The sequence below is a fragment of the Parus major genome, chromosome 3, assembly GCF_001522545.3.
Source record: "Parus major isolate Abel chromosome 3, Parus_major1.1, whole genome shotgun sequence".
Classification (NCBI taxonomy): domain Eukaryota; kingdom Metazoa; phylum Chordata; class Aves; order Passeriformes; family Paridae; genus Parus; species Parus major.
Window position 1 is genome coordinate 35,448,062 of NC_031770.1, and position 72,089 is coordinate 35,520,150.

At 38.7% G+C, this 72,089-nt stretch overlaps 1 protein-coding gene across 2 annotated transcripts; it reads right to left on the reverse strand.

The window, feature by feature from the left end:
• Positions 1-4,290: 4,290 nt before the first annotated feature.
• On the reverse strand, positions 4,291-50,890 carry RMDN2 (regulator of microtubule dynamics 2). 2 transcript variants are annotated; one of them, XM_015622508.1, is made up of 11 exons: positions 50,816-50,890; positions 49,868-50,334; positions 43,559-43,754; positions 42,489-42,591; positions 38,770-38,830; positions 27,551-27,626; positions 25,817-25,894; positions 17,250-17,348; positions 15,401-15,454; positions 15,232-15,312; positions 4,291-5,454 (listed from the first exon to the last, which is right to left on the reverse strand). In XM_015622508.1, exons 2-11 carry the CDS (start codon positions 50,320-50,322, stop codon positions 5,401-5,403), a joined length of 1,257 nt encoding a protein of 418 aa, XP_015477994.1. In that variant the 5' UTR covers positions 50,323-50,334; positions 50,816-50,890; the 3' UTR covers positions 4,291-5,400. The 2 variants fall into 2 exon arrangements, with proteins under 2 accessions (XP_015477994.1, XP_015477995.1); XM_015622509.2 differs by lacking the exon at positions 50,816-50,890 and adding an exon at positions 50,607-50,707.
• Positions 50,891-72,089: the final 21,199 nt, after the last annotated feature.

A 72,089-nucleotide genomic window follows, 5' to 3' on the forward strand; every position in this document is an offset into this window, starting at 1 on the left:
AACACTTCTAAAACAAAGAAGATGTCAAATAACTGTGGGATCACACACTCAATTACAATCTTTTGTGAGAGTGTGCACCGGTAATTCTTGCTCAAGGATTCATGGTGAAGGCACCAGGAACGCTTGTGCTTGAAATTGCCAATACTCATACACTGGTGGCATTAAAATCAACACACATATTCTAGCAGTGCTTTTGTATGAACCCCTCGTTGCACTTAGAATTGTTGCATTAGATGTATTCTGCTGTTCTAATTTGAAAAACATGTATTTTATTACCATTTTAAGACTTCACATATGATTTTATGTAATGATTTTATGTCACTATGTAAGCTGGCCTAACATTCTGCAAAGCAGTAATCCTTAGCCCAGAGCCACAGTCAGCTTTACAAATGAATTTTCATTTCTTCATAAATTATTTTCTTCCAAGATTAGGAATACAGAAGTAAATCGCTGAATCCACTTTGCTGATTTGCCACATTTTTCTGAAGAACGAACAAGAACATTTCTCTCTGGAGACTGAAATTTCAACAGCCATGTTGGTTACCTTTACCATGAATCAGAAACCTGGACCTGGTTTGGAAAAAGCCCATCCATATTCATGCCCACATCCTTGACACATGTTTAGGTTACAATATTCCCTGTAAATATTGTGTGGCTCTATTTTTAGCTTATACATGTAGGCAATTCAAACCAGCTCCCAGCTAATCTTAATAAACAAAACATATGAAAAGTGGACAGAGGGTGTTTGCGTGTGTGTAACTTGGGTATGTAGCTAAGTAGCTTAACCCCACAGTCACATCATGGGTCAGCAGCACTGCCATGCACAGAGCTCAGATTATTCATGTTCAAGTTTGCACTGGATCCCACAGATACTTCTACAGTAACTGGTTGTTTATTTAAATGAGTAAAATATTTCCTAAAAAAAAATAAAAATTATTAATGTTTCACATTCTTAGTTCCAGTGCTTCATTTCCCAGCATCACACATGCATGGGTTACACAAACATAGACAGGGCCAGAAAAGCTTACTTCTTTTTGTATTGTCAAGACAAGTTTGATTTGTTTCTTCTCCAAGGAACTTGGAAGCCTGTAAGAAGAAGTGCCGGAAAATAAGAATATAACTTTATGTGCAGAAGAAAAAAAGAGCAAATAATAGTGTTGGCCCTCCAGAGCCATTCTTTCTTGAGTCTGCACTGGATGAATGCAGCAATACAATTTTGTCACATTACCACAAGACTTTCTGATTTGGAGTATATGTAACACACTACTATGCCCACTGAAAAAACACCACAAAACTAACCTCCAGAATGTCCAGGAAAATTCCAGAAAGCCCACCAAGCTTGCTGGAATTCATAATACCTGCCTACAGTTCTAGGTACTTCAAAAAGAATGTGGTACGGTAGTAATGGCTGAAGATAAGTAGATCCAAATAAGCTGCTATGTTTGCATTCAACATGGCTGGATCTCTGATACCCATTTCCTCATTGCATTTTTTTTGTTGTTGCTTTGGTTTCAGTGCTGTTTTTTTTTGGTGGGGGGGGGTGGGGGTGTCTTCTTTTGTTTATTTTTTAGTTCAGGCTTTTACTACTATAAAAAGAGAGTTGTAGACATGGATTTAGGTGAAGGTTTGTTCTTTTTTTAAATGGAACTGGACATAGGACTTGTCACTTTCTTTGCTAGATCATCAGCTACTCACCACTTGTGGAAGATCATCAGCTACTCACCACTTGTGGACAGCTGTCTAACTGATTGCAGAAGTCAGTGTACTGATATTACTACACAGAAATGCATATCTCACCCTGACTCTGCAAAGACAGTGCTCTAAACAAAGCAGTATGACAGGGTTATCTCTGTTACCATTTCCACAATGTGTCTGTGCCATTGCTACCAAAAAATGTATCCCATGCTTTGTGGGCTGCAGAGGGACAACTGCAAAGGGATTAGGATCGGTGACAGAAGCCTGAGCTTCACCACAAGAAATAAAACTTACCTCCATATCATGGACTGCAGAACAAGCTGTTTTAACTGTAATGAAGCACATAAATCCTGGTACCAGGCCCCCGAGCTCACTTTTTATCATGTATGTAAAGGGACAAATTACCACAGAGGATTTGCAGTGTATGTAGTGAAGCAGAGACCAAACAAGAGATGCCACAGCAGAAGAACTGAAGGAGGTCCTGTGGCTTCAGGAAGCCTGCAGCCCCATCTGCTCCATACAGCTTCAAACCCGCAGGGGGTTAATACAGAATCACAGAACCTAGCTCCTCCACAGAGACAAAACTACGGAAGTGACTGTCTGCTTGTGGATATTTTAAACAAAAAAGAAAACATATGGCCCTCTGGAGTTATGCTTGCTTTTTCTCCAGCTGGTATGACACAGAGAACAGATAGCCTGAGCCTACAACTAAATGCACAAGACATTGACATAAAGAGCAATTAGGGAACAATCTAGGGAATGTCCTTCAATTAAAAGAATTCTCAGATTAACAAATCAGAAACAAAAAATTTGAGAATGCTCATGCATATTAATTAGTAAAAACTTTTAAAAGTACAAAATATCTTAGCTGTTTCTTACCTGTGTGATTAATATTTCTGCAAACTGCTAAATACAATTTAGAATGAAATAAAGGCCCAGCCTTTTGTCTCACAGACGTTAATTTGTAATCCCACACATACACTAGTAATGAGTAAAAATTAAAACAGAACAATGGGCTTAATTCAGAAGGCTGAAAAGAAAAATCAGTAATTTCATTTATAAAATAATAAATTTATTTTAAAATGTAACCATGTGGATTAAAACTACAATTAAATAAATGGTCAATGGCAGTCATGATGCATATCTTTAAATTCAAGTCTTGAAACCTGCTGATAAATACTTCAGAGTACAAATTCATTTGGTAGTCTGGGCCCAAATGCTGAGCCAGTGTGTGCAGACACAGATTCCTGAACCCCTGCAGGAGTGCCTTACAAAGTCATCTAGCCCAACCTCTGCCAGAGGATGAACCTTGCCTTAAACACTGCCAATGTATGAAATCTGATTGAACTTTTATACTAAAACTTAAGTAAATGATTTTATAATGTTCTCAGGGAAAATATTGCAGGGCTTTGCAAAGTTACCATCAGGATTATTTTCTCCCAATGCCTAATCTGAAGGTAGGCTATTACCTCTCATCTTATGAATAGGGAATTTGGAGAACAAACTTTGGGGTTCTTTTTTACTGTCTTCTTGGCAAAAACATTTTACAAATGTGAATACTCCTTTAGTCCTTGCTCCTGCAGACTAAACACACCAAATTCTTTCATGTTCTACAAGCAAAATAATGTTGTCTAGCACTGTCATCTTTCTTGTCTTTCTCTCCACTGGACTCCTTCCAGTTAGTCCCAACCTCCCTCAAGTGGGTGCCTGAAACCAGATACACTATACTAGCTCAGACCTCATTAGAACATATTAGGCCTAATTAGATAAAAGGTTATTTCATGTGAATTTAATGGGGAATGTTTATTTATTCAGTCTAGTATGAAATTTGCTTTTTCACAAAACATAACATTATTATCCCATGATTAACTTGCCACTCACTGGAATCTGCATTTTCCAAGTCCTTTTCCATAGAATTACACCTAGCCTGGTCTCCAGTCTCTTTCTGTTAATTACTTCAATTCAAGACTTTATATTTGCCCTTAATGAAGTAAATCCTACTTACATAATGTAATTTCAGTAATTAATATAAGTAACTTCTTGTTCTAATCTGTTCCTCCAATATATTTTCAGCTTTTATCATGAATAATTACTTGCAAATGAAGTATCTATTGCATAATCCAATTTATTTTATAAATTATATAAATTAGCATAAAATTGATTTCACTAAAGGCCTCCTTACTACATCTTCCTAGGTGACAGTGATTTGTTAACAACAACCCTAAGTGCAAATCACTCTCATAGACTCTTTTAAACAATGCTTCCTGCATTGGCTATGAAAAGATCAAAACCAGACTTTACCAACAACCCCTTACCAAAATCACAATGTGTCACCTTTCCCACTTCCCCATTCACAAGTCAGTCACTCTGAGTGAATCACAACACTCTGCCACAGAACGAAGAGTTAGGATTAATCTTTCACAGTGTTTTCCCTTTTCTCTGAAATTATGTATTAAGAAAAAAAAAAGAACTCCTGAATTGAGACATATAGAAACTGTTCTTCCACAGGATGAGCATTATGCATATTTCAATTTGTGAGGATCTCCCTGTCTTTACCATAAAGTGGTCCACATTATTTTACACATCAAATAGATCAAGGGAACATTTAGTTGTCTTTATTCAATTCTATGTTCTTTAACAGAAATGCCTACTTCTTCCAGGTACACTCCCTGCATCTAGATTAAGATCCTGAATTAAAAGCCAATCATAACTGGCCTCTATTCTTCTACAGACTGGATTCTGCATTCTATTCTTCTGTATTCTGGATCACTCCAGTGGTGAATGGAAATTCTTTCCCTATCTGCTACATTTTATTGAAAACACTGCTGTCCAAAACAGACAGAAGTAGTAGGTCTTTGGTAGTCTATTTTTATGTACAGGTTATGTTACACAGATGATATAAAAGGTTAGTGATGGACACATGCTGGAGAAGGCTCTCCAAAGACACTCTGATGAAACCACATTAGGCAACTCTTCAAAGATAGGCAGACTTCACAAACTTGTTGGAGGTCCTGATACAAATCCACTAAACATCACAGCTGCAACAGATTAATCTAACCACTTCATTTAATTGGTCTGATCTTTAATATTGTACTGGATACTACAAATAAATTATAATATTTAATTTATAAAATTTTCACATTTCTTTGTAAAACCAACAATATGTTTTAAGTAAAAAGAGCTTTGTTGCGGCAACAGCTTTGTTTAACTTCAACAAGACTGTAACTTTTTTAAGAGTAGAGAAATGTGTAAACATAAATATTCATGATTTTCTTCTGTACACATCTGTGTAAATTAGTTGATATAAATATAATTTACTATGGAAACATTTTTTGTTTGTTTATGCTACACACAGTTCTATGCTGGCATCATGTACTAGTTGATTAATCTTTTGAAGAGTGAGATTTATTCCTTTTGCATTCTAACCCACAGTAGGTCCATTGCCAGCAGTGGACTTCATGTTCATGAGAATCAGACTCACAGTGTCAGAAATCTAAAATTAAACTTCAGTACAAGATTGTAAATAATCAAAAATGAATGTATTATTTTAATATCATAATCACCATACACTTAAAGGCCATGATCCAATCCAACCAAAATCAATGACTGATTTAGCTGAAATTCACCCGCAGTTTCCAGTCACTGTAGATTCTCATTTTAGTTTTGCAATTTTATTACAGCATGAAGAGTTAAAAGTACGTAGTATCAGGGCTTCAGTGTAAGAAGTAAAGCCTCTAAGTCTTTCTGGGCCTCTTTATCCTGAAAGAAACAGACAACCATGCATCAACTTAGAGAAGATAAATCCCTTCATTTGCCTAATACGTGCCTATCCACATTTCTTTACTAACAACAGACATAACATACAACAGCAACAGTCACAAAATGTAAAGACTGCATAGTAAGTTAATTTATCAGTGAATACAAAAATAAAGTTTGAAGTGAAAACAAGAGCCAGATGGCAGCCCTCCCTTTACAGTTCTGTTAAAGCACTTAAAATGTTAGCCCACAAATAGCCTTTTCAGCAGACCGGTAAGCCCTTCAGCTTGGGATACACATTCTAGTGGTATACTTTGCATAAAGTAGTGCCTTGCCTTATACCTGCCATAATCTTGCATCCTGACCACATGCAGTTTCTCTAAAGATGTTCTATAATGTTTGCTAATGATTTATTATGCAACTAAGAAGACGACATTAGGAAATGTAATTAATGACATCGATTAGATTGTGGTTTCAGTGCACAGCCGTACCTACCTACAATAACCACTATGGGCTGACTGCACCCTCATTATTTTCCAGATGGAGCTCAGCCTGTGCTACTGGGCTTACGGCAGAGTGGGGCCAATGTGGGAGCAAGAGGCAAGTGACTTTCTGTGCTCAGTGCCACCTCTACTTTGTACTCCTAGGGCAGCAGGAAAAGGCTCCTTTTAGGCCAATGTTTTAAGTGCACAGTTTGCACGGGGCTTTAAACCTAAGCCAGGCCTATGACTGTCTCACAGGTAGTCAGTGACACATATTTTGGCTATTCCATGTATAATCTGCTTGGAAAAGGGCACATGCATATAAGCACGAAACCACGGTACAAAAACTCCATTATTCTACTTATTTTTAAATGTCCCCTGGATATAATCTGCTTCCTTTAGCTGCTGCTGCAAAACTTCTAGCTTGCAAAATGCATCTTAGCTTAAAACTACATTTCTAACATGTCAGCACCTCATGCCTGCAGGCTCGCAAGAGTCCAAACACCCAACACATGCACCCACGCATATTTAACAGTGCAAGTGAAAAGTGCCTGCACAGCACAGATTTCGTGTAAGTATTGCTAATGACAGGGACCAGTAATGGTAATGCCACAGGATATTCTGAAAGAAAATACTGTAGACAGACAGTGAAGTAATCACTAAACTTCAGGATCACCCAATCAACCAAAGAGCTGGAACAAAATACAGAACATTTTAGAATATATTTTATGGGTGAAGAAATTCCTGCTTCTCTTTATTTTGGTTAGTTGTCTATAATGTCATGGAGGAACAGAGAAGAATATTGAGATGATAGAAACCATATGCCAGACATGTCAAACTACATCATATTATTGGTCTGGATTAAGGCATTAATACATTAGCTGGACACTTCTCTTGGAGTTACTGCCTTACTCCTACTGGCAACAATAGGCTAAACTATCTGCCTAATCATTTATCACAGGCCTTAAAAGGCACACACTGCAAAGCCAGTAAGATCTTGCCAAAATACTCTAACAGAAGGAAATGTCATACGGCCTTGAGCACCCCTTAAACTCCACGTCACAGGCTGTCTGGAGCACGACACCACTGCTTTCAACAAAAACTGAAAAATTCAAAGTTTTCCCTTAATTCAGGGAAAATACACTCTTTTGTGTACTGGTCAATTTATGAAAATTATTCTAAACTCCATTGAATAAAATAAGTAAAAAGACAGATATTGTCCCATGCTAATAAGAAATGGAAAAGTTTCATTGTATCTGGTTGTACTCTTATGACAGTTTTCTAAGCTGAAAATTATAAAACTGCAAGTTTTCTCATATCTGAATAGTGTTCAGCATTTCACGAGTTGATGGGATACTCTACTCATTTTGCAGGATACAGCATTTTAAAAATTTATCTCCAAAAACTTTGGATAATTGTCTCTGTCTTCAGAAGTAAAGGATTATATTGGGCAATGAGCTTTACAAGCTGCAAAGGTCCAGAAACATTGGGCAATCTTCCCTGAATCTTCCTCTGGGCTTAGGAAAAAGAACGGAACAAACCCATGATTGTTGTAAGAGCTGTCTGGAGAAGAAACTGCAAACGTGCAAAGCATTCTTCCTCTGGTTTGCCAGTTCTAAACAAGACTACATCACTTAAAGCAGGAATTATTGTTGCAAACCACTTAATGGGTTGCATTAATTGAGTCAGCAGCTACCAGTCCATAAGAACTTGCATGGCAAAAATATAGAAAAAAATCAGTAACGGCATTAAAAACAAAGCTGAGAATGGTCAGTGAAGGGAACTATTATGCCACCTTTGGAGAGAGTCCTTCCAGACCAAGAGGTGTGTCATGCTAAAAGGAGAGAGAAGCCACAACTCTGTTCAGTGTACTAGTTTCTGGTTCTAAGGGTGAAAACTTCATTATTGCCCAAAGCTTGGCCATAAATCCTATCATGGGCCAACTCTCTTCCTTGTTGATTTCTGGGCCTGTGGCTTTCTGAAAATGAACAATAAGGTCAGGTTTGGGGGGTTTTTTTTGTTTTTTTTTGTTTTATGTTTTATTTTTTTTTCTCCAGACAGTAGACTCTCTCTTTAAAGTGTAGCAAGCAGAAGAAGAGGTGCAAGCTGTAGGAGGAATGCAATATACTTGCGTCAGTTCCATTTGTTCACCCTGAGGCTTAGTTCAGCACTGACTGAGCCATTTTCAACCTTGTCTTTCTACTGTCAAGGCTTACATTTATTAAACACCCCTTATATAATTTTCAGAGTTGAATATGAGTTCAAAATGTTCTGCAAACTGCTACACAAAAGGTATTCAAATTACAGGGTCAGGGACTATATTTCGCCTTATTCCTATTTTGTTGCTTTACTTTTATATTTCAACATTCACAAGGGATATGCACAGGAAAAAAAGACCTGGGAGGCCAGGGACTGAACAAGGGGAGAGAGGGAGTTGAAAACAAGAGCAAGAAGGAAGAAGAGAGCTGGTGGGAAAAAGGGAATGTTGGCTTAACTGGAAGTAGTCCACATTTTGACAGTTCATTTTTGCTGAAAAGAATTTACTGATACATATACGTGGAGAGTTACACATATAAATGTGCACATAAAAATTAAACGGTAATTAAAGCCAAGACAGAAAGATAATGATTTTACCTTCCATCTCTGCTAATTATTTCCTTATGTGCTAACACAGTCAACCCAGGCCCTGCACATGTGTGCACTTGTTGACAAAGTCCCAACTGTCAACAGAGAACGATACACCCCCATGACCACAACCAAAATGGTTACACCAGCCAACGAAAACATAATTGCATGCAACCACTGCCAAATCTCAAGCTGACATGCATCCTGTAGGGTTTCACTGAAGTCAGCAGGGCAGTATGGTATATTAAATGAGCTGGGCTGCAAGGGTGGTCCAAAGCTGTACTCTGATACGCAGTAACAGCAATGAGGTGCTGAGAGACACTCCTGCTTTTGGGTACAGCTGTATCATTCCCTCACAGCTCCAGGAGAAATCCTGGACTGTAGCAGAATAGACTCCCAAACATGCACAAGGGCTGTTAGAGAGCAATAGCTCTTGTGGACAGTATAAATCATACGAAGATAAATGCTATCCTATCCCTTCCCAGTTTCCTGACAGATTCTCACAGATGGCGTGACTGTAGTATGCACTAACGATTGTATAATACCATTCGTTTTCTCCTTCGATATTGCAATACACCGATGCAATCATCCATGTGCCACCTTCTATGTGACTGATGTATGTCACAAGCTGGGGTATTCTGTGTTCTTTCATTTTATCACTATCTTCTCTGGGGACTAACCATAACTTCTCAAGTCTTTTAGGATCACGACAAGCACAGCTTTAAAATATGCAGCTACCAGTAAATACAGATTTTTGGATATTACCTCAAGTGGAGGGGAAAATACCCTTTTGCACCCATAAGACTATGAAAAAAGAATAAAGAGTTCAGCTCATTCGAGGACTATTGTTGAAAAATTACAAAACATCAGAATACAATTCAGAATAGTAGTCATGTAAAATTTTAATCAGCTAGTTCTTTTCTGACTTGAAAGACTAAACTTCCCCTATGATCTGGTTTTCTTTTACTATTGTATACAATGCAGAGCTTTTGGTGTTGAAGACATTCTGTTCTCCTCTTTCTGTTTGGCTGCTGCTTCTCCCATGATGGGACCTACAGCTTTTCTTTCTGCTGAAAGAGCCTGAACACAATCACACCCAGTTACAGCCCTCTCAGAAAGGTGCCTGTCAAGGCTTTCATTCACCCTGTATATTGCCTCCAGGACAACATATTTAAAATCCCAGGAGTTTGACTTGGCCCAGCTACTCTACAAAAATTCAAAATGGGATTTTGCCAATCTATTTTGTAATCCTGGAGTGTACCACCACCTCTGTGAATATTTCTTCCACTCCGTTCCTGCATCATCAGAATGCCAGTGGAGGAGACACACTCAATACTTTGGGGAACTGGCTGCTCACCAGTATTGCTGGACTAAGAACTACGCTAAAACTGTGTTAGCTTTGATAGGATGTTGAAACAAATACTGTGTGATAGTCAGTTTAATACTAAATATAATAAGCTTGGCATTTCTCAGGGTAAACTTCATCCTTATGTATGAAACTATGACACCACAAAAAAATACCTTCATCACTTTTCAGAATCATTTTCAGAGGGAGAGAAGAAATAAGTACACAATGCAAACAAACCTTTTTTCAAGAACTTCAGAAACATACAGATAGAAAATTGATCTGACCACTAAGATAGAGAAAAATAGACTATTATTTGAAGCGCAAAATAATGTAAAATATGGACAGTCTCAAATTATTTTATTAACTCTTTAACAAATGTCTCGTTTTCCCCTTGAATTTTAGTTTGAAATTTGATCTCTTTATAAAGAGTTTTTAAAAAGTGTATTCCCTGAGCTTGAAGCAGTCACATTCATTGTATACAAAACCACTAAATAAGCAATAGTTTTTTTAAGCTTTGGATTGGTGGTAGCTATTAGGAAATTCTTGTTCAACTCCACAAACACTACTAGCAGGAAAACAATAGCCCAGAATTCAAAATTAACATAAATCCGAACACTTCCATTATTTTTCAATTGAAACACCGTTTACTTTTGCTGGCCATTTGGAGGACAAATGTGCAAAAAAATCTAAAGCAATCAATATTCTCTGAAAAGATTGACATACTTGAGCTGAAGATGTGAAAAGAAAATATTCTGGTTGATGAGAAAACAAGAACACTTTTATATGGTTAGTCCAAATTACTCAGTTTCAATTGACAGTTTTTTTTCAAAAACAAGTCATAATTTGTAAACTTCACTTTAAAAGCAAGAGTAAATTACTTTTTTCTCTTCAAAATCCTACCTAGAAGGACAGATTACAATAGTGGCTTCAAATAAGATCTGTTAGAAATATCACAAGGTCTGCTCATATGACCAATCCATGGTGGCTGGAGTGGTTATTTCTCAGAAAATCTTGAAAAATCCAAATACAGAAATGGTCTGTTGGAACAGAACAGCTGATGGGTGCTGAAGTTTATACTCTGACCTCTCTTCCATCCCCATTTTTTCCTTATAGACAATATTAAAAATGAAATTAATAGCCAAGGAGATCAATTATTGTGTTGTAAAAAAAAGCAGGAAAATTCTGAGCATGATTTCTCCTCAGCAGCTACATTCTTGTGTAAGCATTCTGCCATTGTTGCTGCCTATTATTACTTTTATCACCTCCTCCACATGAGTTTCAGATGTCACTGAGGCTGAAGGCAGTCTTTAACAAGTCTTTGCTTCCTGACATTCTACACCTGTAAGAAGTGAATGCCACAAACATGAATTTCTGTAATATCTAAATCTCCTTCACTTGTTAATTTCAACTCTGAATTTCCATCATTTCTAATTACTGGCAAGGATGGAGTGCCCAAAATCACCAATAATTTTGTAAAACACTTTCTTACCTTTAGGGAAGTTTTTATCTACATTTTAAATAAGACTTCCAGCAACTCAGTGCAAAAAGATTTCCTTTGCATTTTTCCTACTTTCCTGCCTTCATCTCTTCCAAGACTACACTTTTTGTAATGCAACTACTGCTTTTCAGATTAATTTTTTTTAAATGTAATAGAGAATATAATAGAGACTAGAACCTTGAAATTTTAATCTCTTTCTTTGCAAGGCTGTTCACTCCTTTGTGGTGCAACACAAGCATAGAGTTCATTGTCATGCTCATGCTCATCTCCAGACACAAAAAAAATAATTCTGTGACTATTATACTTTATAATCCTACATTGAGACTTGAAATTCTATAAGTTCCAGCCTTGAAAACTTCCAACCACCTTTATTATAAACAAGAAATTAGGGCTTTATTCCCCTTACAAGCAAAGGACCATGTGTTTAACCATACACATACATACACACACACACAGACCTGTTATGTCTTTCTGTATGCAAGACAGGCACTCATGATTTCAAAATTAAATTACATTTTTGTCTTCAAATTAAAAAAAGTAATTTTGTTCCACCACAATAGTGCACCACATCTGGTTTTAACAGCCCTTCATGTAGTCACACTCAGCAAGGCTTTGAGCACACTACAAAGTAATGAGTCTCAGTAAGGGTGATGCAACATCCACTCGATGAACAGAGCAGCTGTTAAGCACTTAACAATAACTCACAGCAGCCCTGAACATTGGGATCTATTTTACTGAAGGGGCAAATGTTTCCCAGGACCCTGAGGTTATCCACCTGGGTAGCAACCAGAGAAAAACTGGACAATTTAATGTCCCATGTACCTCCAGCAGTGAAGTACCACTTTACACTATTTATGGCCAAGGAAGGATTGTATGATTCATTGGAGGCTTTTTGTTTAGAGAGGACAGAGAGAGGTCTTTAATGTTGCACTGTAATATCAGCTTTGTTTTTCCAGATGTAATTTGAACTAAGTCTCATATTAAAGTATTTTAAAATAAAAAACTGCATAGACTGATAAGTTAAAAATGCGCCAAACTATTTTTAAAAACTGTCCTATTTTTAAAAATCCTCCTGTAACTCTTAATTTACAGGATGCACTTAATCAGAACTTGTTTCTTTTTTTTATAATTGCTGTGTATCCTTTTTAGATTCAGAATAAGTCTGAAACAGGCCATCTGATTTTTTTTTTCCTTTAACAAGAATTAGCTATGTTTGGAAACCTCTTTACCCCTTGAATTAAAACAAATTCTGTAAATGGCACAACAGATAATTGTAAATGGCACAGAAGGGATAATTGGATGTGACACAACATTCAAGACAAAAATAATATCACTTAACTCAAAATGTTACATGAAATGAATCCTAGAAAAAATATCAAAGAAGTGTCCTGAGTTACAGCAGCTGAGAATTTGACCTGAGGATTAAAATGAACTATGGGCCACTTTACTGATGCCAAGCACCTCTGGTTCCCAGAAGTCACTGGAAACTGTGGATGCTCAGAAGCAATAAAAAGTAAACCACTGTCTATGATCATTTTTCTGTGGGATGATTTGTATCATGAAATACTATACATTTCCTCAATGTGGCACCTTTCCAGCAACTTTGTCTCTCAGTCTGCTCCTGATTTTATGCCTTTATACAAATACATGTTTCTCAGTAGAAGCCAACATTTAAAAACAACAAAGGAATTCCCCTGCTTCAAGAAAGAGAAAATTCATATGAGAAACTATGATTACACTTGGGAATGATGGGTTTCACATGACTGTGACAAAATACCACACTGCTGACAACCTTGAGATCCTGAGCTGTGGCAAACAGAAACAAATCCTCAGACTGCTGCTGACCTGTGCTTTATTTTCAGACCATGAACCCCATCTTCTACAGAGCTGCAGTCAATTCAGGCACTTTATTAGCATCTGTTTATTACTCTCTCCCCAATGCCTCTTCAGTCGTATTACAGTCTCTTCCCCCTCTTAAACTAACCTCACTAAATGTTATTCCTACATACAGCTCCAAGCCCTGAACCAGATCACTTCCAACACATTTTCCCAAAAATCAGTAACAGTCTTTCTGTAACACAATAACCAAAACAACATGTAATATTTGAATTCAGATGGGATTTGAGGTAACAGTCAGCAATAGCAGAGTTCATGTTCCAGATCTCCATTTCACAGTAATTTCTTTCAGCATGCACTGAAAGGGTTTTTTTACCCTGTGTTGAAGCTGTGTGCTTGGTTGGTATTTTTTAATTGAATTACATACTACTGCCCTAATGTCATACTCTTCTGGACTCTTTTTTCCTACATTCAACTCAAAACACATCACAAGTAAACAAGACAAAGAAGACAAATCTGCAATATTTATAGAATTAGTCAAAACAGGAGAGGTCAAATCATCTTGTCCTTTTCAGAGGGACAAATGATTTTTGGGGCCCATTTGACACTCACTCTTCTGTTTACAAATCAGTGTAATTTTTATTCTCATCACCACCCTGCTTGCCAGAATACATACACCTATCCCTCCAACTCCTCTTGAATTCTTGCTCTCACTTCAGGGTTACTTCTCCTTCTCAGGTCTGCTGATACTTCAGGAATGTGATAGGATATTAAACAGATAATTTATAGCAGCCCTTCCTATGTTCTGTAATAGGCAAGCTGAAGGTATATTTTAACAGTAAGCAAAGAATAAGGAGAATGAAATCGTTGTTAATGTCAAATCAGTATCAATACATATTTAAAGAAACACTGAACTTAAGCAATGATTACTTAATTTATGACTGGTACATACTATAACTGGGGCCAAAAATTAGGCCACCCAGGAGCAGCGGCTGGTGAGGCATGCAGGGGTCTTTCTTCTCAGCAGGAACACTTGACATAAACATGTTAGTGCTCCACACACAGCATTTATTGTCAATCAAGTTACAGAGTTATTTAATGGTCTTTTCCCTTAACTTCAAAGAATTAAATGGGATGGGGCCAATTCCTCTCAGGAATCACCCTCACTTTCTCCATACCACATCTGCTGTGCTCAGAGGGGGTCCCTTAGGCTGAAAAAGCTCAGGTTTGAACTTGTCATGCTCTAGGATGGTAAGATGTTTCCAGTCATAGGTCAGTCATGGAACTTGCTTCTACATGAGATCAGACAGAGTGAAGCTTCTTGCCATGACTTGGCAACAACTTAAAATATCTCAAATATTTGTAGAAATTTTGTGTCCACATACCAAAAATACTCTAATGGGCATAAAACACTCTAATGGGCCTCAAGAAGAATCTAGTAATCTCTTAGAACAAACAATATGCCAACAGATGTGACTTGAAGAACTTGAAGAACTGTGCCTCCTTAACTGCCCTGTGGTTGAAGACAAAGCCAGTCTTGAATAACCCGTCTGCCTCTGCTGAGTTAACATACTGCCCTTGACAAGAATCACAAACCAGAGGCTTTCAGGAGCAGAGAAAGAGACTTTAGGACAAAAATTCACAGTGCTTTCAACTGAGAAAGACATAGGTCTGGGGCAAAATTTCAGCACAGCTAGAGTGACACACCCAACTACTTATGCTTAAGATGATCTAATGAAGTGGGTTGAATTACAAAGAGTACAATTCAATTTCTGATACAGACAAGTCCATGACAGTTCCCCAAACAAAGATTTTTTTTTAAAGCTGTTGATACAGACAACTGTAATGAGCCAGCCTAGAGTGAAGGGAAAAGGAATGTTCTGTGTTCGGAGGAAAAACTGAAACATTATGTTGTTACCGGCAGTGCAGTAATGGATGCCAAAGACAAGAGAGCAGTCACAAGGGAACAAGTTATCACTCTCAATACCCACCTCATTAGTAACTGAGAGAATTGACAGTGCAGAATCACAGTACTTCAGTGCATTGTTTTTCTGGCCAAGATCTTTATAGCACTGAAAAGAAAAAACATTTTGTTTCCAATCAGACCACTGTAAGAACACCAGAGTCTACAAATCATTATTTTTAAAAGAACTTGGTTACCTTTGCCAAATACACATAATTGCATTTGGAATATCCTGGATGCATTTCTTCTGCCTAAATAATCAAAAAACAGGAAAGAAAATAGACATAAAACTTGTGTGATGAGATTTATGTGGTCTGCATAACATTTTTAGCAATGCACTACATTTCCTCAAACATCAGACAGAATCATCCCTACTCTGTGTAATGCAATATGTTTAGTAGCACTTAAAAAAAAAATCAAGAAAACAAGAAAATTCAAAACTCAAACCCTAAACCAGGCACATAAGATGCAGATAGTGAACACATAAAAATGTTCTGTACTACTTGCTCTCCTCTCTCCCTAAGCGCTCTGTAAAGATCTAGGGTCATTCTGTACAAGATCTATTGGATTTATTCACAGGGTAGGTTTAAAGATACCACTCTCTCTAGATTATTAATATTTATTTTCTCATCAAAGAAATAAGAAAGCAACTGTGACCATTCACACTTTGTGTAATATGTAAATTTTAAAATTTAAAATTTAAAACTCACTTATTTAAAATTTCAAATTTTGTAATTATTTCTCTTCCACAGACTCTTATTGTCTGGCTCTCAGTTCACCTTTCTTTTCAAATATTCATCTTCTGAAAAATTCAGGTAATTATAAAAGTCCAATAATGTCTTTTTTTAAAAAAACAAACCAAGGATATAGAAGCTTGCAAGATGAGTAAAACCCTTGTAATTATTTACTAATGAAGAAGCATCTTTTAATCAATAAACAGCTTTTGGGAGAGAAAAATTATATCAGTGAAATTTATAGTAGCTGTAATCCTTGGACCAAAACAATGTTGCTTTCACCACAATTGTGTAGAATCAAACAACTGAAAAAGAAACCCAAACAGTTGTCTTTTAGACAGTAATTTGATTTTTGTTGCTGAAAATGACTTAAAACCACAGCCACACTGCAGCCAACCACAAAATGCCCTGAAGCTAAAGCGAATGTTTCAAATTATTTCTACCACTTTTGGAATTTGACCTTCAAGATAAAATCTCTTAAACTGGGAAGATGGTAATGTATTGTACTGTCTAAAATTCAGGAGATAATTCAATCTTTAAATAGACTAAGAACACAGAAAAGAAGTATTTTTGATAGTGAGGAAAATATGCCTGTCCAATTTCTTCGAAAAACTTTCTGAAAGTAATTGTAATGATTGAAGTTTATGCTTTGAATCCAGTCATGTGAAAAACTTGGAGGCTTTCGAGCTCCAGGAGCAGAAATTATTCATATGGAAAGTGCTAAAAGATAGATTTATTTTATTCATGTGGTATTTTCTTGTAACTGTGTTCAAGTAGAAAGCCCAGGAATATGAGGCAACCTATGTGACAGAGTTTCCTTCTCTACTTCACTACAGGAGTCATTTCATCACTACAAATAAGAAAGGCTTCGACCAAAATTCAATGGAAGAAAGTTTCAGATCAGAAAAAAGAGAAGCATCACAATGTCAAAATTTTCCTTGCCTGTGTCAACCCTCTTGCAGAAACAGGCAAATCAGCAACTATCATTATAACTATGGATGATCTGTTTCAAAAGCATATGTAACTAATCTATATTCATATCACATTCAATTCAATAGCTATTAACCATGGCAATTAATTGGAGAATTTCCTGAAACTAAATAAAGAAAAGTAAGGTGCTAACCACTCATGTCCAAACTAATTTTAAAACTGAAAAGAAAAAAAAAAAAAAAATTATAGAAAGCTCAGTGGTGTTTAGAAGAGCCCTGAATTCATAGCTACTGAACATAGTCTATTGAACAGACATCTTGACAGTACTCACATATAACAGCTGGTAGACAGCAACACAGGAAAACCCTTGGCTAGAACTTACCTTAAGGAAATTCTGCAATGCTTCTTCTACTGTTGAAGTTGGTGGAGTCCCAAAGAGAGCAGCAGCTACTTTCTTTTCAATCCAAGACAACTGAGCTACCTAGAATTAAAAAAAATAAATTAAAAAGTCAGATTTATTTAGAATTGCTTCTCAGTTTTGCAGTAAATACTGTCTTTTGTATTGTACTATCTATACAGTGTATTTTGGAAAAGAATCTGTAAAGGAATGCTTTATACTGTCAATTTGGCTAGCTCAAAGCAGTCTTTTGGATTTTAGAGTCATATGGCCAAACACCAACATCCTCAGTAAAAGATTACTCCCATGTTAAAAGCCTAAAGTGCATTTTAGATTTCCTAGCATCTTGCCTGTTTTAAGACCATAAGGCTAGAAATAGTGCTTGAAACTTGTTAAAGGTTTTCATGAGATAAACAGCTTTGCATGGTAATCTGTGCACTTGACTACTTTCCTACATTATGAAAAGCTGTTGCTTCAGTAAAAATGTGTATGTGTGTTTGGAGCGTGTATAACAAGCTCATTTATTACACAGAAGCTGGTGACAACCACTGTTGTCAGAGGCTTCATTTTTAGCTCTTCCGATCTGACAAATAACACTTGCCAATGACCTCTTCTCATTTCAGGAAGATGAGCTGCTATAAAAGGACTTTAAGGAACTGTCATATTGCCACTCATTGCACAAGATTTCTTATTTTACATACACTGATGCCTGACAGAAACTGCTTTGGTTACTGCCATCAGGTATGTGGGCTCCATCACCCAACCCTCTCACTTTCAAGCAAAGGATGGAGTTGCTAAGAAATGCAATGTGAAAGAAGAACCTGTTTAAAGTTTAGGTGCGAAGCTACTTTCCTTTGGACATTTCTATCACGTCCGTAAAGAAAAGTCAGGACTTGTTTACTTCACATCAGTATTTGAACCACAGCACTGATGGCACAGAGCAGATGAGTCAAAAAATGGTGAAAAACAAGGTTCTGTATTTTCTGGCCTGATCTTTGCAGAGGCAACACAGAGAAGAGGCATACAAAGGCAAAGAAAGAGAGCCTCTCACCAGAGACTTGGAGATGAAATATGAATCACATAAGGATATCTCTTTTTCAGAAGGAGCTGCAACTCAAATAGTTCAGCCTTGAAGTCAAGTCTCTCCTACTGCTATACAACTTAAAATGGTTTTGCTTGGGTTTAGATTATTTCTGCCTCATTCCCTGGCTTCTCAATATCTGCAGGGCTGTTGCTGCTCCCCCTACCAGCAGCACCTATAGCCAGCAATTATCCAGTAGACGTCAGTTAATAATTGTAAAATACAAGATTCCACTTTCTTACAACTATCCACAAGTACCAACCAGAATGCTTCTGCTTTGAACAGACACCAAGTTCTATGTACTTCTTGTTGCATTGTGAAGACTAGAAATACAGGTCAGCATGCAACAGGAAAATGCATAGGATTGTGTTTTCTCACCTGGCCCCAATGTTTCTAGCTACATAGAAGTAGCATTGCTTGAAGACAGAAGGTATCCTGGTCTAGTCCTGCAAGCTGCTTAGCAGGGTCCTGATGCCTTATTTGTTACATGTTGTCAGTAAGTGTTGCACACAAAAGCACAAAAAATTATAACCCAGAGAGAAACAATATCACAAAAATAAAGCTTTTGTTTTCATCCTCTTTCACCTATCTCATTCTTGAAGCTTCTTCCAAGAATATAAAATGCTTTTTACAAAACCTCTCCAGCAATCATGGAGTTCTTACTCATTGAAGCAACAAGATGTTGGCCCTGCCATGCTTTCCTGCTGCGTTACAAACTGCAGCATGCTGCTTAAAACTTCTAATTGTAGGTATGTACATAATTCCTTCCCCATTTCATTTCTCTCATTGTTGTATAGTTTCTGAGACATATTCTGCAAGAGTTGTTAAAAGAATTTTTGCAAAAGTGCTGTTTTCTTCATGTCAATCTACTGTTGCCTCGTTCTCACTTCTTTTGGAAGAGGAAGGGCGTTTCTATACTCCTAGGACCCTCAAATCAAGAGGGAGGAAGAGAGGGGGTAAAAATTAAGGGAATGCATTGCACAGTTCTCTGCAAGAGCACACAACACCCTGGAGATACACACTGCACAGATACAATTACCACACTCATGTCCGCTGTTATGCAACAGTGAGGAAACAAAATTGCAGTTTTTCCATGTGGAGTATAATTAACTATTGAAAACACAAGTTCTTCCTGGCAGTTACTTTATTTTCTTTTGAGATTTAATCAGAACAGATTTACTGAGGTTTTCGTCTTTATTTTGTCTGGCTTGGGTGCTGCTTTGCACTACTCAAACTTTTAAAAAGCCCAAACATATATGCAGTTGGCCATTTTTATTTCACAAATCCCATCAAGCTAAAACAATGTTTAAAAGTGAAATCCATGTAAGCGCATTTCACACAAAAACAACCACTGAAAGGAGGTTGTAGGAGGTTGTTTAATTTCTCTTCTTCCAGGTAACAAGTGATGGTACTGGAAGAAATGGCACCAAGGGGAGGTTTGGATTGGATCTTACGAAAATTTTCTTTACTGAAAGGGTGGTTGAGCATCGGAATAGACTTCCCAAGGAAGTGATGTAATCACCTCACTGGAAGTGTTCAAAGACATGTGGCACTTGGGGACGTGGGTTACTGGTGAACAGGATGGTGCTGGGTAAACAGTTGCACTTGACCTTAAGGAGTCTTTTCCAACCTTAATGATTCTATAATTCTATGGCAGTAGTGAGGTTTTGTCAATGTTCACTCTATCCAGGATTACACTTTTTGACTATCCCAGAGACAATCTGAGAGTTCTGTGATGTTTTCAGCTGTCAGACTTACACACTGCTGGCTTGATGAATTTGTTTCAGCAACTCTAGCCCTCCATATAAGAAGTGCCTAGTTCACACAAGCTGTCCAGGTTCCCTGCATGGTCAAGAGGCACTTCCATTAGGCAATTCCTCTTCACCTACATTAGCCTGGGATGAACACTTCTATCTTTCTTTCCTTCCTTCAACTACAAAAGGAGCACAGACCCTGGGGATAGCTAAAGGCAGCTGGGGTGAATCCCATCCCAACAGCTTAACTGCGCTCCACTTGAGTCTCTCTGCACTCCTCTATGACTGAAGTGGGACAAATGGAAAACTCCTGTTATATGCAATACACAAAATTGTTTCCCAGAGCAATAGTGATGAACAGGAAATTAACCCTTCCCCTAAACACAGGTAAGCAAAGTCCTTAATCTGAAATAACTTTATTTGAGTAACTCTTACACCATGTTCAATGAAATGAAAACATCGTTCCTACTATACCAAGTTACTAATCATTCTCCGACTGTGAGCAAGCACAGGGAACGGAACTCGAGGCATAACATGCACTACTGTAGTGCAGAATTGAGTGCTACAGTCAAGGTTACTCCAATATGCAAAGTCTATCTGGAGGTCTACACAAAATCACATATAAAGAGAGGGCAACTGTCACCAGCTACAGCAAAGCCATGATTTCACTTAGTGAGTGTTCCAAGAGTGGTAGAGTGTATCAGGGAATAAGGAAAACAGCCACTGTTGCAAGTAATAGCTACAACAATAACAACAACAACAAAATTAAGGACTGAAGATTGGTATTGCCCTATAGATGATTTCCAAATGTTAAGTAAGTTTTGGTTTTTTAGATCTCCTGAACCCTGATGTCAGCCCTGCCAGAAGCCTGAAAATTCAGAGAAGCACTGCAAGTCTGTGTTTCCAGAGAATATCAGGTTTTAATGTACTGGGTCATTCAGGAACATCACTCCCCAGCGGCCATACATAAGGAGAGCTAGTCCCACCCACTCAAGAGCAACAAACAAAGGCCTGAGGAACCATCAGCCAACTTCTGATCTCCCTTAAAGCTGAAGGGTAGTAGGTCATCCTGACAGCCTGGCCTTTGCCAAGGAGAGGAGGCCACTCCAGAGTATCCCAAAGCCAATAGAGATGCTTGTCTCAACCAACCTCTCCTATCTGTCAAGGAGCTGTCATCTATTTATTCTACCAAAATTTCTGTTCTATCCAGAGATGGAAGGAAAACACTCCCAGAGTTACACTGAGGCTGAACATTAAGTTCTTACTTGGTACTTTTCCATCAGGCCTCTTCTATCTCTGAGGGCCAAGACAAAAAATGCGGTTCTTCCCTAAATACTGGGAAAATGAATTTCAAAATATCCCTTTCTCTTCCTTAGCCTAGGATCAGAAAAAAATCATATATATATATATATATACTGAAACACTGGCTGGATTGTTGCCTTCTGTTTGTTTTTTATAAAAAGCAAACCTTGCCCCATGACACCTCTTTTCACATTGGTCACATGTTGATACGAAGGAAACTAAGCTGCCTGAATTGAAAAACCATCCAGGGTTGACTTTCAGCCCTAAAGGACATCCTCTTCCAATGCTTCTTTGCTAACAGCTCACTGAAGACATATCACACAACTGCCTTCCATAAAGGCAAATCACACCATTGATCCAGCTTCAGTAAAATATTAATGACACCTAATTAAATATCCCCAGAGAGTTTCTTTTTCATTTTCATTACAATGTATTAATGTAAAACTGTATTAAATCATTTTGCAATGTTTTGACTTCTGGAAGAGATTAAGTAACTGGACACCAATTTTGAAATATTGGCTTCCAACAAAAATATTCCCTTTCTTGCCAGCTGAGGAACTGAGACAATCTGCACAGTCATTTAGGTATTTATCCAACTTGAATTGGGCTTTTCACTTTCCAGTAAGGGAAGCCCACTTAAAGAGCGCACAAAGGAACTGGATCAATTTGTTCCCTGGTGTGACCCAAACAGATACTGGGATAGACCAGAGACAAATCCAAAACATGGCATGCAACCTGCAGAAAGAAAAATCCCTGGAGATCTCATTTTTAAAACACTACTAGCATTTACCAGGGGCTGTGATCCAGCTTCACAAGCACATTCTAGCTGTAAAAAACCTCAAAACATACAATTATAAAGAATTATCAGATAATTGTGCCAAAAACTTTAAGGAAATAATTCTTAGATACCATGTACCATAGATCCATTCACTTCTTCTATACACAGCAGGTTACACAGGCAAAATTTTGCCCACCATGACATCTGTGAAATGACTGGTGAAAATCTTGCCTACCTGATTGTGATACCAGAAGTAATTTTCTAACAGAGCTGATAGGATTCTGTGATCCTCTTCTTTTATACAGATCTACTGCCTTTATAATGGTAAGAGAAATAAGAAACAGCAAAAAAAACCCCTGAGTTTTAGACAAGGTGGTGCACAACTGTCTCTCACAACTGGCTCTGCATCACAGACAAACCCCAGCTGCTGTGACACAGTGAAAACGCAGCTGATCCTTTCTGCTGGAAGGTGCTATGACACCTGGCATTAGCTTCATTTCTGGCCCAGCAAGAATAACTGCTGAGTAAGAAACTTAGCAGAGCTATACCAGTGCTCCTTGCAAAGGACTGCACTACACTGAGGAAGGTGGGAAATGGCAGTCAGGCCAGATTAAACTCCACAAATTAAACAGCTTTTACTAGAACAGTATGCAGTCTTTGCTTATATATTTCAGTCTCCAAAAAATCTTCTGAATTTGTCTCCCCTGGTTTAGGGGTGACAGGATTGACAGTTGGACTTGATGATGATCTTGAAGGTCTCTTCTAACACTGATGATTCAATGATTCTATACTTCTTACCGCAAAGTCTTTTCAACGGATTTTCATTTGTAACCCTGAGTTACACTTGAAGCATCCCCATTTACAGTATCTTATGCAATTCCTGTTTGTCATCCAAAAGAAAGCATGCTAGACAATAGGAGTAAGATCCCCTAACATTAAAACAGGAGAGAAAGGGAAATCTCTGACTATACTAGGAAGACTTAAGTACACCAGATTTCACAAAACTGCCATCAAAGCCTATAAAATATCAAAAACTTATTATCCTTTTTAACTACACTGCTTCAGTAAAGGAATATGTGACCAAAATTAGACAAGAATACCCTTGGAAGCAATACCCATGAAAGAACAAATATTGGGGCCAATCCTAACTTGATCCCAAAGTCAGCTAGGCTAAATGTGAAAACCCGCCTTCTTGCCTGAATCACCCCTTTTCTGCTTTAATTCTCTCACACTGGTCAACACCTTTCCAGCCTCAACAGTGAGACTGAACATTAGAAACAGAGCATCTAAGAGGAGCATTATCATTCCATCTACAGGTACCAGATGAGTGACAAAGGAATTTTTCAACACTTCATCATAATCTCTACCCTGACAAAGTATTTGGAATCAATACCACAGCCAACAGCCTTCTTTTGGGATATTTACCACAGCATGAAACTTCACAGTCTGCAGAACAGAAGCAAGGACTTTGGCAGATCTTCCACAAGCTCCTATGACTTCCTACATCACATGCCTGGCCAAAACCTGGGTTAGTGGATCAGCACAGAAACCATCTCCCTCTGCTGAAACTAGTGAGGATATTACCAATCTCACTGGACAAGGGTTAAAAGCTAGTAATGCCTCTAAACTAATGTTTCCAAATGACCTCATCTTGCTACTGAAAGTGTGCAAAGACAGTAAGTTTTTAAGAGCTGACAGCCCCAGAAGTTGAACAAGATGTTATTTAGTCCTATATTTTCATTTAGAGTACAAAAATCTGTTCTGTGTTACTACTTTGTCATGGCAGTCACACAAGGCAAGAATTAAAGAAAAAAAAAAAATAACAGAAATCTGAAATGAATCCTTACATATTTCAGTGGCTACATCTGTTTAGGTACATTGTTTCACTTAAATAAATGCAGGTCAGGTCATAACCTAAAGCAAATGCTAATCTGCGGTTTCAGTGTTTAGTAAGGAAGCCCTGCATAGATGTTGCAAGTGTGGGATATGAATTTGTAAAGATACAGCCAATACAACCAACCACATGTATTACGCAGTCAGGAAGTGGTGATTATCACAAAAATGAAACGAGTGAAAAAAAAGTGCAGTAAGAACAAAGTGAGGTATACTGAAATTCTGTGTTTCCAAAAAGCAGCAGCTCACATAAGAAATAAGCCATGAAAAACATATGTGAGTATTTGGCATAAATGGAAGCTGCAGTCAGCTGTCGGGCTCATCACAGTATCAAAGTGCTTAAGTAATCATTGGTGAGGGAGATGCTTCTCTCTGGACAGGGCACTCGGTGCCATGATCTAGTTGAGGTGTTAGGGCATGGGTTGGACTCTATGATCTTGAAGGTCTCTTCCAGCCTAGTGAATTCTGTGTGAATTCTCAGAGGCAGGACAGCAGGCATACCATAGGATCATCTTCAGCAATTTATTTTTGCATAGCTAATGCTAATATTCAAGAGTAGACTGTGACAAAAAGCAAAAGGCCAAGTTCCTTGAAAAAGCTGGTGTCTTTCCTTATTCAAATCAACATAGAAAAAACCTAAATGGTTGCTAAAAGCTCTTTGAAAGTTAAATATATGAACTGAAAAACTGATGAAAGATTAATTTGCATTACGTCTTGCTGCAGATAAAAACAAAGTCTGCAATGTGTCACACCAAAACCTTCTTTCCAGTTTGCAGGCACTTTGTAGTGACTTGCATTGGGAATATCCAAAAGAAAAAAGCTTGGCTGGAATTCACTGTCCATTAGCAGTCATTATTCTAAGAAGACTCACAGTGATCTTTTACAGCATAGACAAGGCAAGAATGTTTTCTTCCAACAAAAGATTCCTCAAAGCACTAGAGATGAACCAGTATGGACAGCCAGCTGAGCCCTCAAAGATGTGCATTACCAAAAAGACAACTCTCTTATTACAGCACAGGCACAATTTTGTCTAAAAAATTTATTGACAGTTAATCTTGTAAACCAATTATTTTATTTTTTCATATATGAATACTTGTCACTACAGAATCTACTACAACCAAATATAATCTGTATAAAATACAAATAAAAGTATAAGTATAAATAAAACAATCTTTAAAAGCACTTGTAGTACTGGTATGACGCAAATTGCATCTCTTGCAAAACTCATTGGTGAAATACAGATTTTTATGTATGAATATTTTCTGGACATTCCCTTGGAATTTACCACGCCAGTATGGTAGCCTTGCTGCCACAGATATAATCCCGCTGCATGTAACTGCCTTTAACTTAAGTTATGGATGGGAAATAAAGTTACCACAAGGCTATGTTACTAGCCCAATTTCACCCAAAAAGTTTATGGCAGAACAAAGTGAACTCAAGAGGTCATTCTTCCTTCCTTCCAAATATCAATTACTTTTCATTCATTCATTCATTCATTCATTTGGAAAAAAAGCTGAACACAACAATGAGGGTCATACAAGCACAACTTACCTAATTCCATGGCAGGAATGGTCAGCTGTGAGCATTGTGCATCTGCTAGTGAACTTAGGAAGTGTAAATGTCTACTTCATTTAGCTCAAAACATCTACTTAAATAAATACCTACTTTGTCTTAAGTCCCACTAATTAATTATAATTTTTTAGAATATTCAATTCACATGTTAGATAAATAAAACACAACTTACTGAATAGCACCATCTTCCATTTAGGTAATACAAAAAGGGATCTTGAGGTTTAAGTTCAATTGCTTTGTCTAGGTGCTCCTATTGGAAAAAAAATTAATATCACTTCAGATGTTTGTACGGCAAGTGTGTTTACATTCTAAGTAGTTTGCTGAAAGTCAGAAACAAATTCAGATATTCTCTTCTGCTGAAATTGTCTAACAACCTAAATATATTTTAACTAGCAAATCCCTTCCTCACGGAGGGAAATCACAAAAATATTTAGCAATGTTGCGCACAGTGCAGGAAGGTATGCTGTATTTAGAATGTGACTAAATAACTCTAAAGTTCAGTCAAATAATTCAAGAACTTTTGTCTTAAAAAGTCAACAACTTCAATTAAATTAATTTCATTTACAGTTAGCATTAGGAAACTGTCACAGATCAAATCAGTGAGGAAACAACTACTCTTGAATATATCTTACATGCCAGCACCCATTACTGAAGCATAGATCCTTCCACCTTGGAATGTGACTTCCCCAATGAAATGGGGACACAACCAACTGTTGTTGTAATGTGAAATTCAGAAAATAAAATGGTTCTTTTTACAGTGAAACTACAAAACCTATAAAGTATGTAATGAGGTCCTTGTTCCAAAACCATTTTAATTTCAGGTCATGAATACCTTTATTTCTCTCTTCAATTTGCCAAAGAAAGCTCTCATTGCTCAACTTGAGTTGGAAGAAAAAATAAGTACTTCAGCCCTATCATTTGTCTCTCAAAATAAATTTCATTTGAATATTTCTTTTTTATCGCCACACATCTGTCTTTCTAATTAAGCCAGTCACAAAAGTATTTGACTTACACATATACAAAAGACTACTATATTATCATATCCACAAACTATTCAGATAGGAGCTATGTTTTTGTACTACTATTTTCTAAGATCAAGAGATTTCAGGTTTTACTTGTGAGGAGGAAAGCCTCCCTGAAACGGCTACTGCTCACACCACGGACTCTTAAAACTCCATCCTCAAACAGCTGCAGCACTTGTGTTATTTGTCATTTTCCCTTCATTCCCAGCTTGTCCCAGTGCTCGGGGCTTAGCTCACTCACACGGCTCAGATGTAATTAATGCTCTCTCAGAGGAAAGCTCCGCCACACTCCAAGTCCTAACATGGACACGATGTGGAGGAGCCCATCCCAGGCATTCCCCAGGAACTGGAACATGTCTGTTGCCTTTCACTGTCACCCAGAAAGGGAGGACGCCTGCTTGGAGGTCAAGGGATGGATGGGAAGTGTCTAAGCAATGCTGAGGACAAGGAGGGGGAGAGCAGCACATGTAACACAAACAGCTAACTCTAAAAAACACAATTACCTTGGCAAGGACAGTGTTAAAACAAACATTACTTAAGGGCGACATGAAGGATGACTGCAAAACTGTGTTAGTTCATCATTAACTATTTCATATGTTTTGATTTTCTAAACTGAATCATTATTGCCTTTCCTCCCTCCTTTGCCTACAAAGGAAATCAGAAATCTTAATGCTGTTCCCAGAATCCTACCTCAATTCTTGTATTTTGCAAGCATATAATTTATTTGCATATATAATAATAACCTTTTCGATTTAACTTCAGCACCAAAATATACCTGTGAGGCTGAATTACTGTGTTGGAAAAACCTGTCTTTGACACTATATAAGGAAGTAACTTAAAGGAATAGCTTAAAAAAACCAACCCCAAATCCTACAAAAACATACCTTAAAGAGATAACCATTCCTGATTTTGTTTTGTACACTTTCAAACTGAGACATATAGCCACACATAATTGCAAACCTGAGAGGGGAAAAGAAAAACATACACACATACTTTTTGTGATTTAAATAAGCCTTTGAATCAAATTACAAAATATTTCAATACCTAATGCACACATTTACACCTGCTTTTTTTCCTACCTGGCTGTATGGAAGTTTGGCATGAGCTATACATATTCAGGAACAGACAAAAACACAAACCAAAACAAAACAATGGAAACAAGGAGAAGTTTAAATGACTCTGTTTGGGTTGTCAGTTAAGTGAAGAAACTTCTCCTCCAAAATTTCAGCCATTTAGTTCAGAGTGTGACACTTCCAGACTGGCTCACCATTGACAGCAGCTTACCTCGACACATTGTGCTCTGCACCTCACAGGGAACGTGAGCACCACCAGCTGCAGAACCTCACCCATGAAGGCAAATGCTTGGGGTGTGCCCAGTAGGAAGCTGTGCACACCTCAGAAACATTCACAGTTGCCTTCTACCCTTCCCAAGGACCCCAGTGCATTCCTTGACTTCTGACCTTCTTCTAGTATCCTTAAATTTAAAAACATACACACATTCTTCTCTAACAGGATCACTACTGCTATTACTAGATGTCTTTTGCTAGGGTCATTATTACTTCTATTATTATTATTACTATTATTAACTGGGGACACTGAATGGTAAGAGGAATGTGAGATAATTTCTATAAAATATTTCTATTGTTAAGCAGCTATAAGTGAAAATATTTTCAGATGTAAACCTATAAAGATTCAGATCTCCTAAGCAACACTGGTATCTGATTGACACTTCACCTAAATTTCTATTGCTTTCTCCTTATTTCTTCAACAGTTATAGAACCTCTATGCATAAGGAATCTCTTGCACAGATATCAATTGTAGTTTCCTCGGACCTATTTTAATGGGTACTAAGACAACTTTGCACCTCTGTATAAAACTAACAGAACCACAATTGTTAAGCAGCAAAACCTCATGTAGATTATTTTTCTATTGTTTTTCAGAATGTTACTTTTTTATCAAATATTTTACAATGCAACACCAAATGAAAATAAAAAATAATCTTAAAAAAAGAAAATCAAGTTGAAGTTCAGAGGAAAACATGAGTTATGCAAGAAGCTTATTGAGTTAATTATGGTAACACAACCACAATCTGTATGGCACACACAGTTTTTAATCACTATTAAACATCAGCTTTCTCAAATTTCTTTATATAATGTAATTATTCAAGCTCCAGTGAATCCTCATTACAATGTCATTGCAAGCACAATCCAAGAAATTATTTTATTGTTTACAGTTATACCTAATAGTTTTAAGTTAGAAATGCTCATGCTACAGGTTGTTATAATTTTTGGTCAGTAAGTGTTCCCGGGTAAGGCACAGCATCAGCAGAACAGCAGTTGAGTCTGTGAGAGCTCCAGACAGACTGTCAAACACTGTTGAGCTGGGTGTTTGTTGTGACCAATGTGCACTGGACAAAATCCAGCTAATGGCAGCACTACTGCTGACAGGGCTGCAGCCAGAATGCATTTCCTATGGGAATGTGCCGCAGTTGATGGAAAAGGCAAGGGGTGGGGTCAGGAAAGTTCAGGTATTTAGAAAGAGGGGGGAGGTAGTGAAAACTTTATTAGGGTTAAGTAACTCAGGCAACATTGCCCCTATTCCCTTCACTCATTAAGTGCTAATCAGATAAACTCAGCATACCATAGCTAAACGGATTGCTGCTACAAAAGAAAACAATGAAAAGCGAACAAGCTAATCCAGCATCTTGCAGTATTTCCCTGTCTGTGCGTGACAAGAAAGAGGGCCTTAGTTTAAACTAGTTCAAAGAAAAACTTCTACTTACAGCTAAAATCTCTTGGGAGGGAAATCCCAATGAAATTTTCACCGAATTAAAAGTAAGCTAACCTACTAATTTTAAATACACATTATTTTTCCAAGGGAAAAAAAAAAAGAAGCCTTTTATATCTTTATTATTTTTTTGGGGGGAGTGTTTTTGTTTGGGTTTTTTTTGTTGTTGGTTGGTTGGTTTTGGTTTTCTAAAATTTGTTTTGTTTTAAATTTTATATTTTTGAAATGGAGTAGACAGCCAATTGATAAAAATTAATTATTTATTTTTTGAAATTCTATGGCATTTTAGACATTTGTTTCATTTCTAAAAAATCCCCCAAACAAAACAAAAAATGTGTCCTTCCATCCCTGAAAAGAATTTTTAGACATTTTTAATAATTTTCAAAGAGTTTAAAACACATGGCAAACTTTTATTTTCAGTGGTGCAAAAGGTAATGTTAATCATCAAATGGTCCATGTTGGAAGGGACCGTAAAGGCAGAGTTTCAACCCTGCTGCCATGGGCAGGGACACCTTCCACTAGACCAGGTTGCTCCAGAGCCCCATCCAGCCTGGCCTTGAACACATCCAGGGATGCCCATTCTCTGGGCAATCTGTTCCACTGCCTCACCACTCTCATGGTGAAGAAAATGACCAAAGAAATCAAGGCAGGGAATAACTAGAAACGCTTCCATTTGGTTCGTGTCGTTCTTTCCGAGGCCCCGGCGCTCCCTGGTCACCTGCCCCATCTCGTGGTGACAGGGGGAATACTAAAAAGATGCTCATACAACAACATGCGAATATCTAATGAAATGGGTAAAAAGCACGTGTCTGTTAGAAGTGCAAGCGATACTGGTTCTCTGCACAGCCATTACCTCTCTCACACCCTTTGAATATCAGAGTACTGCTTACAAAGCTTTCACAGAGAAAAATAAAGAGGAAATCATATCAGCAAAGAGCTGCCATTAATGTCTTATTTGCTGAGCAGATGTTACTCCTGGGTAATGAAAAAAACCAGCCCCAAACACATTCATCTAGATAAACACAACAATAATTACCTCATTAAGACAGGCACAGTACTTCAGTTGGTGCAAAAAAATGTTATTTCCAGAAGGAAGAAAAATTACTGAACACAGTGTAGAAACATATGACTAATCACCACAATTAACAAACCTTTATTAAACATAAACACAATCAAACAAACTCGATATAATAGGTCAGCGCCATGTTCCTCTGTTACAAATGATGTCCTGAAACTCAGACTTGCAAGAAACTCTAGCTGACAGATGGATGCCAAGTACCTATGTAGCCCTCACACAGAAGGTCCTGATCAAAGTGAGTTAACATTTTCCCTTCTGGTGCTGCAGATTTTCTATGTGTATTCAGGCCAGGCAAAACTGTGAGGGGAATACCTTACCTATTGCCAAAAAATGAGAAGCAGGTTGATCCAGTAATTTTATCAAGCCGATTTGAATTTTGGTATCAAAAATGATTCCAACACTTAAGACTGCCATCACATCTTATTCTACATGAGACAGATTCACAGAAAAGATTATGAAGTCTCAAATTAAGATAAAGCCACACTAGGGCATTTGAATACAGCATTATCTGTGTTTGCCCTGATAAATTTCACATGGTCAAAATCAGAAATAACATGCACCTTCCCAGACTTGCTCCTTCCTCTTCTATATACACTTCTTTATATCCCAAACCAAAAATAACCTTTTATGTCATGTATACTTTGAAAATGTGTGGGTACAGGGCTTACATTTAGAAATCTAGATCTCCATTTTAGCATCCCAGTATCAACAGGAAATAAAAATATAAATTTTTCTTAATTGTATCTGACAAGACTTAGCAAATGGGAGGAGAGTTTGTGATATTTACCCCTACCAAAATTTAATTAATGTGTTTTATAACTGTTTTTCACTCCTCCTCATCTGAGAAATATTTAACATGTAAAGTAGTGTGAGCAAAGGCAAATGTGTGGGCAGCACACAAGAGGCCCAGTGAAAAGAAAGGTCACTTCCATTTCAGTTCTAAATGTGTTCTTGCATCTCCCCATCTCTGCATGGCTTCGTTCTGTGCATGCCATCTTATTTTTTAGCCCCCAACTCCCCCACTCACCAGTTTCACCCACTTAGATATTCTGATAGTCTCTGCAATGCAGTGAGACCCATAGGATTTCTTTTGACATGATTTCAATGAGATACCAATTTCTATGTAGGGAGATTTTGCAACTTAAATTACTGATTATTATCCCCGTTGCACTGCCCTTCCTGAGATCCCAGTTTTGCATACTTCATGTTGTATCACCTCACTACCAAGATACTCAATCTACAAAAATGCATCTGACACGAAGTTTCCATGGAAAGGTAAAGTATTGGTTTGATATAACCACCCTCATGGGGATATGGAAACAGTGGCTGAGAATGTCTAGGATTGCCAACACACCAAGTAAGATGTGCCAAGGTGCAAAGTAAAGTGTTCAGGTGTTTTTTTTGTTTGCAGAGTTTTTTTGTTAATGGGGATTTCATTTTCTTTTCCTTTTTTTTGGAATATAACTGAGTCTACAGTGTAGAAATTGGCAGAAATACATTTTTCGTATTAAAAATTCACCAGAGCACTGAAGCTGAGCTCCAGGGAAACATCAAATGTAGCACACACTTGTGTAGGTAACACTTGTAAAAACATGAGAAACAAACCTCTACTTTGGTTTAAAAAACCTCAAAGGTAAGTACATTAAGAATTCTGGCTTAATTTATTGTAACACATATACCAATACATACCAACACATATATTCCCTTGGTATACCAAACCAAGGGAAAATGCTGCTGTTAATGTGTATTCACAGAAGTTCACCAGTAGGACATGTGGATGCCATGTTCTGCATTCCTTAGGCTGTGAAACCCACAACTGTTTTAAATTCGTTTCCAGAAATTTAACTTTTATTTCTATAACACAGTTGTTGCAGATGGAAATAGAATCTTGAAGAAATTAGCAGGATAGTCTTCACAAATGTAGAAACAGAGTGAAACAATAGCTTTCAGAGACAGTAACACAACAATTCTCCTTGACAGAAATGTAATAGGGATAATTAAGTTGTCAGAATTATTTATTCTGCGACCATTCTCACAAAAAAGCTTGTAGTAAACAGATCTTTTCACAAGTCAAACCTTCCTTCCCTGCACTTGCATGAGTATGCTGCAGTGTTTCACTGATCCACTTACTTCAGGACAACTTACAGCTTTTGAGAAATGGCTTCTGAATTTGAAATTTTAAATTAATTTTAAAAAAATCATTACATAATTCAAAGATTACTAATATTACACATAATTAAGAACAAAGATTGCTGTAAAATTTCTTTGGTCTTTCCATGAATCAAATACAGGGCAAATAACTACTAGCTGGAAACCTTGTATTTCTGCACAAATGATCAGTTCCTGAAAATTACAACTGCATGACAGAAACAGATGCTTGTCACTTGCAAGTTACCTGCCTCATCTAAGTTTAAATAAGGGATAATTAAGTACAGCAGATAACATGCATTTAGATAGAAACAGGTGAGGATTTAATTTTAAAAGGTCTTGGTAGTATGACCATATCCTACAACATATTCCAAAAATTTGAAGAGTTTTGTTTCACTGGAAAATTATTTTTATGCTATTACACTTCACAAACCTCACAAATTATCTGTTAGAATTCTATTACTGAGGTGGAATGTTCAGTTTTTTGTAGGAAGTTTGTGTAAAATCGCCAAAATACCCAAATGACAATGATTTTTTTTGTCCTCCATGGAACCAAGCTGTACTACTGTTCTGTAGTGTTGCCTGCCCATGAGAGACTCTCCCTAAGCTCTGGAATTCACAGTATCTGTGCTTCTAATTAACTCTCATCCACATGACATGACAGAGAAAACTCTTGGGGGAAGGTGTTTTCAGGAAGTCTTAAAGCTACTGGGTTCTCACTTACTAACTTCACTTGCACCTAAATGAGATGTGCGATACGACTCCCACCAAGAGGTGAGTTCTAGAGAATAACACAAACTCAAGAGAAGCACCAAGTTTGTTTGTGGTAAACAAACAAAAGCCCAATGCAAAGAATGACCATTTTAAGTAAATGTCCTGAAAATTTGCCACAACAGTAATCTTTTTGTTCTTTGCAAAGCCTGTAACAAGTTCTTGTCAACAAAAAAGGAAATGTGGGGATCTGCGCAAAAGCAGAGAAACCTTCCAGACCTTGTCCCCAAATTCTTAAATAAAAAACAGCAACAAATCTCCCACAAATACAAAAATTCACTGGTTTTGCAGAAGAATTTAAAAGTGATTGTTTAGTTTTAAATAAAAGCACTGTTCTTATGCACCTACATTTTGTTTTCTGTAATTGTAAAGTTGAAAAGCAGCACAACTATGTAAAGCAGCTGCAGCACCAAATTGTTCACATAGCACTTCCAATTAAAATCTGAGTGTTACATATGATCCATGATCCAAGATGAACTGCAAGGATTCACAGCTGTCCTCTGGGAATCAGACTCACAAAATCAATTTGTTTGAGGCTTAGAAAACACAAGAGGACCTGCAATGGCTGATGATAACTTTTGCATCTTGAAAAATTGACACTGACTGAACAAAGGCACAAATCACTTAGAATATTTACTCTGTCTTTCTTCAGGGTGTCCATACAAATAATAAAGCTATGTTTTTCCTTTCCAGAGTTGTCATTTACTCCAGTAATTTAGAGGTCAACATTCAAAAAGCCTGAAGTTTTTTGATCTCATTGGCAACTATGAGATTAAGCATGATCACATGTTTTCAAAAATCTGGATTCAGATATGAAAATTATTTCCAGCTGCAATTCATTACCAAAACCAACTGACTTCTTCAAGATATTTTGCTTTCTTTGTTCTACATATGTTTCCTCAAATTTAATTTGAGGCTGAATACTGGTTGCTTGTTAGTATTCTGATCAGTAAGTTGAACAGTTCAAGTGTTGATCTATTTCATCATACAATTTTACAGAAAAATATAGGTGATACACTAAGAAGATATATGGCATCTTTTTGTTTGTAACTAAATATCAAAAGTAATGCAAGACAGCTGAACTCTAAGCTTATATTAGCAAGTTTGCTCATGGAACCATTCCCCATTGGTGGACACAAAAAATGTGTTCTGCCTCGCAGACACCTTTTAGCAGTTCCACAAAACAGAAGAATACCTGCTCTGGAAAAGGGATGTTTTTGCTTGTATGATTCTGTCTACACTAGGACAATTATGGGGTTCAAGGTGTCTCAATAACTTGTTTATTTGGTAAATAGAGCTTTCACACAACAGGGATAAGCTTCTAAAAGAAACTTCCAAACAGGTCCATAGACCTAACCACTGCATGACAGGCACAGTGTACATTTTTAATGGAAAAAATGAAATCGTTAAGAAATGCCATGTTAGAAAAAGTTCTATAGAAGATTTAGTAAGAGACAATATTCAACAGCACAATGGCAAATGACCCTTCAGGGAATAGTTTTAAAGATCAATTCAGCTCCAGTGAGGAATTCTCAATTAAAACCTGAAAGAAATTGACTCCAAAAATGAAAACAGGAGTACACATTTAAGCCAGGGGTATTGGTAAGACACTAAGAAGAGGTTCTATAAACACACCAGAAGGCAAAAACACAGAAATGAAAGTGCAGAACAATTAGCAATGAGGAAATAACAGCAAAAGATGAAACCAATGAGGCTGAATTCAACTTCTTCCTCACTTATATCTCTCCTGCTCCATGAGGGTTAAGTGTAAGTAGAGAGCAAGTTACAGGACCAGGAAAAGAATAGGCTGTCATTTAATCCCCACTTATTTTGTGAGCCATAATATATTAAAGAGTTTAAGAGAACGCTATAAACAATGTATGAGTGGACAACAAGATAGGAGCTATATCAAACATGAGTGAAAACCTCAGTTGTGCTGATTGGAAATATCAAAACCCCTCAGAAATTATTATGAAATGAACAAAAAACTTCCTTCAGTCAAGGTCAGAACACCAGCTTGGTTATCAATAGCTCATACAAACTGGCATAATCTTACATGCAACAAACAGATGGGCTCATCTTACGTAGGCTAAGATTATGTACCTTGTACAGCTTTAGAAAATTTTATGTTGGCAGTGAGATTAAAAGGAAGGATTTTGGTCTGAGACAGTATTGCTTTCACACTGAGCTTGCACTCATGCTGAGCTTCTCATTTGTGTATCTAATCTCCTATTACAGCCAGCAGAGACCCTGTTCAATTCACAGGATCCCTGCCTGGACACAGGTGCCTCCTGCCACTGGAGATGCCCTAGGGTTTCTCACCACTTCTGGATGATGGCCTGGAAGTGTAGAGACTCCAAAGATCTTGTGTGATATCTGTCATGCCATGCAAATATCCTGGCACATGAAATGGCACATGCTGCCTTTCAGTCTCCATCCCCTAAGTGCAGGATCAGGCCCTTGCTCACATGCAGGCACATTTGACAGATACAGAACATCCAGGTATTCCATCTGGAACTGGGTACTGCCCTTCAGCTCTGATCTTTGACCACCCACTAGTGATCCTAGCACCTTTTTGTATAAATATTTGTCCTATTTTTTTTCTTTTCAGTTGTTTTTTCTCTTATGAATATTCTTCTTAATTATGGATTTCATATTGCTTTCACATATTATTTATTCATGACTTAACTGTATTGCACTGTTATGTGTTTATACACAGTCTTATCTACTTATCACCTCAGGTAGAATTCTGTTTGTGTACAACTTTGAGAGCACAGTTTTTATACAGAAGATACCCTGAAATCTTACTTCCTGATGATGGGAATTAACATGTGAAATAATGTTTAGATAAACTGGAAAAATTTGCATTAGGCCAGACTCAGACAATATAGATCTGACACACAGCTGACTACAGAAGTCTCATGGGTAATGCAGAAAGCCCCAACAGCAGGCAAAAAGGCAAACATAGCTGCTATCAGGGAGAAGGAGAAGAAGAAATGTTACAGGCAAACCAGCCTAACCTGAAGAATAAGCATACAAAGCAGTTAACACAAGATTTTTGTGAACAAGCAGTATAAAAAATAACTCTGCCAAGATAAAAAGCCTGGACTATAAAAGGAATGCAACAAATGAGATACACCTTGTTTATGTGGCCTTTGACTTTGTTCTGCCTGATGTGCCTCAAGAAATATTGTTTAGATTAAATCACCTGTAGAGATGGTTTCAGAACCACGTTCCTGTGAACCTGAGCATCACTTTATGTGTCAGCCAAAGTTTAGTGCTGGGTCCATTATCTACCAGTAATTTCATTAATTAAGTCAATGATTTAAAAAAAACCCATACAACAAAAACCACTTATGAAACAAAATGTTAATCCCTAAGGGGATGCATTTACAAGCCTAAATGGCCTCAAACCTGAAAAATGGTCAGAAATAAATACAAAATCAATTAAATGTGTGTAGAATACTTTACAATGAATAAAAATAGAACAAAACAAGTTAAAAAATATACGAAATAAATCAAACTGGTTAAGTAGCAGCACAGCAGAAAAATATCTACTGGGACCACAGACTGAACAACTATTGCTATGCTAAACAAAAATATACCAATGTCCCTCTGGAGCCTGGAAGTCCATTATGGCCAGTATTTAGAGCCTCAGTTAGATTGGGACAACCATTGCACTTATATCACACTTAAAATGTCATGCAGCAAGTCAGAAGGATGTCCGAAAATAAAGACAAGCAGATAATATATTCAGGAAAAAAATACATATAGCGAGCTATTTTAATCTATAATGTCCATCTATACCTCTAGAAAGACATCAGTTGAACAGTAACTGATAGAACCTCGTGTTCACTTGCAACCCAGATACATGAAGGATGAAAACTGCAAACCATAATCCAGAAATCCATTGGCTGTTACAAGAAGCAGTAGCTTAAAAAATGTAAGATTTTACTCTTAAACCTCTCAGTTGGGCTTTCTGAGCTAACCTCTGGAACACATCCCCTTACACTCATAATTCTTCCCCTGCTAGATGCATCTGCCAGGACAGGATTTCACATGTGAAGTCCAGCAAACCACCTACATCTCCCTGAACAATATGTAAGAGTTTATCAGCATTGTTTCTGCCAGTGAAGTTGTATTTATAATAGGATATTTTGTCAGTCTTGTGGCCTGAGGAGGAAGGGAAGGGGAGGATTCATACTTGAATGTGATTGTGTGGTTGTTTATACACAGAGTTCTAGCTGAGATGGGTACACCAGCATTACCCTGAGGAAGTGGCCATGACTGTGGTCAAGGCAAAGAGCAGAAATGGCTGTAAATTGCTTTCAGAAAGAGAGAAAGCAAGACAGAGAATTACCTAATTAAATTACAATGTCTGTGTCTAATCAAGTATCTAAACCTGAGATAGCTGAAATATGCTCCCTCTGTTGGCAATGGAGATGTGGTCAGCTGAGCCCCAGGAGAAATTTATCTCACTCTCATGCAAGACTAAAAGGGCAAAACTCACTCCAGTGAACTGCACTCCAGAAGTGACTGTTTCTCTTTAGATTGTGACAGGAGCCTGGGGTAGAAGTATTTGTTTTAGATATGCAGAAGTTTAGTGAAATCCCATCCCACAAGTGCAAAGACAAAATTAATGAAGAATGTAGAAACCAAAATGGAAAGGAGAAGCTAATGCTATTAGAAAAGAAATCAGGAATTCAGTAAAATCTACCAATGAAATACTACAGTGAGGAACTATCAGCTAGAACTCAGCAGAATTATCTTCTACCTGATAATGTTGATTTGATAAAAAAATATTTACATTTGCAGAGTTTGTTAGTTCTGGCAAGGTCTACAAAACTAAACTAAGTGCCACGCTTGGAGAAAAACTGTATGATAAAACAAAAATTGAGAAGTTAATTCAAGTTTCTGTAGTCCTCTATGTCTATTATTATTACAATTTCGACTATTACAAGGAAAGGAAAGCACAAAATTCAAGGTCAAATGACATGATTTTGTGAATTGTTGAAAGGCAACGTAAATGGAAAACTATGGCTTCTCTGAGCAATAAAATAGTAGCTTAAGCAAATATTCTTATCTACGTTTCTTGGTACTTATTGAAATATGGTTATTGAGTAGTTTCACATGCCATAGTAAATGCTTCACAGAATATTTCAATGTAATTTTTAGAAGCAACTGGTAATAATTGAGTTTCATAAAATTGTGAAAAATATATTAATGACTAATTTATGAAACTTATGACATCAGAGAGGGGTTTTTTTTTCTTGAACTTAATAAATGCACACAAGTTTGTAAAAACTTTTTCAAACTTACCACTGGTGACTCTCAGCACTCCCAGCATCCAGTTGAACAGCCTTTTCAGCTTTAATCTTTCCTGTAAATATATGTACATATATATGAAAGTACAATATATGAAAGGGTTTATTGTACTCTTTCACATTTTAGGTTACTCCCAAGAACAAAGCATCTGATTTATTGTAGCAAACAAATGCCTTCCTGTTCTTAGAAACATTTAGATGAACAATGTAACACCCTGGCTTTATTTCATTTACATAGTCATACACTTACATATAAGTATATATAAACTATATATGCAATTTCAGTATTTTCCCTTAAAATCCAGTTCAGATGCAGTTAAACCAGGGAAGGATTGGACTGGAATACCAAAGCTGTCTGGAAGACTAAAGAGCCTTAAAAGCAGGTCAGACAAGCACCTATCAGAAGAACCAGCAGAGCTGTTTCCTACCTTGAATCCAGGAATAAACTAGTTGAAGTTCCTTTCCAGCATAAAGCCTTCCCTTAAGTTCCACTTTTAACTGAATAAAGATGACAGTAGGTGATTTGATCAAACCCACGCTCCCAGTAAGAAGTTCAGATGAGATGCTTGCTGTTTGCAGATTCTCAGCTGCAACCAATTAAGCTGCACTGACATTTCTGTATTGTAAGTTAACTTCATAAAAACAAAGAATAGCATACACAGTCCTCCAACCCAGTGGAATGAAAAATAACCATGGAACTACCGCCAGCTCTCCTGCAGTCTCAAGCCCTCTGCAGCACTTCCAAAAACAGAGATGAAAAAGGCTGCCACCTTCACTTCAATGAGAAACTAAGCCAAACTAGGCTGGTTACTAAACACCTAAAACCCACTTTCATTCCATCATTCTCCCTGTCTTTTGCTATGCCATTATCGTTCATCAGCTGAGGTTACATGCAGTCACAGAATCACAGAATATGGAGTTGGAAAGGACCTACAAAGATCATTGAATCCAACTCCTGGCCTGCACAGGACCACCCCAGAGTCACACCATGTGCCTGACAGCATTATCCCAACGTTTCTTGAACTCTGTCAGGCTGGTGCTGTGACGACTTCCCTGGGAAGCCTGTAACAGTGCCCAGCCATACTCCAGTGAAGAACCTTTTCTAAATATCCAACCTAAACCTCCACTGACACAACTTCAGGCCATTCCATTGGGTCCTGTCACTGGGCACCACAGAGATCGGTGTCTGCCTTTCCTCTTCAACTCACAAGGAAGTGGTAACTGCGAAGAGGTTTCCCCTCAGTCTCCTCCAGTCTGAACAGAACAAGTGACCTCAGCTGCTCCTCACATGGCTTCCCCTCAAGTCTCTTCACCATTCTCATGACCCTCCTTTGAATGCTCCCCAATAGTTTAATGTCTTTTTTACATTGTGTCACCTGACACTGTCCCCAGCACTCAACATGAGGCTGCCCCAGCTCAGAGCAGAGCAGGACAATCCCCTCCCTTGCCCAGCTGGCCATGCTGTGCCTGATGCCCTCCAGGACAGAGTTGGCCCCTCCTGGCTGCCAGGGCACTGCTAGATCTTGTTCAACTTGACAGCAACCAGGATCCATGGTGCTGCTTCCCAGCATTTCATTCTCCAGCCTGTCTGTACACGCAGGGTTGTCCCATCCCAGGTGCAGAATCCGGCACTTTCCCTTGTTGAACTTCATACGGTTGGTGATTGCCCAGCCCTCTGATTTGTTGAGGTCTCTCTGCCCTCAAGGGACTCAGCAGCTCCTCCCAGTTTTGCATGCTCTGTGAACTTGCCCTGTATCCCTTCCAGTCCTGTGTCCAAGACATTTATGAAGATTTTGAAGAGCACAGGGCTGAGAAAGGAGCCTTGTGGAACCCCCCTAGTGACAGGTCCCCAGTCTGCTGTCACCTCATTCACTGTAACCCTTTGTGCCTGACCTGTGAGCCAGTTGCTCACCCATCCCATGATGTGTTCATCCAGCTGTGTGCTGGACATTTTGTCCAGAAGGATCCTGTGAGAGACAGTATCAAAAGCTTTACTGAGATAAAAAAGATTACATTGACAGGATTCCCCTGATCAGTTAGGTGGGGTACTTTGTCATAAAAGGAAATCATGTTTGATAAGCAGGACTTTCCTCTCATGAAGCCACGCTGCCTGTGACCAATGACTGCATTGTCCTCCAGATGTTTTTCTATACCTCCCAGAATTATCTTCTCCATAACTTTACTAGGCACAGATTTTTAGGAAACCAGCTGGAGCAGCAGATCCTACACAATTTCCAAGTTGACTGGGAATTGATCATTCTTGCAGCCACAGTCCTCCAGTTCAGGGTATTGATAACCCCTTGTTCCATCATCCATGTTGAGGACAGAGGCAAAGAATACATTAAACATCTCTGCCTTGTCCCTGTCCCCGTTTGTGAGCCAACCACCCTCATCCTGTAATGGGCTGATGTTATTTTTGCACTGCCTATTTCCATTAATACATTTGAAAAAATTCTTTTTATTGTCCCCCAAAGTTCTGGCTATCTTCAAGTCCAGTCACTAGTAAAAGCAAAGGATCCAACAACAGAATTTACTGTTTCCATTTACTTTGTGTCATAATCCTCACTGCACACTAGGATTTATGTACAAAGCCAAGTTGTTACTAAAGCAAAGACAGTATAAATTAAGTTTTCAGGAGTATTTAGATGACAAAAGGATTAAAAAAAGAAAGAACCTTGAACAAACTGAGATTGTCTGTGGAAGATGTTACAACAGCATGAAGGCATGACACTACCTTTAAAGATGACAAAGAACAGCTGACACTGCTTTTTCAGTGACATTGTCACTGCCAACAGAACAAAAAATCAATGAGAGGTGTCACAAAAGACAAAATAACCCAAACTTGGGTTACACTTATAAAACCTGATTTGGTGCAGCTAAAAAAGAAGGGGCAATGAAGAGACAAAAGAAAGAGAGAAGTACTCTAAGATAAAGGCAAGAAGGATTATTTTAGAACAGTGCCTTGACTGGAGGAGAGTGACACAGTGTAGAGAAGATGTAAGTTTTAATATAATAAAAAGAAGGCCCAAAGTAAAAAGGGAAACAAACTGTTCCTCTAGCCAATATACATCCAGACAGTGAAAGAAAGGGCAATGCTTTTAAAAGCAACCAAAAAAAAAAAAAGTACTATGATGAAGAAAATTAAAATCTTGTGGAGATAAGTTGTCAAACAGGACACATGGGGAGAGATGTCTGGAAGCAACACCAATCGTCACAAACGACTTCTGTTTCTGGTCAACAGTTCTTCCAGATTCACGAAGTTTCATCCCTGCCATCACCACAAAAGAGGCTGCTGACATGCAGGAGTGCTCCTTGAACACAGGAAGCAGAAAAACAAACCCTGACCCTGCCTCAGCATTTATTTATTCCTCTTGCTCTCCCAAAGATGTAATTAAGAAACCGTGGTGACAGCATCTGGGAGTTTTCGCATCTGTTTCTCAACAAAATACAGGATTTTAAGGCAATCTGCAGAGACAATAGCCTCCAAATTATGACCCATAATACTTCTCTGCCACTGATTTTGGATCTCTCATTGAGGAAAGAATTAACTGAAGTTGTAAACTGTGGTGGTTTACTGCACAAAACATTATCATTACAGTACAAATGCTCCCATTTATTGGATTGCAAATTCCTTATATTGGAAAACTTAACCAAAGTTCAGAGCATGTTTCACTACATTCAAATGACATTCTTCATAAACATTTTTCCTCTTACCATCAGTTACATATTTCCTTTTCTCCTCAGCATCAGTAGTCATCTCAAACAGATCTCCATAAGCACGTGCAAGCCTCCAAAGAAAGTCCACACAGTTTTCATACTGAAAGTAGAGGACAGCTACATAATTAAACTCATCAGAATGTGATTTAAACAGTTTATTCCCACAATTCTTAAAATTAATAACATGCTTAAAGCAAGTAATAAGATGGCATAATATTTTGTTAATTTTCCATCCTTCTACATAATACTTTTAGTTCACGAGAAAACCAATTGACTAATTTTCAGTGAACAAGAGAATACAGCTTTTGTAAACACCCTAGACTGTCTAAAGAGGTTTTATTTTATAAATCAGTTTAAACTTCTTTTAATATACACATTTACAAGGTAATCCAGTAAAGCACAATGAATCCCTGAACAAAGAGATGTGTACTTTCTTTAGGAAAGCCATAAGCACCATACTCACACACAAGATCTCATTTATCTTCTTTGGTATTCCAATATTCAGATGAAAACACAGTCAGAACTAATGCTTGCCAAACCAGAATAAAATGGTACACTGAACTGAGTACTGCACATCAAACCACCTTTAAATTTTATCTGGAGTTACATATGGGCACAGTAAAGTCGAAGGAAAAATTCACATGAAGGATATTAGAAAGGTATGAGCAGCCTAGATGCTCATAGTTTGACAACAGTAGGTCTGGTTACGACTTAATTCTACAGGATTCTCTCACACAGACTATTCCAAAACCAAGAGAAGTAAGTACAATTTACATTGAAAAAAGCCCATGATTTTTCTTTGTTTTATGCAAGAATTCTTATGTCAAATTCTTAAAGTTATTGAATTAGAATGGGATATAAAATAATAAAAAAATATAAAAAACTCTTATGCCCACACAACATGAATATTGACACCACTTTGAAATACTGCTTTTTGACTGTATTTTAAAATTATGCTTGAAATTTCATCATCCATTTCTATGTGCATTTTAAAGCTTGTATTTAGTTCTCAAAAGCAGTGTAAAGTAGAAGTTAATAGCAACATAATATTAGTTTATCCATACTACCTTGTCATCTTTCTCAAGCAGCAGTCTGAAGCCCTCCTTTTTATCATCCTCTGAACCCTTGTGCAAATTGTCCACCTGCTGTAAAAAGTTAAATAAGTCTTCATCTTCTTCTGATTTCACCACGGCATCAAGTGATTTCATACATCTCTTTTCTTCCTCGGAGTCTGCTTCAGAATCAGTATGAGCGGTAAGGTAACTAAAATCACAGAAAATAATAACCATTACTTTCTTTTAAAAAAAAAAAGGACATTGTTAAATTAAAAAGCAAAAAATTCAGAGCACAATTTACCCCAGTTGTCCAACTTTAAAGGATTTTTTATTAATGATATCAAGCTTATTGGTATTATTACAAAACCCTTATCTTCAAAGGCACAGCACAGTCATATTCCAAACATAACACGTAAGTAATTATATTGTCCTGCTGCCTAATACTGCATTAAAAAAATTCAGATATATATTAGAAACACATGTAGCCTTGTGTTTCAAATGCAGAACACTTGAAATCATGAATGTGTTTTAAGACATGCTCTGTAACCCTGAATAGGCCTCTTCAACTCTTTACCTCAATTTCCCTGGTTTTTGAAAGAGGAATGAACTTACTTACCAAAATATAAATGCTATTACAATACTTTATGCAATATTTTATTTAACACTTTTAAAATCTAAATACAAGCCAATAAAAATAACACCATTGTTATAAATTCCTTATTTCTTCTGAGCATTCTGAAGTTCAGAGTATCTGAAACTGAGCTTATATCAATTCATGATGATTAGTGCACAAGTACTTAGCACAAGGTGGTCAAGGGCAAAGAAATATTTGCAAAAGCATAAATATCACACAGAGATAAGCAGGTGGCATTACTGTCCAAAGTGCTGAGAATACATTAAGGTACTCTGATTTCAAAGAGAAGCAGCTGATGGCACTGTTTTTAAGAAGTAGCCTTTTGCTTATGGACTAAAAATGGACAGATAAGCCTCATTTTTCTGCATTTCTACTTTTGAAAATACTGTTCTGGGGAGAAGTAATGATGTAAACCTATCAGCTGCTGCCAGGTTCAGATATTTTCTAAATGGTTTCTCTGAGTATGAAAAGCATGGAATATATTATACACATTAAGTAACCGAATAAATGAAGTAGGCCATGACAGTCAGACTATATAAAATCTATTTCTTTTTTCAGAAATATAACCAGGACAGAATGCTAGCAGTCAAAATGAAGTTTATTAATCATGGCTTTCAAATATTTTGTTTTCAATATGTTGCTTTCAGAACAGATCAGTGTATCAGAGCAGATACATTTACAGCTGGCAAATGAACAAGTACAGCTGCTTATGAAGCTACAGAAGTGCTAGATGTGGCATGACAGTTTTGCTGCAAAATTAACCCAGTGACAAAGGAAAGAGGAGTCAAAAATACATTTGGATAAAACAATATATACACAGACCATGTGTATATATTGAAAAATGTCATGGAGCAGAACAGAGTTGGGAAACTTCATATGTTTATACAGAGTTGTTTTACATGATCTTGATGATGCCGAAGCTGATGACACATCCTGTGCTCTATCTTGCAGAGACTATATTCAGTCACTGAACACTTATGTTCATTTTCTGAAGGATGTTAATAAACACAGCATATTGTTCTTTCATAGTTTTTCTGAAGCGGGCAGAGAAATATATCATGGCTGCACTTGTAAGAGCCAATCAAATGTACAAGGGAGTTCCTGGGGAGCGGCACAATCTTTTAGCACCAATACAAAACTCTATGACGTGAAGTATGTTTGGAAATTATCTTTCCTCACATGGTTTGGATGCTCCATTCTCCCTAATTAAAAGAAAAATGCACTGAGGATCTGGGCAATTCCCAAGCCAAAATAAGGGCACTAGATAATATAAAAGAGCAACAACTAAGCAGTAAAGAAAATATCCTTAGTTACAAGAGTTTGGGGACTGCATCAAACGTTACTTAATCAGGTAGATATGAAGATGAGGAATCAGTGTTTGGAAATCAGTGTGGATGTTGTATTCTTTGCCTTTGCTGCATAAACATCTGCTAAAATTTCTATGATCAGCAGTGTTAGATAATAGATAAAACTGATTAGTAGAAAATTCTATAATTGCATTTATATATGCAAAAATATAATGGCTGGATGACAAATACAAGGTTGGGTTGACACCCAAGCCCATTGGGCTGTTAGACCAAACAAGCCCAGCAGATTTCCAGCAGCACTATATCAAATGTTATGACAGAACATCAAATTGAGGCCAAACATCAAATTCACATGGCATCAGGTAAGTCATATATTTATTGGGAGACTCATAGAAAAAATGTGAAATAGGTCACTATCTAACAGATCACGTAAACCCATAAGGAGCTAATTACAAAACAGCAGAGGGCAGGATCATTTCTTAGCTATTCCCTCTCCTACCTCCTCTATTTACCTGCTTTATGAACCTTCAAAGAATTTAAATGTGGAACAGGCCCTCTTAAATGTTGATTAGAATGTCATAAATTTCAATTTAATTGTTGAACAATATCTGCCTTCAACAAAGCAGCTAAAAGTCTTACACATTTATCCATTCTAAAGCACTAAAATCAGTACCGACACAAACAGAACGGGAGATTCTTCTTAATAAAGTTTAAAAACTCTGGGACTTTAAGGGCTGATAACACTCCTCAAAAAAAGAAACAAACAGAAAACAAGGAACAGTCTTTATAGTTTGTTTTACAAATATTTCATACAACAGAAATCTGCAATTTTACCTGGTATTTTCCTGCATCTGTTTTATCAGATGATAAGCAGAAAAGTATTTACAAGTGATAAACACAATATTTTGTGATATATTGATCAATATTTGAGAAAATAGAAGCACATTAAAAAATGTCTAGAGTCAGTGCAAACTTGTTTTCATCTTTATTACCAATAGATTTTAAATAAAAGAAAACCAGTGATAAGAATGTGAGGAGCAACAATCAACTGATAGGACCCAGCTGTATCACAATGGACTGTTCAAAGTTCAAAGAACAAACGGAAACTGTGAGTGCTGGAGACTCACCCCACTTTGGCTAAGCAGCTCAGTAAATCCCATCTCGTACCAGATAAAAACAAACCCTGGACTACATGGTGTAAAACACCCCTGTGGTATAAACACACTTGGGTGGTTCAAAAACTGTGTTGGGGTGTTCGTAAATTGGCAGATATTGGGCCTAGCCAGGTATCATTTGTTCACAACACTTCAGCTTTTAGACAGATCAAATATCATCTGTCGTCGTCTCCCTGCCAACTTAGAAAAAAAAATCACAAGCTGACACAAACACCTTCTCATCTGCTCTGGCTAATTCCACAGAAAGGTGATTATATGTTACAGATGGATCAGGATCAAATTTTCACTGTATGATCCAGCAAAGTGCATATGCATCAGTAATGATAAGTGGCTTTCAAGTTTGTCAAATTGGATTTTAGGCCTATTGAAGGCTGCATTTAAAAGAAATGAACAGCAAAACAAATTAGAAAATGCTAAGTGATACTCAGAAGCAGGCAAAGGAAATTTTTTCCCTGTTGACTAAACTATTTCAATGAAAAATTATAAATAGAACATCTGTCAGAGAAGAATTTACTGCAGTGAATCTTTCTGGTGCCTGATGCCAAATGCAATTTGAAGAGCTTGGATGCTGGGCCAGCTGAAGATGGGTGCTGAACATGACACTGATTTCCATGGTTCATCACTGCCATATCAGGGAGGAAACAGCTTGAAAATCACAAAGAGGAGAATTCGGTGACATGGTCCATTCCAGGCGATCATCTAGACACAATTTATTGTATTTGTAAATGAATGAGTGCTTGTTACAAATTCCCAAACATGAAACATTGAAGCTTTTACTACAACATTACTGGAACTGAAACAAACTAAAAAAAAAAAAAAATAGTATACAGAAAAGCACAGACTAGAAACCACAGACTCTTTACCATTTAATGTCTCATCCATTCAGTACACCTTCATTCAGATTGTCATTATGTAAAAATATAGCTCATTTATTAAAACACATATGCTATTTCCCCACTTACAGAAATACATAATTTTTGCAAGGATAAACAGAAAGCTTCTCTTCCCAAGGTGTTGAATACAAACAGTGACATTGAGAACATACCTAGAGCAGATCAAAGCAGTGAGGGCCTTATCAGAGACTGTCAGCTTCCAATATTTAATGAAAAAACTAGGTAGTATTAAAAGCTTTTCTGGAAGAAGTTTATAAACCTGTAACCAATGTATTCATCCAGCAAAAATCCATAACACTCTTCAGATTAGTTTATCTGTCAATTCCCAGCATCTACCCATTTGTCAATTAAAACCAGAAGTGCTTAACTCAAGCAAAATCCTATCTTCTAGATCATGAAATTACTGCTGAGGCAATGAAACGCATTGCATGTACTTTAGATGGTAGTACAGAAAGGTGAAAAAATGTTTTATCAGTAACAAAGAGCAAATTTTTTTTTCTGTAGTGCACAAACACTGAATGCACCATCGTGTGTGGAATTCACCACAGAAGAATATAAAACAATGCACATGGTGTAGCACCCACAGCATATGAAGTGGTGATGTACAGTAACTGGAAAAAACCCAAGTGTTGCTATTGACCCTCCTGGCCATGCACCATAGTCATTAAAGTAATAGAAGACCCCAGAAAAAGCTATATATATTGCAACTGTACATGATTAACAACCTATTTGTAAGAGGAAGAAAAAAAAATACTATTTAAATAAATGAAATCAAATTTTCTCAACTTTAGAGAAGATATGAAAAACAAGTACATCAAGTACAAGGTGTTAATAGGAAAAAAGCCCACCTCTTTTCAAAAGGGGTTGAAAAACAGCATTAGGAAAGGACATAGCCAAATGACTAATGCTAAGTATAACCTTGAATTATCTTCCTGGCTTCTGACTGTACACAAATACTTGTCAGAGAAGGCCTCTCTTAAGGACACACTCAATGCTCTTGCACACTATAATCGCTTGTATTGGGTCACCACATCAGCTTCTTCGTCACACAGAAGAACCTGAACACACAAGTTTCCTCAGCTTGTTCTCAAAGAGCAACACATCACTCCTGATCAGAAAACAGGATTTTCTCAAATGCTATGTGTGCAATAACCCCTGCACTGCATCTGTGGACCTGGTAATTCATAAACTAGTCTCTTTGCCTTATTTGCATCTCTGAATATTTTATTCATAACATGAAGGCCTATGCAAACCAACCAATGGATAAAATAATCTAAGAGAACCAAGATGTTTCCGCACCAGATGAAGGAGGAATATCATCGAATACTTATGCCAATCCTGAATACTTAAAATAAAGAACTGGTTCATAATAGAACTGACAGGTCTTAAAATATGGTATCAAAATATAAGACTTGTGAACCATGTGGGCTGCAATATAACACAAAAAAAATTCTGCTCACAGGAACTGAAAATGAATGTGGAGAAACTCTTAAATATAGAATTCCATTAATATGCAGCATGTTAGCCATCTCCAGAATATTACAGTTAGTTAAAATATTTTAAAGAGAAAAGATGACATATGATAGGCAATTTTCAGACATAATGCTGCCTACACAGATGTGTAAGACATGCTGAGAAGTGGCTCAAAAAAACTCAGTTGCTATAAACATAGTATTAGTAAATTGCATATAAGTATCTAATCTGATTATACCAAAACAAAGTTGTAATTACAGGAGATTAATGTCAAGACAAAAATATAGTGCCTCTCCTGAGCCACCAGAAAGTGTATGCAGCAGCACATATACATAAACATTGCCATTTGTACAGAGGTTCTGCTCAGACGTAGCTTCCATAGTATACGATGCCTCTAGGCAGAACACTGTAATAACTCATCTGTGAGGCTGATAAAAACCAATTATCAGGAAAAGCACATGAGCAATCATAGTTTGAACAAACTGTCGAAGACACACTTTGCACTAGAAGCACTTTTAAAATTACACCATTATTCTGAACTTTGCCTCTCATTGCATAGCTATGTAGCAATACTGCATCGGTGTTACCACACTCTTAAAAAAAAAAATGAATCTGTATTATGCTTGGCACTAAGCCAACTTCAGCCATGGTGCAGATTCAGAGATGGTCACCAAGAATCTTCTCTGATCTAAAAACCATTAATCTGAACATTTGTATCCCTTTCCCAGAAGTATAAAATCTATATTAAACTTTCAAAGGGCTCCTGTTTACAGTTTCATATAGGTAATGATGCAACTTGCACTGCATGTGTACAGTAGAATATACAATTATTAACTCACCCTCCTTCACTTTCTGCCTCCTCAGAGCTGGTAGTTTCTCTTGCACCAGAAGCTGTCTCTGCTTTCCTCCGCCTTGTTGCTCTGTGTGATGGACTAACTCTCTGAACATCACCTTTTCCTTGAAGCTCATTTCGAACAAGCTCTTCAAGTTTTGGAATAGCTTCTTTCAGAAATTCCACCTCTCTCTTCAGTTCATCTACGCTTAGTAGCAGGCCGTTCAATTTTTCTAGTATCTGCAGTTGCCTTCCATGTAAAACCATTACTGCTCCTTGCTCATTAGGAGCCTCGTTTTGCAAGACCACAGAATTAATTCTGTTACCTATATCCTGGAACGCACGTATACGCACAGCTGCGCCAGACTTTCGGATCTTGTGGTACCAAATCAGTACCAGGCTTAATCCAGCAGTCCCTGCCATTATTCCCAGTATTAGTCCTTTATTTTCGAAGGGAGACATTTCTGCACGCTCCTAGAATTGCGAGACAACAATAACAGAGTTTAAGATGTTTTCCCCTGCTCCGCGCAAGCCACTTGCTCTGTTCTGAAATCACGAAAGTGTAAAGCAGGAAGATCTGCAGACACAAAGTTACTCTTTTTGCAGGTTCTGCAATAGAAGGCAGCAAAAACAAGACGAAAGTGGGTTTGGGGGTGTGAAGAGCGCTGGCACGTGGGCAGGACCGCAGCCTTCACTCTTAACCGTCCCGGCATCGGGATTAGTTTGTTTTAATGCGAGAAACTCACATAATCGGATTTTTCTCTACCGCAGAGAGGCGGAAACCCAGCTGTCAGGCCGGAGCGCCGCCCGGAGGGGCGTCACGCCGGTCCCCCAGCCCCGCCGCGCCGAGGGGCGGCCGGAGCCCCGCGCTCGCCTCCCACCGCCCCGCAGCCGCCCCAGCCCCGGCCGCCCCGGCAGCGCCGGCCCCGAGCCCAGCGCCGCCCCCGCTACGTACGTACGGCCGGGCCGGGCAGGGAGCAGCGGCGCGTCCGGCCCTGGAGCCCGCTGCTCTCCCGCCGCGGCACAGGGGGCGGCGATACCCGGATCGAGGGGGCCGGGCCTCGGCCGCAGCGCCGGCCGGGCCGCCCGGGTGACGCGCCCTGCCCGCTGGAGGAGGGATTCCCGCAGCGCTGGGAATCCCGGCGGGCCGCGCCGCTGCGGGACGCCGGCTGCACCTGCCGCGGACACGGCTGGAAATGCGCCGTCCTAGGGCGAGTGTACCTGCTCGTGTGTCTGTCCTCGGTACGGTGGCCGCTCGATATCACCGATTTAACCTTTTGCTACTTCTAGGCCACAGAGAAATTGTGTTTCCACTGCACTGGTGGAGACCTGAAGCTGCAAAATCACGGATAAACCCCGCCCAGTTGCCAGGAAGACGGGCAGTCCCGGCACAAAAGCTTCATTGCAATTTAAGCCATCTAAGGGCCCAAAGCTGGTTTCACCAAAGTCCATTATAGATTGCCCAGAGTCTGGAGGAACTTACCATAGAATCACAGACTGGTTTGGGGTGGAAAGGAGCCCTAAACGCCCTCTAATTCCAGTCCCCCTGCGGTGGGCAGGGACACCTTCCACTAGAACAGGTTGCTCAATGCCCCATCCAACTTAGCCATAAACACTTCCAGGGTCGGGGCATCCACAGCTTCCCTGGGCGATCTGTCCCAGTGCCTCACCACCCTCACAGTAAAGAATTTTTTACTAGTGTCTAATCTAAGCATACTCTCTTTCAATTAGAACCCATTTCCCCTTGTCCTGTCACTCCATGCTCTTGTAAATGGTATTGCCCCATCTTTCCTCTAAGTTCCCTTCAGGTACTGAAAGTCCACAATTAGGTCACAACAAAGCCTTCTCTTTTCCAGGGTGCACAATCCCAGTTCTCTCAGCATTTTTCATAGGAGAGGTGCTCCATCCCTCTGATTAACTTGGTGTTCCTCATCTGGACTCATTCCAACAGATCAGTGTCCTGTCTTGGGGACCTCAGAGCTGGATGCAGCACTGCAGGTGGAGTCTCACCAGAGCAGAGTAGAAGGGCAGAACTTGGATTTATCAGAATGTGGGAGGTATTACTCCTGTGCCCCATCTGAAATCACGTTTACTGGTGACTCTCAGAAGGCTCTCTTTTGCCCTTTATGACAAAAGGAGCTGGTCCCTATATCTGGCCTTGAATGGAAGAGGGATCATTACAGACAACCTGTTCTGACCATTTGTCTTCCTGAAGGCTTGTGGAGGGCCAGTGCACAACATCCTGCCAGCGTTTACAGGTATAAAACTCATGTTTTTCTGTGTGAGGGCTTAAGGAAACCATCATGGAAACCACTGTGTCTGTGCAATGGAAAAATCTCTTCTACAGCTGAAATTGTGCTCAACCATATCAATCAGAATCAAAAGAACACAATTCTTAAAAAACATACTAATTGCCTTTAAAAAGTCAAGAGAGTACTGTTCAAAACAAAAAAGTACCTAAAACAGGTACCAAGAACTCAAGAATTTTCAGTCTTAATACAAATTAGCAATTGTAAATCAGTCTAATGTCTAATCATCTGCAAAGAATTTAGTTTAAAACAACTACAGCTCTAAATTAATTCTTCATTAAGAATCTGAGGATGAAATTACCCTTATGAGACCAAATTACAATCTACAAAGGTAGAAATTTGCTAGAATTGAAAAATGAATACTATTTCAGTATTTTACAGGTTTCCCAGTTACAATACATCAGTAACAAAATGTATAATCTTTTCATATGTTTGTAATTTGAAATTTTTAAACCAAGGATGGAAATCTCTTCAATTTTATGGAAACTTCACTAAACTCATATTATTTTAACAAATTTCACCATAAGTAATGGTTTTAAGATATACAGTGTTTTAAAGCGGAACAAGAAAACATAAATCTCCATATGCTGTTTCAAGTCATATATGTTCATATATGTTTCATATGTGTTTCAAGTGTTCAGGAATGGTAACATAAATGTGTTGGAAAACCTTTAGATTTTGTTTTCTTTTTTTTCAGTATAGTCTGCCAAAATCTTTCTATAAGCCAATTAAAATAGGAAAGGATTTTTAAAAGAGAATTAATTGGAGGGCAAACATAGAACAGAGCTGAAAAAAAATACTATGGATGCAAAAAGCTAAGTGAGTATTTTCAAAGATTTTCCAAAGTGACTGTCTCAGGCTGCAGGCCTTAGGCAAGGAGAACTGTTTTCAAAAATAATGGTCCAGGAGAACTGTCATCTGCAGCTGCCTGGATACGTAGCAACTATGAAAATCAGGTCACCTGTCTGGTCCCAAACTCCTTGTTTGCTTTTTACCTGTAGCCATTTTACCCAGGCAGAGCAGCATGAAATCATAGAAGTTACTACATATATGTAGAAACTTGCTGGAACATGGCAGCTTTCCAAGCTGGAGAACTTAATATCAATTTGTGTAGATCTGACATAATTCAATTGGCCTAAATATGACAAATGTTCTAAAAAAGTGAAATAAATGTTTTTAGAAAAGTACTGTTCTTCTGCATATGAATTTCTCCTAGTTCAAAAGAAACTTTGTACCTGAAGTCCTAAAAAACAAGTCCAGACAACCATTTGTTATAAAATGGTTGTCCCCAAATATTTTTACTGTATTTTCTTATTTCCTAAGAACACAAAGTTTATGCCCCCAGGTTTTCCATGTGTTGTGCTCCTGACAAGCCATACCATGACACTTTCTCCACCCAGTAGCTCCTGAACATGGAGCTTAATTTCAGCCAATTGTGACAAAAGAAATGTGTCAAGATCATAGAATTGTAGAATCATAGAGTGGTTTGGGTTGGAAGGTATCTTCATGATGATCAAATTCCAACAGTTCTGTAATGGGCAGGAACACTTTTCACTAGAACAGATTGATCAGGCTGCATCCTACATGGCCTTGAATACTTCCAGAGAAGGGGCATCCATAGCTTCTCTGGGTACCCTGTTCCAGTGCCTCACTACCCTCTGAGCGAAGAACTGCTTCCTAACATCTAATCTAAATCTCTCTTCTTTTAATCAAAACCTACTTGTCCTATCATTATTTGCCCAAGTAAAAAGCCACTTTCCCTCTTTTTTGTAAACTCTTTGAAATACTGAAAGGCCACTCCAGGTAGTTTCAAGAAGGCCAGCGGCTTTGGAGTGGCAAGACCTTGTGAACATCTGCCTTCCTCCACCCCCATCCCCAGGGAGATGTATAGGAGTGAGCTCAGCACACCAGTGCTGCAACACTGACACACCTGCATAGGGCACCAGCCTTCTTACAGCACTATTTTTGTACAACCAGGACAGGCAATTTACTGGCCTTTTGGGAAATTTTGAACTTGGACAGCATTTTTGTGTCACATTAGAAAAGTTAGCACATCATTGAGTGTTTGTGTTCAATGGATCAGAGAGGCATCATTACACAGTAAGTAATTGTACTTCCTTATGGAAGGCAATTTTGCCATTTTCGTAATTTTCTTTAGCTGTAATTCTTCTGTCCAATTTCTTTTGTGATACGCTCTTCTTTCTGAAATGCCCCTCCCTCCTCCTCTCCTGAGAGATTAATCTTGTAACAGATACAAAAATCTTTAATAAGCTAGTAGCTGTTCATACTCATTACTTCAGCAGTTGTCTTGTAGGCGTAAAGTCAAATATTGTTAATATGTTACCAAACATTGTGAAAGCTTAAATACCTTTGACCAGACTTGAAACCAGCCTGCCAGAAATCCTGTCTGGATGTCAGAACAGTCAGAAATCACTGCTCTGTCGAGTTTGGTTGAATTCTTCTGAATTTTTTGCTGTAGAAATAGAGAAAATTATATCTTACCTCTAAGGGAAGCACTCACTGTCAGACTTGTCAGTATTCTCTGCTGCATTTGGCCTGAACAGTTGTCCAGTGGCCCTAATGAAAAATTAATCAATTGAAGTTAAAAGGAGATGGGTAATAGCACACTGATCTTTTTTGTTTTCTTGAAATAAAGATATACTGCTTAGCACAGTTCCCTGGGGAGATGAGGCTGCCTCTGCCTTTATGTCTCTGTGTGTGCAAATGTAACTGTACCTCTCCTTCCTCCCTTGAATCTTCGGCCAATCTCAGTCAAATTCAAGAGAAACTCTAAAAAATTTCCTTGAGTTAGTTGATCTTTTAAAGAAGAAACCCCTGAATTAGAGTCACTGCTATGGGGAAGATTGCTTATCCCTTGGCACACAACAGAGAATTCACACAGGAGAAAAGCATTTTGCAAGGTCAGGAAAAGCTAAAGCAGAGTTCAGTTTATCAGATGTGAATGAAGAGAACTACAAGTTATAACCTGATAGGAAACCTGGCTTCATTAGTTCAACTGCACTCACAACCATCTGCTTATTTATTAATTGAGTTGATAGGATCCAGTGCTGCACTTTCAGCTAAATGCAAATGGTCACTGATGGCATGGCATTACAAACAGCAAAAGAAAAAAAAACGAACGTACTGTTCCTGCTTCTTTGTGCCCTCAGGAATCTCAAGGTCATTATCAAAATATATTTATACAAGCTCTGTTAATTTTTTTAGGCCAAGGTACATGATTCAGTTTCCTTGATGTAAGAGATGAGAGTTGGCAGCCCAAAAGAGTTTGCATATGTTGTGTTGAAACCAATAGGAAAAAATAAGCAAGGCTACATCCGATGTAATTCCACAGGACTGCCTGATTTCTTCACAAAGAGAAATTGTCCTTGGAGGGCCTGGGTAAAAAGAGGAAAAACATATAAACAGTTATAAAAAGAAAAAGAATGTATGTGTATAAATGTATCTTTGATATGTATATGCTCCTTGGGAGTCAAAACTCAAAAAGAATCAAACTCTTTATAAAGATATGTGTGTGTGTGTACACACTGTATTCCACATCACCCACTGTATTTTTTTGTTACTAGATGAAAATTGTCTCTTTTTTTCAGCTTCTCTATAAATATGCTGAAGAGCATACTGAAGTATTTTAGAGCTTTACTGTTTCTACCTGCAAATGGCAGCATGCCCCTTCCTGAACTCCAATAAATATTGCCTAATGGCCCTAGGATGTCTGCAATTTCACATTAAAAAAAAAATCATCATCTAGGTGATGTGGTCTGTTCTTCCATCATTTCTGTCCCTCTTCTCTGCTACCACTTGTGAGCTTTAAAAACATTTCCTTTCTGATTTCAAGTTTCCATCTAGGCCACCAAGGCTTTGTGTACATTAGCAAGCAGGGGAGACTGACAGGAGTGGTGCTGATGCCATGACATCCATGCTGTGCCCCAGGTTAAGTTTTGTCAACTCCAGCCTGATCACAGGGGCTGCGTCCCCATTTGTGGCTGCAGAGCCTCGGGTGTGTTTCTGCAATGGATATTCCCAAAGTGCAACCAGGTGTTCCATGCCTGGTACAAGGTGAAGCAAAGCTTGCCAAGCTGGGAGTTTTGCCTTCAAGGTGCACACCTGACCCAACCCAAATTATTACTGTATACATACATATTTACACCAGGAGAGTTTGATGTGGGTTACACAATCATTCAGGACAGTAATTACAGGGAGTTCACCTCCCACTGGCAATTGCTGAGCGCTGGCAAAGAGATTCCTCCTTCATCATGTGATCGCTTTTGAACAATGACAATCAATAAGTGCAGCTAAAAGCACGAGAAAAAGTGGTGAAACCAGGTGAGCTAAGGGGAAGCATTAACAAACACCTAACCACTTGAAAGAGTTTTGCTATGTACAATAACAAGACAAGATTATTACAGTATGCAATGCACCCACACATATATACTTACACAAATATATTTCTCTACACAGCATTTTAGTTTTGCAGATGGTTTCAAGACACCTGATGTGCTTTTTTTGTAAGGAGCTAGGTCCATTAAAGTAAAATGTAAATGTAGATTTTATTCTTTTACTTGGTGTTTGCACCCCATCCTGGTGTTTAAGAAACTTTCCCTGTGATTCTGAGCTGCAGATTCCTAGAGTAAATAATCCAGGTGGCCTTTCTGAATTTTGGTGAGATGGAATCACAAGTCCTTTGGTTATTCGTAGTTACAGTGCTGCTATCTTGTGGGAGAAAAGGCAGCAGCAACTGCAATACTTTCAAAAGTTGATATTGAGTCATTGTCAATTGTGATGTTGACTTTTTAAATGTTTCCATGTTTCTTTTTAATTTAGAAAAATTGTGTTAGTGTGATTAATCCGTTAGGTTATATGGGGAACCATTATTCAGTGTGGTCCAGACTGCAATTTGGGCTCTCTTCAGTGTGGTCCAGAATTTTGTACTGAAATTTAGAAGAAATAACAAAAATCCCTCCCAGGACATTCTGGAATATAAGCAGTACTGCTGTCCCTGAAAGCAGTGAAACTGTTTCTTCTATTGCCACTTCTTAGAGACACTATTTAAAGCTACTGCATGGCTGTACAAGATACAATTTCAAAAATCCACATCTAATGAAAAGATAGAAAAGCGTCTTGGGCAACATTATAATATTTCTATGAAGCAGTCAGATTTTGGCCAGAGTAGTTGTTTTAGAAGCATTTTCACTGGCACGTGCTTTGATAGTCAAACTGAAATACCAGTTTGTTTTTTTTTTCTGACAACAGAGTAAGATTCCAGGGCTAGGAAGAAATTGTACAAACAACCGAAACATGTTTTTATTTGGTTTGTTTGTTTGTTTTCCAGTTTTCAAAAGCACATGGAAATACAGATTTGTATGTCAACAGGCACATAGAATATTTGACAGACTTCTATTGCATACTGTTATAGTCCACTTTACCAAAGTTACTAAGCAGCTTTTCAAGATCATCTGTTTTCATAAAAACTATTTTATATTTTACTCAATAGTCTTAGATTGTGAAAGCAGGACTTAAGCAACCAAAACACCTAGAAGAATCAAATACAGCCCTGCCCTTAAATATGGTTTATCTTCCAGTTGTGAAACAATCCTTTTTCACATTCCTATTTTTCAAAAAACATTTTTAAAATTTGAAACACTTTTAAAGGAGTCTATAGATCTGTATTCCTCACACAACTACAAGTCCTACTGAGCAAGAAGTTTGAAATATGCATAAAATTTAGCACTACACCCTGGACAAGTCTGATACTCATCAAGAGTTACTCTGAAGAGCCAACAGCATGTGAGGCATCAAATGATGCAGATAAGGTATCCATTGCACTATTTTGCATCAGAACCTGATTCCAAAATACTGAAAGAATGCTAAAAAATGTGCTTATTTTTCAACTTATCCCAAATGAGAATGCAAGCAGAATTTATAAATGTGCAGAACTGGAAATCTGTTTCATCTCCGGGTACTGTCGACTCATTTGTGTTGGGCTGCAAACTAATGTTGAGCAAAAAACATTTAAAAATTCTTTGGTATTTTCCCTGAGAACAATATCATGCCAGCGTCATGATGCAATTACGCCTCTGGGCCATGATATTTGGAACTGTTTTCGGGTTGCGGGTTTGCGAGCGGGAGTTTGGAGGGCAAGGTGGGTCTGTGCACATCGAGCAACACCAGGTTGGGAAGGTCAGGGCACGAGCCAGGACAGGCAACGCCTGGATCATGGACTCCCTATCGCCAGCACGGTTCCTCCCAACAGCAGAGCTTTTGCAGGGCTGCTTTGAGGCACACGTGGCCCATGGGATTTCCCCGAAGCCACACACCGCCCTGGGGACAACACCTGCCTCACGGCCACACCGCCCCGCCATTTGTCACCGTCCCCTCACCCCGAAGCGGCAACAGCCACCTCCAGCCGGGGGTGCTGCCGGGATCACACGCGGAAGGGGGAGGCAGGGAGAAGGGATACCCGTGCCAGAGCACACACCTGGCACAGACGCACATCGGTCCGTGCTAGCCAAGGGCAGACTCGAGCTGCCGGAGGAGCCGGGTTACACAACAGCCTGGCAGAGGAGCTTGAGAAGCAGCGTCGCTGCCTGCTTTCAGACGGGCCGTGAGGGGACAGCAGAGGACAGGAGCCACACCGTATATGGCGCTCCCACTTCCGGGGCAGGAGGGGCCCGGAGCCCACCGTGTCCCCGAGTATCTCCCCACACGGCACAGGCTCTCGGGGAGGACCAGCAGCCACATTGGCCCCTGTCCCTGAGGCGCTGCCACCTCGCCCTCCGCCCCTCCCGGGCGCCCTCAGACGCGGCACCGCCCGGCGGCACCGCTGGGTGGCGCCCGAGGGCCGCGGCCGCCAGGGCGGGCCCCGCTGCCGCCTTCGCTTCCTGGCTCTCTCCCAGAGCCCGGCGGCGCCCCTGGATACGAGCCCGCAGCAAACGTCCTAAAGCACGCCCATCCCCCGTGTTCCTCACTCGTCCGGGTGCTTTAGGGTGGATTTGGAGAGATCGGATGGCGTGCCACGAGTTCCTGCTGCCATCCAAAGCAGTGCTTTTACATCCTTGCCCTGAATCCTGCGTCCATTAAATAGCTCAGCTCACTGCCTTGGATGAGAAAACCGCGCTTTTGTTTGTCTCTGCTCTGCCAGGTTGATGGGTTGAATCAGCTCAAGGTAAAGCTCTTTGTGAGAAACAAAGGCAGGAGCTCGTGACCAGGAGCTGAAGTAGAAAAATTACTGTTTTGGCTCATCTTATGGAAGTTCATCTCTATTTGCAGCTTTTGTAGGAGAAAGGGTACAAGAGATACAAATCGAGAAAGACTACACCTTGTATCCTGTACCTATACCAGAGGCAGACTATCAGGTATCTCAGGACTAGTTAAGAGAGCAGCATGTAATTGTAGTATATGCTGTTGTTTCTAGTGTAGATCTGAATGACAGCGCATTATCATGGTGTGGCTCTGTGTAAGCTGTCCCTTAATAAGAAAAATTCGGCTCAGAGTGTTGTGTCCTTTGATTCTTAAAAAAACAAACAAACAACCCCACAAACAACAACCAAAACCTACAAAAAACCCCCAAAACACGAACAAACAAATGAAAAAAAACCATCCCAAAGATAAATGGAAGCAGTACAACAGATGCTCAGAAGTAGAATAACCACAAATGAAAAGTAAAGGCAGAAGCAAAGAAGGTAGAGAAAATCTCTGTAAAAAATTAAGTGCCAAGAGTGCTTGTCTCTGCAACAAAAGTGGTCATGACCTGGATTCCTACCTCCTGTGACATGTGTCACCAGGGTACATAGCTGTAGGTTTTCTGTAACTTCTCTGGGGAGAAAGGCCCCTTGCAAAGGGAACAACTCTTCAAGTTCAGTGTCAGTAGTTGTCCAATTGCTTCAGGCTGTAGACTTCAGCTCTTTATGTGCCATGGGTATACTGACCTCTGCCACTTGCAAGACATCCTTGTCATGGAAATTATTTGAGGCACGTATTGGACTGCGTTATATGGGAGGCCAGCCCATGCGATCCTCATTATCTCTTTGGTAGTAAAAAGGGTGCCTTTATTTACAACCTTTGGCAAAATGTCCTGCAATCTATTTTGAACTGAAACAGGAGGATGAGCAGAACATCACGAAGCTGTGGTGACTTCCCTGCTTATTTTGGCTGCCTTCTCCTCAAGAGTTGTACTGAACAGCAGTCTGGTGCAGCAAATAAGCTTGGCCAGTATTTGTAAACAAACATGGGTTTCTCAATGCATTTTTTCTTATCTGCATCTTTCTTTCTTTTTTTCTTTTTTTTTTTTTAATATTTTAATTGCTCTGAGGCAATGGCCACCTTTACCTGTGATGGTTCTAAGACCACAATCACTGTTCAACAGTAATGCAAAATAAAAATTAGTTCAAACTGAGCTAGAAAACAGAATCATTATAGGCATTTTAGTTAACCAGTCTAGTTACTACTTAGCTCCTACTTCAGTTACTTTGTAATATCTACTTCTAAATACCATGAGAAAGTAAAAAACAAGTTCACTAAGCAGACATTTTCATCACGTTTCATCATAATTTTGATCATGTTTCACTTTCTCATATATGGAAAAGGGTAGCACATGGAGAGTTATTATTTAAGAAAATAATATGATAATTGATTTGTTGTATAAGCTGAGGCAGCCAGTCATAGTAACACTTTTACAATAGTACTCATCGGGAGCACTGTCCCGATTCATTTGAAGAGCCCAGCTTCAGTGTTAATAGTTTTTATACACCCAGTTATTTTGGTAGTTTTGTATACTTCAAATAGACACCATTGTCCAGCTTGGATATTTCAGACAGACACACTTTCCTCTTAAATTCAAGGAATATTGACCAGGACTAGGACTCTAATAAGAAGCAGAACTTTTTATCAGAGGACTACAGTGTTGTACAAAAGCCTTTGAAGTCCCTGGCAAGGCACACACTCTGCTTTGGCAGTCACACTAGAGTGAATACGCATACGTAATTCTGGAAGATTCTGACATTTCGGGAGCACATTCGTGGTTGAGTTGTGTCAGCCAGGGCTGCAAACCTGCTGTCATGCCAGGGCTTCCAAGACCCTGCACCTTCCCTGTGTGAGGCTCTCTGGGCCATTTTGGCTTTCCCATTTGGAGCAGCAGTAGCAGCACAGAGCAGAGCTGGCAGGAATTTTCTGACAGCAAATTTCTCCACTGGGAAAAAAAATAATCCAAACTGTAATTGACAGGTTTCTGAGTAGCACATTGGCTGTGAGAGAAGCCAGGCAGGATCCCAAGCTGCCTGCTTCCCCTGCAGGCTTACTTGGCTTTCTCTATCGGCAATTCACATGCTTTCTGGGCTTCTTGACAGCTCGATAGGGAAAGTGAGAGAACCTGTGAACCTGAGAGGTGGGAGTATGTTCAGGGCCACATTTCCACTTTGGATGGGTAGTCCTTTTCTAGAAATGTGGGAGACAAATTCCTGTTCTCCAGGGCTCTTTGCTCCAATGAAGCAAAGAGCAGTCAGTCTCCCAGAGCATCTTAGGCAATGCCAACAGCCAAAAGGGCATCCAGCTTTTTCCAGCCCAGAAGAAGCAGCACATAAGGATAAGGTGCTATAAGGAAAAAGAGGCATCCCCTCTCCCTTTTCTGAGATGCACTGGCAGAAGGGACCCATAGACTTTCAGTCATTCCATCAGCAATGTAGGACTACAACTGCTGTGCTTTTCCACTCCTGGCATGTAACATTTTCCATGGGGATACAGTTAACAGGCATTTAACCTCCACCAGGGAGTGAGGGGAAGAAACACAGAGAGTGATTCATAGTTCCAAATTACTGTTCTCAGGCTGAGAAAGGCATTTGTTCATTCTGGCTGCTAGCTCAGAGATGCTTGAGTCTTGTTTGAAACTCTTCTTTAAAACTGCTGGGCATCTACAGGTTATTTCAGCAAGCAGTGGAATATAGCATGTATACTTCCTTTACCATAAATGCAACACAACAGATTAGCCAGACAACACAGGGTGATTCTGCTTCTCTTCAGCACACATTAGAAGCTGCTCTACAGGGAGCTTAAGCACAGGAACACCCAGTCTCACGCAGCCTTCAGAGCAGCTCAAACCCCAAAGTCTTTATTCAGGCCCTGATTAAACAAACGGAACAGGCATACATCAAACTAACATCATGCCTTTGCTGAATTTATATCCCACATCTTGCTCAAGTAAACTATTCAGGAAAACCAAAACTGGGCTTCAACTTTGATTTGCTGTTTCAAGTTAGATTCCTCACACCTGTGAATGAAGAATTTGACCACTTTTTCTTCTCATAACTTTAAGTTGTCTTCATTTTTTTACAGCCACCTGTAATTTATTCTCCCAGTTAGAGGTATTCGTAGGAGAAAATAGAGCAGTATGGCCTTGTAAGACATCTGATTAAGAAGCTGAATTAAACTTGTCACAGCTAAGTGATTTGACATAAAATAATGAAAACCACATTAATATTTCACTGTCTCCCTTTTATTTTGTGAGAAGAGAGGTGAATATTTTTAAAATATGTCTTCTGTACACAGCAAAAAAAGGTTATATTTGTATTTTCTTCTTAATAAGCAAGTCCAAGCTTCTGGCTAAAGTCCAGCAGACATTTTTCTTTGTCCATTAAGGCAATCTCCCACACAGTTAACCAGGGGAGGATGAAATTCCTCAAGCTGTGTTATAAACATTCATCTATGCAATCATGCTCCTAGTAACAAGAACAGCAGATAAAATTTAAGACTGCTATACTGAGTGTGCCTTCTGGATGGAGATTATAGAACCAGGAGTGAACCAGCAAAGCCAAAGACCAAGTTAGCCACTGTGAAAAGATTACACAAGACAATTTACCATCACAGAGAAATTTGAGGTTCAGTGAAAGTAGGAAAACCTGGTTCTGTCACTCCAAATATAAGACAAAGGAATATTTAGATGACAAAGGAAATAGTTTGAGAAAGGATTTTTTTGTTGCTTATTCTTTTGAAAAGCCTTAAGCCTTCCCTGTAGCAGTACTTTACTGTACTTTAATCTAAAGTAATTTAAAGACACACAGCCTGTATTTTCTTCTGGATTAACTTTCTGCGAATTCTATGGAATGTCCCCATTTTTCCTCTGTCTTTATATTGCTCAAGATCATTCCTGTTGAATAAAGTCTCTAGAGATGACAGCTGAAACAAGGGTCCTGTTAAGACCATGACACGCAGTGGACAGAATTGATTTTAACTCAGTAGTTCAGCATGGGACAGAAAACAGGCAGTGTTGACAGCAGTGCCTGCAAGCTGCTGGCCAGAGAAACTTTTTATCAGTTCACCTCCCCGTCTTCCTTTTCAGCTGCAATTTACCCCCTCCTCTGCCAACCTCCTTAATTAGTGCAGAGGATTTGTTTGTGTATAGACCTAATAAATCGTAATCACCTTCAATATAGCACTTCCCCAAGCTCTGACCTTTTGTTCTCTGATCATGTCCATGCCAAGTACTGGGTGGGAGGATTGGGCAAGGATTTACTATGTACTGCCATCACCAGCAACAGGGAACCCAGACTTTCCTTCCTCATTTAGGCCTCATAAAGGCTACCACCATTAATTAATTATTTCCTTTATGAAAGCATTTCACAAAATTAGGTAAGGATAAAGCCAAAAATTGACCTGAACAAATTACTGCAGAACTCCTAAAGTATTTTAAAAGAAAATGAAAACTTCTCAGGGTCTTGTATTTTGTGGAAAAAACCTATCCAGCTCCGTGAAAGGCATATTGTTCCAGAAAAATAATAATCTATAGGAGACTCTGGAACTGTTTCTTAAAAGGTTGATGGCAAGAGCCTGATGAGGTGGGATATTCTGGACACACTGTGAGAATATCAATACCAGCCTCTCTACTGCTGCAGGCTGCATCTGGTTTTCAAAGAGTCATATTTTTTGCAGCATTGCTCGCAGGTTTCTGCTGTGTGAGTCTAGTGAATCTGGGAGCCCCATCGGGCTGTAACTTATGCAGAAGGCTGCACTGAGTCCTGGCAAGCACAGGCCTCTGGAATTTAGCAGTGCAAGAGCAGGAAACATGCCAAGCCATCTACCTGAACTGCTATTCCCTCAACACATTCCTCTGTGATGTTTCTTGGCTGGCTGCTTGATCCCTCAGCTCTAGAACTGAAAAAACCCTGGTGCTTGAAGTTGTATTTCTCACAGTCCTTTACATAGCATATGTAGCAAAAATACCCTAGAATACTATGAAAGTTCTGTTTTCAAAAAAAAAACACCAAAAAAAACCCTGAGAAATAATTGTCTTTCCTAATATCATTATTTATCTGGAGTAGCAGTGGGTGCTCATAAATGAAGATTTAAATACATGAAAATCAAAAGTGCATCTTTAAATATTTAGGTTTCAAGTTTTGTTTTGAGTAAGATATTGCAAAATTAAAACTTTGAATATGTTGACTTTTAAAACATTCATAATTAGAGAAAGGTTTTTAGACTAATATTACATTAAATTTATCCTATTCTGTCATAACCACACACAATTCTTTCTTCATTGTGGATGATTTGGTGAAAGTCCCATCAACTGCATCCTCTCCTCTCCTCCCCAGAGAATGTCTATTTACATGGCTGTTTAAAGCAGATACACAACTGGTGTGAAATTCTGGCCCTACAGAAACAGAGAAGCTTAGCAAAGGAAAAGAACCAACATATAAATAGCAAAGTATTACAGAGCTTACTTAATTTGTGTTTTCATAATTTACACTTGTAGATGTGTAAATTATGCTCTTCGCTATAGAGAGCAGAGAGGTTTCTGTGTTTGTCACGAGAAAACAGTGTGGGTTAGATGAAAGTCATTCATGTCAGCCAATGGGAAAAAGCAGGGCAGATTTCCTGGAAATGATAGAACCATTAGTTCTGTAAATTGTGGAGTATTTCAGATTCAAAGTGTATGGAATTGCTGCACATTTGTAATTCTTTCGGTGACTGTCACAAACATGGAAGCTTGTTCCCAGCAGGAGTTATATTTAGCATGAATACTTCTTAGCTGTATGGTCGCTACATAGTGAACAGCATATTTCAACAGGGTAGCAGTCTCAGCACAGAGGATGTGTGCACAACCTGCTGCTGTACCTACTCCACACACCATACCAGCATCTGGTCAGGAAGGAGAGATGGGAATTTGCAAGTAGTTTTTCCCCATGTATTTGTGAGCTCTTTCTGTTTGTGTTGATGAGACAAAATAAAGCAAGGGTTCCTATTACTGCTCAAGCAATGATTGCCACTGGTGACTTCTGCTACACCACAGATTTATATCAAGATAGTCTCACATTTATAAAATAGGAGTTATTTGTTGTTCTTTTCCATAAAATAGATAGTCCTTCCAAATTCCCTGTGTCCAAAGGACATAACCATATGTCATAACATTTGAGTGACAGTTCCCTATATTTCATGGTGCTGTTAGATGTAGCTGAGTCTTTAGATTCATGTCTGACTGAAAAAAGTCCTTTCAGTGCCTTCAGCAAGCCTTGTTTCTGACCTTGGCTTGCTTAACACATTGTTTTGGGAAGTCATTTACTCTTCTAGACTTCCCCCTCTCTTCATTCTGGAAAGCTTATTAATTTATAAGTCTTTAGGATCTCAACTATTGTCTTAGTTAGATTTTGGAGTTTTTTGTTCATTTGTTTTAGATCTTGGCACTGGGACATGAGTTGTTCATAGACTAAGATGACCCTCATGTTTGTAGGTCTCTGGAGGAAATAGAATCACAAGTCTTCAATAAAATCTAATCAGCATTTTAAATAACTCACAGATACGAGAGTTTAACTAAACACAGAAAATACTCTGGTGTTCCACCCCACAGGGTCTTATTGTGGTCAACTTGGCTTCTGTACTACAAAAACATCCTCAGTTCTTCAAATATGCCAATAAACTTCCCCTGAAAGGCAGACTTCAGCCCTCCCCTCATGCTACATAACCAACATTTGCTTGATAGACTTCAGATGAAAGAGTGAAAAATTTCTCCACTGACCTAATAAGTTGCCAGAGGAGCTTAAACTGCTGTAAGTATGGGAAAGCAGAGCAGTTTAAACCAGAGAGATAGGATTTGGGACAAGATGATGTTCCAGCATCCAACAGAAAGCATTCAAACTCTGGAATCATTCTAGCAGCCAAGCAGTTCTGTGCTAACATGGATGTCACAGGGGAGTTTTTTAATAGACCTGCTATACTGAGCCAAATGGAGGTCTTCAGAGAGTTATAGGAGAAGTGGAATATGCACATCTGGGAACCAAACCAAACCAGCTCTGATACTTTAATTGCACAATGCTTTCATTTGCTCTCACCTATAAAGGAGCCTGTACAGTGTTTTAATTATTTTTAAAAGTTCACATTGATTCTCCAGACAATTGAATTATACATGGATATATACAGAATAAAAGGCTTCATTGATGGATATCAGATGATAACATCAATAGCAAGAATACAAAAAAAAATTATTGGTCCCTATAGTAACATATTATTTTTCTTTGAATAAAAGTAAGCCAGAGAAAGTAGTATGTTACTAGCCCCTCTTTCTGAGCTGTTAAAAAGGTGATTGAATGCATCCAGACTGTAATGGTGTTCAGATGGGACACTGGGAAATAGAGCTGGTCAGGAATGAGCAATTAGTTTGAATGAAGGAAGCCTAAGAATGAGGTTAGAAACACAGAGAACATTCTTAAAACTGCATTTGTTTTCTCTTAAAAAATAATATTGCAAAGAAGACATTTTCTTTTTCTAAGGCAATTTACTTGGAATTGCCTAATAAAGCAATAGTTCAGTCTAAGAACAGCAGAGATTAAATTTCCAACAAAGGTGTAATAGCAAATGCATAACTGCTATTAGATGCTAAAAAATATACTTTACAATAACAACAAACTTATTAATGCTTTTAGGGGAAGGAGAGCTCTGGAGACCCTCTCAAGGACAGAGAACTTCTGAGGGAGAACTATGCTGTGCCCAGCAATTTCTTCTTTCCCCTTACATGCTGTGCTGACCATGACACAGGTGCCATTCTGCCATCACTTCTTGAAATGATAAAAAAAAAAGTTATTTGAAAATAGCATTGATTTCTCCTTTGGCTTAAAACTGCAGAAATGTTTAGAACTGCAGATATGTTTGCTACTCATCTCCAGAGAAAATGATTTGAGGAATCACATTTGGCCTATCACATTTGGCTTTCAAATATAAGTAATTTTACTCGGTCTTTGAATGTTCTAATCAACCAAAGTCTTTATCTAATTCTATGAAAATTTCTAATTCTGAATAAAATTCAAGGGATGTCTGTACAACTTACCAATGGTCATTACATTTAGGAAGACATTGAATTATGGAAGACCTCAGGATTTGTGTTATTTTGCATTTGTTAGTAGGGCCTGTACTCTGTACTCCTGGATTTGCTGAATCTGTGTGTACCCAAATCAAAGCACTGCACCATCATGTACTCTCCTACTTCAGCCTAGGGTGACTTACTACTCAGATCTGAACCACAGCCCAGGCAGGCAGCACTTGCCTGGAAACCTGGACTGTCTGAGTCAGTTCCAGCCACCAGGCAAATCTGGGTCCCTCATACATTGTGCAAAAATGCTCAGTTAGCAGAATTTAGTGGTAGCTTATTTCAGTGGCAACTTTTAGTAGAAGCCTTTCTAGCTTGCTACTTTGCAGGGGGGGTCTGGTGTTGACAGGTGGAAAATCATCCAACAAATTCAGAACAGGGAAAATATAATGCATGGTTTCTTCTGCTGGTGGCTTTTACAAATCAGAGTCAAAGACTGCCACAGTTATGAGAAATATGGGTCAAAAAATACATCTAGAGCTGGATGTTTGAGGGCTAGCTGGAGTGTGAATGTGCTCCATGTTACTGCACAAACACTGGGGAAGCTCATGCTCAATGGAGGACAGCGGCAGAGCTCCATAAATCTGTCTCTAAAGGCTGTGCTGGGATACAGCTGCCTGGGCTTGTGGCAAGGTCTTCCTTGCAGAAATCACAAAGACTTGTAGCTGTGTGGATTTTTTTATTAACAGCGCAATTTCTCTTTCAGTCATGCAGAAAAATTTCAGTTTCCTACTCTGTATTTAGCCAACCATGGGAGGATCAGGCACCCACCTGCCACTTCAGCTACCTGAATTCAGCCTTCAAATCTCCAAGCGGCTTTTCCAACACACCTGCCTGAGGAGGCAATGGAACTGTCTGCCTGCCTAAATTACTGCCTCTCAGCATGTCATTACTACTGAAGTGTGGATACGTCCATGCTGTTACCTGTTTAAGCCCTTCTTAAACAAGCTATTAGCAGACCTACACTGCCTGCAGGTCTGCTTCTCTAGGCATTTTCTGTTCATGCTGTCACAGGGTCTGACACACTGTGTTCCTGGCAAAGGTGTTTCCTCATGGTTCATCTAACAAGTGAAACCTGTAGAAAATACGAGAAAATGCCCCCCACCTTTCCCAAGAGGGGCATTCACTTTATGCAAAAAAAAATGACATTACCCTCTTCTCATGAAAAGGGTCTGACTTGGTTTTAGGACCGCTGCTGAGGAAAAGGCACATGCTGAAATATTGAGAGGTAAATGCATGCAGCCAACAGAGTCTCACCTGCCCCAGAGCCTTGCTCTGTCTCCCAGCACATTCCACCAGCTTGACAATCAGCATTTCAGCTTCCACAAGTGTCGCCCTGAAAACTCAGCTTTTTGAGCTTGCTGACATAGTTTTCTAAAGACTTCCCCAGGACAGTAACTGTAGACTGTATAGATATGTATATGTTCTTTCTGTTACACATCTTGTGATGAACATCTCTCACGGCCAGTGCAGTTGGGAAGGTGTTGTATCCTGATAGCAAATCCCTGGCTGTGGTCAGAAACCTATAAATTCTGAGAGAAGAAATAAAGCTCTCTCTTCCTTTCACCACACCTGGAGCTGTGTCTGTGTGACTCATTTTGTGTCCAGCAGCAACACAGAAGACCCAGAGACTCCATACAGTGTCTGACAAGGTATTCAAGTACTAAATGGGAGTAGTGGATCCCCTCTGCTGTTAGTGCAGGACATGAGAGCAAATGTGGTCAGGGAGAGCACCCCTGACAGCCTGAGTTAGAAATCTGAAATGCATACTTTGCAAGAGGCAGGCTTCCCTCCTGAAACATTGGAACAAAGACATCCTTAGCAAAGGATTGCATTTAATGTAGGTACATTACTAGGCTGTGGTGCATACACCATAATAAGGTAATGCAGACTTTGGTGTGTACATGTGTGTGACAGTTCCCTCAGTGTACAGTGGCCAAGCCTTAAAAAAGGCCCATTGCAATTCCTTTAACCCAAGTGAAGTTATAAAAGTGTTAATAGAAAATTTCCCTGCAAGGGAATTTCTTCCCAGGCAGCAACAGACAGAGGTAACATATCACAAATTTTCTATCTTGAAAGAAAATATTCCTTCTTTTCCAAATCAAAATCAGGAATTTCTTTCCCCTTCCTTTATCTTCTTTAGGAACAGGCTCATATAAAGAAGTTTGTGAGATATTTGGATTTTGGAGGTTGGTTCAGGCCCATTATGGGGCCTCCTGAGAGGAGTTTCTCTTAAGCATCTCGTAAAAATCTTGTCAAGTTTTTGGTATGTGAGTGAGTTTCCTGTTTCAGTTGAGTTCCCCTCTCTCCTCTTCTCCATTCTGGGTTTCCAGCATATTACCTAAAAAGATGCTGTTTGCTTTACTTTTTTAATGTTCTGCATCATGTGTGACATGAGTGTGCACAGCACTCAGGACTAAACTCCAAATTAGGTGCTCTCAGGTACTTGCTTGTGCAAATACTGAGGGCATTCATACCTGGAGAATATTTTTCACACTGAAGACAGACACATGTCTCTGGAAAGATTGGCCATTTGTCTTTTCCAAACTACTGATAATAGTTTAATCTGTGTTTACTGAGCCATTATCCCTCGAAGTACTTGTAGGTTAGTGTTGGAGTCTGAGATACAGTGTGTATGCCCTTGTTTTTAATACTTAGTTTTAAAATTCAAAGAAACACTGAATTTCATATAATATGAAATTCATGGGCATGTTTTCATGGTGATACATGAGAACAAATGCTAAAGTTAAATAAGAAAAGTGTAAATGTGTAGATTAGAAAGTTTCTTGAATCACTGGGTGAATGGGTTGAGGTTTAGAGTTTAAGGTAGTTTAGAGAGCAGGGGACAAGATGGAGGATTTAGGGTGTTGTCTCTTGTCCTTCTTCTTTCTTCTTCATGTTCTTTCCTAGGGGTTTTTGGGTAGTAGTAGGTGATTGGGTAGAAAATGCCGCAGTGCAGCACAAAGGTGTTGGGTCATTGGGTCACTAATAAAAATAACTTAGTTGGCACCTGTTAATTGGGTAAATGGACATATAAAAGACCTTGAAGAAGATCTTTGTTAGCCATTTTACCCCTTTACTATCATAGTGCACATAGCTCCTTGTACCTTGTAATGCTGATAAGAAAAAATAAACAACTGAGAATGAACGAGAGAAAATACTCGCCTCCCGTCTCATCAATCTTCAGTTCAAAGGAAAAAGAACCCAAATCAAAAAGTCCATAAAGAGACAGGTTAGTATATGTACTGCCCATGCAGTCTTAGGGCTTTCTGGATGGAAGGAACCCCAGCCTTGCCCATGGGTGTTACATGACTTGATGTGTTTCTGATGTTGGGTTAACCTTCAAAGAAACTGGACTAAAATCCTGGAACTGTTTTCATTACAGCCTTCACCTGGACTGACATCACAGTCACACATAATAAACAAGAGCCTCATCCACTAAACCTTTGCAGGCTTTATGTTTTAATGAAGTTTTGAGTTTATGCACTAGTTTTGGTGAAAATCTACTTTGAAAAGATTACGCTGTAAGTGCCTTCAGGTTTCTTGGTTTCCCCTTCCCTTAATCATATTTTATTTTGTTCTGTTTTCTTTACTGATTTTGCCAAAACTAACTCACACAGACTTTGGTTTGCCTTACTCCCAGGTTTCTACTTCTAACATGTGATTTTTTGTTAAAATTTGGACTCAAGAGTAAATGTCTCAAGTTTTCAGAGCCAGAGTGATTTGCTTTACTGAGATGGTGTATTGCACCTGTATCGGCTTAGTGGCACAAAACATCTGTTAGGAATTTTTCATTAGAGTTTTTTAATTTTATTTTCATTCAGACAGCAAAATGAAAGCCTAGCCAAGAACCTAAAAGACCAATTAAGCTTTAAATAGTTTTATTAATAACACTGAGAAGAAATGGACTGCATAAAGGATTTGCTTGCTGCACACTTGGCCAGTGTGAGTGCTCAACCATTATTACCAAAATCCTTCATACTTGTGACAAAAAAATTGAAGTGTCAGAATTTTTATCTGAATCAAGCATGGGTTCAAACTATGACCTGAAGAAAAATGTGGCACCTTATTAAAGCTGAAGATCTGGCTCATATGTCTGAGCATTGTAATTTACCAGCATCTTAAATCACAGACATATTTGATGATATGTGCTGATATCTTTAAGTGCTCTAAAGATGAACCTTGTGCAGTATTTTGGGTGCTCAGAGTCAGAGATGTCCTACTCACCACATTTGGTATTTCTGTTCATGACCTAAGCATGGTTTCAAGTAGGCAAAACTTGTGGTTTCTCTTGTTGCTGACATTTTAGCAGGGATGAGTCCCTTTAAAACACAAGTTAAGTGAAATCAGCTTAATTACATTTAATTTTCCCAGTCTGACAAGCCCCTGGCCTAATGGAATTATTTAACATATGGGCAGGGCTGTCAATCCCGAGCCTCTTATTTCTCCCCACATGCTGCTCTCCCAAAACTTTTACTTGTATTGGGAAAGCAAAATCAGATGACAGAGACAGCAGTGGTGAGAGAAACTAATGAATAGGGGCTGCATTTGACAGATGAAAT

Excerpts from the sequence above, each read along its gene's own strand:
- RMDN2 (XM_015622508.1), bottom strand. The coding sequence starts at position 50,322 with ATGTCTCCCTTCGAAAATAAAGGACTAATACTGGGAATAATGGCAGGG. Across the intron at positions 15,455-17,249 it reads CATTGCAGAATTTCCTTAAG|GCAGAAGAAATGCATCCAGG; the intron begins GTAAGTTCTAGC and ends TTGATTATTTAG. Across the intron at positions 5,455-15,231 it reads TTCTCTCAGTTACTAATGAG|GATAAAGAGGCCCAGAAAGA; the intron begins GTGGGTATTGAG and ends TGTTTCTTTCAG.